Source organism: Leptidea sinapis, chromosome 16 (genome assembly GCF_905404315.1).
Source record: "Leptidea sinapis chromosome 16, ilLepSina1.1, whole genome shotgun sequence".
NCBI lineage: Eukaryota > Metazoa > Arthropoda > Insecta > Lepidoptera > Pieridae > Leptidea > Leptidea sinapis.
Window position 1 is genome coordinate 3,233,796 of NC_066280.1, and position 72,089 is coordinate 3,305,884.

The 72,089-nt window shown below is 36.4% G+C and overlaps 1 protein-coding gene across 1 annotated transcript; it reads left to right on the forward strand.

The window, feature by feature from the left end:
- The first annotated feature begins 22,729 nt into the window (after nucleotides 1–22,729).
- Nucleotides 22,730–49,491, forward strand: LOC126968595 (O-acyltransferase like protein-like). The gene is made up of 12 exons (XM_050813609.1): nucleotides 22,730–23,027; nucleotides 32,034–32,173; nucleotides 36,187–36,526; nucleotides 37,236–37,344; nucleotides 37,522–37,609; nucleotides 38,376–38,531; nucleotides 38,728–38,919; nucleotides 40,400–40,570; nucleotides 40,888–41,032; nucleotides 43,762–43,951; nucleotides 44,041–44,183; nucleotides 49,317–49,491. Exons 7-12 carry the CDS (start codon nucleotides 38,744–38,746, stop codon nucleotides 49,458–49,460), a joined length of 969 nt encoding a protein of 322 aa, XP_050669566.1. The 5' UTR covers nucleotides 22,730–23,027; nucleotides 32,034–32,173; nucleotides 36,187–36,526; nucleotides 37,236–37,344; nucleotides 37,522–37,609; nucleotides 38,376–38,531; nucleotides 38,728–38,743; the 3' UTR covers nucleotides 49,461–49,491.
- Nucleotides 49,492–72,089: the final 22,598 nt, after the last annotated feature.

The following is a 72,089-nucleotide window of genomic DNA, read 5'->3' on the forward strand; positions in this document are numbered from 1 at the left end:
GCAGCTGATGTTAACTGATATGCCCTGCCGATTATAATACAGTTCCGCACATTACTGCTTTACGTTAACTGGTAATTATGTTATATGTTGACCACATACTGTTGAATTCATGATTTTTGAATATCTTCCCATATTTTTTTATTACGATATGGGGATAATGTTAAGTCTTCATTGCCCAGTAATTTTAATTGCTACGGCACCCTTCACAATGAAACACAATAATTCTTACACTTTACTGTTTCACGTCAGAAATAGGCGCCGTTGTGGTACCCATAATTTAGCCGGCATCTTGTGCAAAGGGGCCTCCCACTGGGAAAGGGAAAATTGGGTTTTATCTCAATTTTCCCTGCTATTAAGCAGGTACCTACACTCGCTACGCGTGACTGACTACCTATCCGCGCGGGCAGGCATCGACTTAAACCCTATCGATAGGTAACACATACAAATTATAGTATTTCAATTATTTTTAAGGTATTAGAATTACATAAGATTTTGTATTAAATTAAATCTTTATTAAGTTATTTTATGCTTTACAGTTTTTGAAGTCGGTTTTTTTATTATTTGCCTCTAAGAGTCCAACAATTGCCATACAACCTTTTTCGTGAAAATATAAACCTGTTTTTATGATATTCAAAGAATTATCAGCAAAGTGGGACAGGAAACAATTTTGTCAAAGGTTCACTTTCTTCGAGCATCACTTTTCAAATTTTTAATTTAATTAGACAACGAAACTTTTGTAAGGCTATACTCAATCGTCTTACGTTTAAAAATAGTCACTGATTGTGCCGTATCTATTGAAAGTAATAAAATTAAGGAATCTCTTTGTGATATACTAAATATAACCCTTAGATACTGTAAGAAAGCATAATATTAAATAAAGTAACCTTGATTTTAGTAAATTATTTATTAATATTAAAGCTATGATTCGGGACGTTCACAGATTTCTATGTATTATTTTAATTAAACTATCTAGGCATAACTAAATATGTGAATGTCTGTTTATCATGAATAAATAAAGGCCTCTTTGAACTTTTACCACTCTCCTCTTTCCTATGCTACCCTCGAGAATAGATAACAGTGGGAGGCTCCTTTGCACAGGAAGCCGGCTAGACTATGGGTACCACAACGGCGCCTATTTCTGCCGTGAAGCAGTAATGTGTAAACATTACTGTGTTTCGGTTTGAAGGGCGCCGTGAAACTTCTAGGTAAATGAGAGTTAACATCGTATGTCTCATGGTGACGAGCGCAATTGTAGTGCCGCTCAGAATTTTCGGGGTTTTAAAGAATCTTGTGCGGCACTGCATTGTAATGAGTAGGGCATCTCAATTACCATAAGCTGAACTTCCTGCTGGTCTCGTCCCTTATTTACATATATAAAAAAAAGTTACCTGCAAAATTTTTAATATCATCCTCCCACTTCCTGTATTGACCTCCGATGCAATTACAGATGCTTTCTTACCTTACCTATACTATTACACAAATAAAATTGGAAAAACAAACATTCAAAACAAAATTTTGTTTTAAAAAGTTTATTTGTGTAACAAATTTAATTCCAGAAGTAAGGTTTATCACTTTGAAACAACAAATTATTTAGATTTGCAAGAGCGACATCTCAAGTCAAGTTCCTAATATGCAAATATTGTGGTTGTGCAGGTTATCAACTGTAAAGTAGATGAAGCTACAACCTGAGAGTTCAACTCTTTATTTAATTGATTTAGAAGAAAGCATACAAGATTTTATCAACGATACGTCACTCGAACGGTTGGCTCAGTTGGTAAGAGCACTCGCACGGCGTGCTAGAGACCACAGGTTCGAGTCACGCATAGTTCACATACTTTTGTTCTCAAATTTTATTTGTGTAATAAAATTAATGCCAGAATTGAGGGTTATCACTTTGAAAAATAATAAATTATTTAGATTCGCCTGTACTAGAACAAAGTTTATGTTCAATTCAAATTCAAAATATTTTAATTCAAAATAGGAACGGAAATCACTTATTGAACGTTTTAAACTACCCATTCGTACATGAATACCTCAGACCTGAGAAGAACGCGCTGAAGATACTTAGCGTACTTCTTCTTTATTTTTACAAAATTTCGATACAAATTTACTATCTCAATAGCCTAACTGCGGTCGCTTCGTTCTCAATCTGTAGTATCTTTAAGAAATTAGTTTATATTAAAGTAAATTTTACCACATAAAATATGTCATTTAACAATACTATTGAATTTCGTAATACATTTGTTTTGTTGTTAATTTTTCTGGGATCATGTTGTAAAAGCATGTATACATCACTCCACAAAAGACTTTAGGAAGTCTTAGACTTGTCCGAGTAGTCGGCATAACAAGTTTATGTTTGATCCCGGTGTCAATATTATGATTAACACAGTTTCTGTAAAATTCGCTTAAGTACCTATAACATTATCAAGAATATATTGAGAGGCAATAGGTAATTTTTTTTTTTAATTTTTCTCTTAATGATTCCCGTGATGATAAATAACAGAGAATTATAAATTTTATTAACTGTAACTCATCACACTTCCATAATTCCAATTTAAAGTAATTGTTAGTGAAGTTTTTACGAGATATAGCGGGAAAAGTTTTCATCCAATAAGATCCTCTAAGAGGCTCGGGAACATCTGGAAGAGTCGCGGCAAAACTTGACGGAAGTTAATAAATTTTAAAATTTTGATATCTTCGTCAGAACTTACTAAACGGATTCCACTTTAAAATCAAATCAGTCGAAATAAAATATCATAATATCAAATAACGGTCTACATTTAGATAAAACTAATTAGTGTCGCGACAGACGGTGTTGTGCCAAAAGAAAAAAAAATTATGTAAGAGTGCTGGAATAATGTAGCTTAACGACCTTTTCAATAACCTATGTATCCTTAATTAAACTTACTAGAGGTAGACAAATCTACCCTTTTACGCTTACTTACATTTCAATAACCTATCGACAGACATTGGACTATAACTAATAACAAACTATATTGGACATAACTATGGATAGATAAGATCTTGTCATTAATGATAGCAATTTATCCGTAACTAGAAATACGTGAGTCAAAACGGCTATTAGATAATACTAGCTGACCCGACAGACGCTGTTCTGTCAATAGAAAAAAAAATGTAAGCGTTCGGGAATAATTTAGCCTAAAGCCATCGGAAATGTGTAATCAAAGTTAATTACTTAAAAATGAAACACAGACGTATTACTGAATGATTTTATAATATGTAGTATTAAAATGATAAGGAATGATATCGTATTTATGTAAACAGTTGGCAGTTTATTATAATTGCCAACATTTTGGAGTTTACTCTTTAAGAATCGATTTTCATATAAGGCGCCCGGTATGAGAAAAATATGGAAAGTAAAATCTACTCATCAAATCTCATAGTAACGTTTTTGGTGCGCATAATTTCTCGCGCACCTTTCACTGTCTTGTATTTTGAAGCTTAATTATATTATTGAAATTGATTTATTATTATACTTCATAAAGTTAAGTGAAAATTGTATAAATTATGGAAGAATGTGGTGTAAATAATAGTGCCGGAAAATCTGATAAGCACGTGGGAGCTATGTAAGTTACAATTCATACATTACAACACTATGACATGTATTGAATATAAAATAAACATGTGTGCTTTGTATTTATTAAATATTCAATTCAAATTCAAATTCAAAAACACTTTATTCATGTAGGTCACAAAAATGACACTTATGAATGTCAAAAAATATTAATAAATATTGTTTCTTATTGAATTTACCGCTACTTCGTAAAGGGTTGAGCTAATGAGAAGAAGTAGCAAGAAACTCATTGCCACTCTTTTAAGTCAAGATTTACATTTTAGTTGTTTTACAAATCATTTCAATTACAATATATGCAAAGTGACGCAACAAAAATACTCAAAAGTCAAAAACTGAAAGGCTTGCATGAGTAAGTCAAAAAAAGAAAAAAAATAAGTAAATTAATACATATAAACACAAGAGTTATTGAGTATAGTAGATGCATCAATCCACACATATCGTGAATAAATAGAGGCATTATGTGAGCATTTCATAAAATAAAATATATAATAACTTTAACTTTAAAGGAAATAATAATAATAAAAAAAACACATCAAGCAGACCTCCCGGTAACAAGATCATCCAGCCCCCACGAGTAGCACCCGTTCACGAGCATGACGCATGGACCAGCCATCGCCTCCCTCGACCATATTTTAGGGAAGGGAATGACCCGCCCCACGTCGCCACCACTATTAATATTATTCTATGTTTATTATAATTATTCAATATATTTCATACAAATTTATATGAGCTATGCACATAATTAAATGTTTAATTTAACATGGAGAGTATATATAGTGCATTTCACGCCAAATAGACAATTTTTAACCTAACCTATTATTTTATCTTTTTTATCTATATATTTTTTAAAGTTATGATTTATTTTCTATTAACTATTTTTGTAGTTTCAGTTACTATAATTAATGATTCTATAATATAATTATAATGATGTAATCATGTAAGATCTACATGTAAAATATTTGATATACCTATATCGAATAGTCGTAAAAAATGTAGGCAAATAAAATAAAAATATATATATTCTTTAAGAACTTTAATTAATGCGTTTATTTACCCTTACATATAATGATGTCGATCTTTTTTAATTAATACGCTTTTATTAGCTTCTGCTGTACCTATGTCTGTTTCAGGGGCGTGCATTCAATATAGGCAAATAGGCAGATAAAAGTTAATATTACTTGACATATCTGTCATGGTGAAAATTTTGATCGATCGCTAATCGCTATTACTTTACAATACCTACAAACAATACGCAGAACACCACAAAAACAGTGGTACCTAATCGAATTAATATCATTATTATTACCTACTAAATATTAGACCTACTTACAATATGTAGAAAAATATATTAGTTTTGAATGATAAGCAGACCGATTGCACTGTATAATTTGTATTTTGAGTTTATAAGTTTGAAAATTATATGGATTAAGATTAAAATTGTTTTTGAACAAATGTTTCAAACACGTATATTATTAGTTACAATAATTAGAGTTTACATTGGTTCATGGATGAGAGACATCTACTGCCTCTACTGGTGACTTTAGACATAAGAAAGTACACAATACAATATCACGACGTCATTATAATATTATTAGTGATCGATGTTAAATTTATGCAACATCATAAATCTACACAGTGATTGTAATTTGTGTCTTTACCGCTAGAGGGCAGTGAAAATGAAAATATCTATATCGTAGTTAATTTTAATAACAAAATCATTAAAAAAAACTACGCGAGCCTATAATGGTTATAGAGCTACAATAGGAAAACTAATTAACATATTCTGAAGCTAATAAAAAAGCGGACTCTATGTAATTTTTGAAGAGTTTAATTTAAATCATATAAATATAAAATTATTTTGTTGAAAATAAACTATGAATAATTAATTAAATTAAAATTGTGCTGTGCAATACTCAAATTTTTAACTACATAATTTCATATTATTTGGTACGTGTACCGAAGATAATAATTTAAATATTAGGTTGACCAATTAATGCTCCGGAAACTATACGCGTAACACAAACAATATTTTGACCTCAAAACCTAGTGCTGTCGGACTAAGCCCAACTACAACTTGTTTGATCTTCATGCCTACCTTGCTGGAAAACCAATGCACGCCCCTGGTTTGCTTGTAACCGACTCCATTGGACTTGATTTTGTTTAGTACCTGTTTAAAGACAATCGTTTTTGAGGAGTAAACTCCAGTCGTGCGTCGGAGCTGACACACACACTTTTTTTAAAGGACACTAAATTAAAATGGATATAGTATGTTATCCTTAAAGGCCGTTCCCAATATACTGTCTACAGATAGAGATAAAGTACTACCTTCTACTGTCAGTAATAAGCCAATAATCTGAAGCTGTCCCAATATACCAGATATGTCATTCTTATCGCCTTATATTGGACACGTGAATTGTAATTTCCATACATACTTCTATCGCTGGTGAGCTATACGTCGTCCCATTGACAGACGGCGTGTACGGATAAGGTGAGTTACCATCAATAAGTTTATTGGGACAGAAAAGTCAACGATAGTTACGATTTTTATCTCAAGTAAGAGATAGACTGAATATTTGGAATGACCGTTAGAGATAGACTTATGTCACAGCGGACTTACCTGTAGACATATATAAGATACACAATTCCACCATACATTATTTTGTTATATCTCGAAGGGTTTAGACAGCGGTTTTATTGAAATCTAAACGATTCGTTGAAAACTAGATATAATTACTGTCACCAAGCATTTCGTACAAGTTTAGATAGAAATTTTTATATATAAATATTTTTTTATAAGTAGTGCTTATAATAATTAATTAAAATAATTTATATTAAATTATTAATTTTAGCTAGCATTAAACTAGTCCGGGCCTATATTTTAATACTAGTAGTATTTTTATAACACTTTCCCGTAACGTGTATACATCGCTGACACGCACATTATTCATGATACTGTACACGTGTACTTTGATTTTCACATCATAGCATTTAAAGTCCGATCAATTTAGACAATTGAAATAAAGAAAATTCTGACGGAGCCAAATCTTCGTATAGACCTTAGGTTTACCACAAGGAATAAAGTGTCAAAAGTCCCCATCAGTCCCATGTGAGCTTAGGGACTTATTCGGGGCCCAAGGTCAAAATTTTAGGTTTTTTGGATTTTTCTCGAAAACGGTAAGTCTTATCGGCAAAGTACTTTTGAGAAAAGTTGTAGATCTTAAAATTTTCTATAAAAATGGTCACTATGATTTTTTCTCTAAGACCCACTATTTCCCAGATATTGCGCTTGTAAGAATCATGTTCTACATAGTATGCACACATATGCCACGTATTTACATATTTAGGAAAAATTTATAAAGTTTCTACACTAACATTCAAAGATTCTATTTTAAAATTAGATAAAGATCGTTCTGATGATGTGTCAAAAGCTGTAAAATTTTCAGTATGATTTAGTTGCTGCTGACGCTAAATACCATGACAGTTGTTACAAATCCTTCCTGAGACCTAATACTGTGGTGGAAAACTTTAAAAGCTGCGGCAGAAATTATTCGAGATGATATTCAATCTTGTGTGTTTGATAATACTATGTACCTGCCACCGGATAGAATGTTTGAAGATATAAATAACGACATTCCCGAATCATTATCTTTTTTTTTGGAACAAATCATTCTTAAAAACAAGCGTCATAATTTGGATCATTTAAAGATAGTTTGCACAAATATTAGTCATAGCATAATGACTGCTGTTCGGTCTTCATCTTACAGTGAAATAATGAAGTATGAAGCAGCAGCAGTTTTCAGTCACCCACCTCACATTTTATCACCAGAAACTGGCACATTTGTTCAATATGTTGCAGATAATGCTGATATTAATGTAAATGCTTTGGAAGGTAATAATACGCTTCATATCCTGGGTATTATACAAATTGTAACTCCCAAAGATTCAGTATTACTAAAACAGCCGATGCCGCGAGTAACTGAAGTCCTTTCAGCTAAAGATTTTGCAGCCAAGGCTCATGTACCTATACAGGTTTATCAAAATACTGGCGTAGTAGGATATAGCAAAATAAATGTGCGAGATTTTGAATACGAAAATAAAACAAAAGTATCTTTTCCTACCGGGGATACCACGTTAAAAAAAACGCGCCGAGTACACTACCTCACAGGTGGTGTGGAAATGTGTGCATATTATGTAGAACGTGATTCTTACAAGCGCAATATCTGGGAAATAGTGGGTCTTAGAGAAAAAATCATAGGGATCATTTGTATAGAGAATTTTAAGATCTACAACTAAGGTACTTTTTTGATAAAACTTACCGTATTCGAGAAAAATCCAAAAAACCAAAAATTTTGACCTTGGGCTCCGAATAAGTCCCTAAGCTCACATGGGACTGATGGGGACTTGACACTTTATTCCTTGTGGTAAACCTAAGGTCTCTACGAAGATTTGGCTCTGTCGGAATTTTCTTTATTTGACTACTATTTTTATGTCTAAATTGACCGGACTATTATACGGTTAATTAGTATTTTATTTTATTCTGATTATTTTACTTACTCATTATATGTTTCTTATATCACATAATTGTGAGTTAATAAATAAGTTAATCTCAAATGGCAGCTTGTGCTTAGATTGACTGTTATTAAAGAGTAAACAAATGGTCGGATTAGGTACGGTCGTAACATCGGACGTTCCTGTGGGCGCCTCGCAGCAATTGGTCCAGCGTCATAGTATTTTGTGCGACAATGAGACATGCCATCAAATAAGGTCCGCTACCAGACCGTTTCCGTTTGTAATCCATACCAAAACCGATCATGTATTCAGGCTATTACGGTCAGCAAGAAAAGGTTTTTAATTCCAAGAGTTTATTTTTTTATAAAGAATCAAGTTTTGAATATTCTTTTTAAAATTATTAATATCCAAAAATCAGCGAAAACTCCACAATAACAGATAACGAATAGCAACAATATTATATAATATACAATAATACTTGATAGTACAGGACGCGTAGAGTCAACGTGAAAACCGATTCAAACTGGTTTTTTTCTGAATACTATTCTGCTTATATTATTCTTAGTCTCGCCATAAATACTGTTACAATAAAAAGAAACAAAATATTACTTTTAAATTTGGAATCTGTCATTTTTATATAATTTTTCATTGTGTTTTCTCATTTTGGCGCCAATACATTCAACAATATTTTGCGTTATTAAATCGGAGTGGGGTGATAAAGAGAACCGAATCACTGTGTTTGCATTACACAAAGTTGGTATGAAGCGAAATCCAATTTTTATTTTCCAATTAAAAAAAATTACAATTTGAGCAACATTTTAATAAGCAAATTGACCGTATTTATGCTCAAAGATCTGTGGAAGCTTCCCAATTAGTCAACAGAGTGCATACTAACCAAGTTCATTGATGGTTTGGTGGGGTTTTAGGTATGAAGGATTGACCGAGCCATACTTTTGTGAAAAAGGTATCAAAACATCGGCACAAGTGTATCAAGATACCATTCGTGAGAAGGTAGTGAAGCCTCTTAACAACACAATGTTCAATAACCAAGAATGGTCCTACCAGCGAAACTCGGCGCTGGGTCATAGAGCTCCGTCTACGCATCAGAGCTGAAGACAGGACGTCGTCTAGTGCCGACCATAATCCGCTGGATTATACTGAGTATGATTTGCTCTAAACGCCTTGATAATTTGAAGTCCCTAAAACAATCCGTACGATTGGCAGTGAAGAATGTTCCCATGGAGAGAGTGTGTGCTTGTATTGATAACTGTTTAAAGGACTGTCTTGCAGCCAAAGGAGACGACTTCGAATAAGCTTTTAATATTTTAAATTGTTTTATATTTATGTATTAAACTAACACACTGTAAAAGTAATAAATGTTATTTGCAATAGATTTTTTTTTCTTTGTTTAAGTATTTATCGCAAGACTAGGTACTAAATATTATATGAGAATTAGCTCCATTCTGCAATAAATATAATAATAGAATAAACTATATTAAAGTTAGTATATATAGTTTATCCGACCTACCTTAAAAGTCGCCGCACAAAATGGGGACTTATTTTATTTAAATTTGTTAAAACATTGAACAACTAAGTTTTTATTCAAAAGCAGCGAATTATTCTAATCTCTTAAAATCTTTGAATATTCATGTTACAGCCTTCAACTCCTTTATTTAAGGTTTACTGTTTAGTTCCAAATACTTTATTACAGACTTCATTCATATTATATCTTTTTATAGCTAGGTACATCAAAATGAAGAATACTTCATTACACGAGGCTTGCGTTTGCGTGCAAAAAGCCTCGTAGACACAGTTTAGTATGCTGGGCAGAAGTCCCAATTGTCGTATCGCTCTTCGACAACACCTCAATTTTCGACACCAACACACAATTTCACGGTCAGCTGGAAGATAAAGCCAAACTGGCCTCGAAGAAGCTGGACGTTATAAATAGAGGCTGGCAAATCTTTCATGACGGCCATTCAACCATTCGCTTCGAATCTAGCGTTCTACAAAGCGCGTGTACAGACACTGCTGTCATCTCTGATCAGGCGTATATTAGTATCATCTCGAACCATTTTACACAGAGCGGCTCAAACACCTGGCATTGCGTAGAGACGTCGCTTCATTGTGTGTCTTTCTACCGCATTAATCACGGGGAGTATTCCGAAAAGCTGAGTACCTTCAAAAAAAGCACATACACCTTTCTCAAAGGCTGGCGACGCTCCTGTGAAACCTCTGGTGTTGGAAGAAATGTTGGCGGCGGTGACCACTTAACATCAGGTAATCTGTACGCTCGTTTGTCCCCTTTTTCCATACAAGAAAGATACTAGTCCTTACATGTTACGTTCCAATATTCAATTTAAATATTAAAATAGCTTTCTAAGACAAATAAATGTTTTGAATCACTTGGAATCGTGCTCACGCGATCGTCTATTTATTTTTATTATATATCCCAGGTAACTGAAATATTGACTCCGCTTACAATAACTTCCCATTCTGTATTGACTCAGAACTATAAGAATAATGCTCCCTGCTTTTGTAACTGATAATATGTCCTACAGATGGATTTTAATACATTATTTTTTTTTATTAAAATTAAAAAGGGGTCATTTAACTGATGATATTATTATGTAATGTGCGTTTTTTCCCGTACACCAAATGAATCAAATGATCTAGTAATGGATGCAAAATTAATAAAAACTTCAAATTAGATAATCCTAGTGTAGTTTCGGTTTTTTGATGATGACCACCCAAATATGATCCAAAAATACAAAACTAATACGTACACAATAACTACAAGTACATACCAGGAATATGAGGACAAAGAAGTGTATGGATCACCTGATTTCAAAGAAATTCAAAGTCGAAGGAAATGCAGACCTGCAATGCCACTGCCTGCCATGGTGCTTAGAACCATGAGACAAAATTTATGAACGATGAAGGGAGTCCAACCCGCGACCTCTCACATTCCGTGCGAGCGCTCTTCCAATGAGCCAACCGTTCGAGTGAGGTTCATTCATATTACTTTACAGTTAATAATCTGCTCCACGTTTATATATTAGCATATTAGGAAATTGACAATTAGCTCTTTCAAATCTAAGCTATTTGGTATTGCGGAAATGCTGCAAGTCTTCTTGGTACGATTCCACGAATTTATAGTTTCAATTTTTTGTATAGTCATAGTATTGTAAATATAATTTTAATATTTGTTTTCTTTGAATTAATTTCCGAACATTTCTTATTTTTTTCTTTCAATAAATTTTGTTTTCAAATACAATGTTTGTAACTATGAGATTACCAAACTCTTAGCGATACTTGATTTACAGGAGCCATCTAGTGTATTTATACTCTAACAATTCAAATTCATTGTGCAATGTAAAATATTAATTTCTAATATATTTGACATCTTATGCATAATTTTGTATTCAAAGCCACGGACGAGTAATAAAAGAAGGACTCCGCGCCGTGATATTAGCAAGTGAAGCACCGTTATGCTAGTGTGTGTGCGGTTACTAGTTACACAATTTTTTCTCCCTTCAATAAATATATATGGTCACAAATACTTATATAGTATCGTTTTTTCACTTTTTCACAACGCACGACAGCATTTTTAAAATATTTTATTGAGATGAAAACTGATCTGTCACAGACGATGATAGTTCTCATAATGGCCGCCTATCGGCCTGTAGTAGTGTAAGTGTGTGCGTGGGGCTTTGTATTTACACGTTAATCGGCTTGTTTAGGTGTTACACTGTTATGTAAGGTGACACGGAGTCCTTATTTTTTTACTAGTCCGTGTTCGTAGCATGTTTATTCCACATTATAAAATTTTAATTTCGATGTTACTCGAAGACAATTTTATGGGGATGCAGCTGTCGATGTCGAGGCGTGACGTGGTTCAGTGATGTTGGAGAGAATTCTTTCATGAATCTAAGAATTTTTATTATTTTCATGTCCATTTGATATTAATCTACTTATATTATGCGATTTTATATATATTATACAAGGACCGTATCGATAATAATATAAAATATTTTTATTAGATATATTATTTATACAACCTGACAGTTGAACAAAGCATACAAGATTTTATGACGATACGTCACTCGTACAGTAAATTTTGTTTTCAAATTTTATTTGTGTAATTAATCTCAGAAGTAAGGGTTATCATTTTAAAAACATAACAATTTTTTAGTTTTATAAGAGCGACATCTCTAGTCAATTTCCTAATATGCAAATATTGGGGATGAGCAATATCAACTGTAAAGTAGATCCTGTAGATAAAGCCACAACCTGAGAGATGAACAAAGCATATAAGATTTTATGACGATACGTCACTCGAACGGTTAGCTCAGTTGGAAGAGCACTCGCACGGAACGCGAGAGGTTGTGGGTTCGAGTTCCGCATCGTTTATAAAATTTTGTTTCCAAATTTTATTTGTAGATAAGTATATATATATATATACTTATCTACAAATAAAATATATATATATATATATATATTATTATTATAAATTAATAATAATTCATTATTTATATGCGTCGAATACGATAAATAAATAGGTGTTACTAATGGTTTTGTGTATTTACCCAATTCATTTACAAACAAAATATGGTGTCAAAGAAAAACGCCTCTACATTTATATTATGTATCTCGTCCTATATTGTTCAGTTCTTGTGTTGTGTTTGGTATGTTTCCTTGTAATAAATAAATAAATATATAAGGTGCCGGTTCGACTTCATCTGGGTGGGCGCTCCACAGCACAAAATATCTTCATTAGATCGCATACAACGAAGCCAGTCAAGTTTGCGTTGCGTAGAGATGTGGGTTCTCTCTGCATGCATCTACCGCGTCTATCACGGGGAGTGCTCAGGAGAGCTGTTCGGGTTGATTCTAGCAGCTGAATTCCACCACCGGACATTACCAAGTCAAAATTCAAAGTTCTAACCGCAGCATATTGACGTCTGGCATTCTAAATCCACGCACCTGCAACACACCCCTAAAAAATCAGATAGGCATATTTTAGCAAATATACGTGTAAATCAAATCAAATCTAAATCACTTTATTCATGTAGGTCACGGAAATCACTACACGCACAATTATGAATGTCAAAATTTTTTTTTCTTATTGAATCTACCGCTACTTCGTAAGGGGTTGAGCTAATGAGAAGAAGCAAGAAACTCATTGTCATTCTTTTAAATCAAGAATTACATTTTCATCGTTTTACAAATAATTTCAATTACAACATAATACTTTGTAAAGTAATGCAACAAAACATACTCAAGCGCCAAATAGTCAATGTCTTACACGAGTAAGTCAAAAAAGTAAATGTAAATTAATACAAAACAAAGCTTATTAGTACAGCTACATCTTCCACACACACCGTAATAAATAAAGGTATTTTGCGAGCATTTTATAAGGGATTATAAAAAAAATATAATAAATTTTAAGAATCTGAAGCAGAGCTTCCTGTAACAGGATCATCCTGCCACCATAACAGTTTAAATAAGGGCAGCATAAGACCGATCGTCATGCAGATCTTTGGAGGGAGGCTCCTTTGCACAGGATGCCGACTAGATTATGGGTACCACAATGGCGCCTTTTTCTGCCGTGAAACAGTAATGTGTAAGCATTACTGATTATCGGTCTGAAGGGCGCCGCACCTAGTGAAAGTACTTTGCAAATGAGACTTAGCATCTTATGTCTCAAGGTGATGAGCACAGTTGTAGTGCCGCTCAGAATTTTTGGGATTTTTTAAGAATCCTGAGCGGCACTCCATTGGCAATGGGCAGGGCGTATCAATTACCATCAGCTGAACGTCCAGCTCGTCTCGTTTTATATTCTATTTCGTATTTTAATAAAAAAATAAAAACTTTGGAGGCATTTCTCCAACAGTGGACGTCTTTCGGCAGTAATTAATAATTATGATGATGATTTTAGGAAAAAAAATAATTTTTAATATAGTTTCTGATTATTGTGATAACAGCTCACGAATAAATTCAATGTATCTACCTGAACCTAACAATTTTATTTCTTTGAATGTACTAAGGGTAAAAATTATATGAAAGTTATTTGTCGTGGATAGTTTGCGGGGTGTGGTACTTTTTGTTAGGTAGCATTATTTTAGTCCGGCCCATAAAATGGTTTGCATCTCCTACATAAAATTTGCTAGCTATTTAAACTCGAAGCGGACCGTTCGCACCACTAAAAGTGCTTGCAGCGGTCGACGAAGGAACGTATGTGATAAAATAAAATGTGCAATAGATACAACTGTGCTGAGAACATTTGGCAGGCTTGTACTGACTTGCGCATTCTTTAATGTCCCTGAGCCATTCTTAAATGTCATTAATTTCACATTCCTTAATGTAATTCAACTTAGTATTACTTTCCATTTACACGAGCGATAGAAGTATTTGTACTTTTGTATTTAAATTAATATCTTACAATGAGAGTGGTGTATGCACCAGTAACTGGCATTCATACCAGATTATAAACCTATAAGACCATAATTATTTTTAATGTTTTGTATGTAATGCTGTTGGTGTGTCAATAAATAAATAAATAAATAAAGTATACTTCTGAGAATACACCAATCTTAACGAATACTGTAAATATTGGGTTCACACTCTAACAGACTTTAATTTAATAACTATCAACATTGTTTTCCATAACTACTACAGAATTACTATGGAGATTTTGTAAAATATTCATCATACTAAAAATCTTTTGAACTAAATGACTTTTTAATAGATAATTTCCTGTACAGTTCGCTGTTTCTTATAATATTTTTCATCCAATATCATAGAGAGAGCAAGAAATTTCACTTAAATAGTAAGTGTATGCAATAATTTTTGGGAGAGACAACATTATGCAGTAAGTATGTGTGTGGCAGGCTTTGTTGAAGTGTATACCGGCCATATCTCAAAGACACTCATCGTAATTAAGTAGACAATGGCTTATATTACACTGTGGGTGTTGCGGGACCATTGTTCTGCTTTTATCAACAACCAAACGTAAGTTATATCTATATATCGTGGAGATTAACTCCATCCATAATGTTCTGTATTTACTACTCACAAAACTTTATGTATATAAATATGGAAAGAAACTTTTTATATATTAGACTAAAAGACAAAATAACATAGAATGAAATACGGAAAAAAGGAAACTAAAAGACATAATAAAAATAAAACTGCGAAATGGAATTGGGCATTCTACATATCAAGGGCCAGTAACGAAAGATGGAGCAGTAGTAATAGCAACAAACTAGTACCCATTTACACGCCAAAAGAAGAAGGGGTATGATTGCCTGACTTTACTCAGCAGTGGAATGAGTTTTAATTGAAATCGTATTGACATTGTTCGATTTTAGGTGATCATTAATTATGATTTTAATTTTTAGTTCGATTGATTATATAAGGCAGTATTATCCTCAGAGTCTGCTATTACTGATGTCGACTTGTTTGTTTTTAACTTTCCATCACATGAACCACTTCCCTAATTCCCGTCGATGGAATGTGCGAAAGAGACGTCCGATTTTCGCACATTTCGCAACATAGCCATGAGCTTATAAGAAGTATATACAATATAGGTATATATATAATATAAATTTTCATTTTTGTTATATTCTCTTCCATTTCCAAAGGGTTTCATCCTACTATTTTTTTTTCTCTTTTTATCATTTTTCTTAAGCAATGGTCTGTAAGTGAAATAAAACTTTAATGTTAACAAAAATAAATCTATATTCCCACTTAGTAGACTTTCCTTTACCACGAGTTGTATATAAGATAAACAACCTTGAAATAAAATGCGACAGTTCCATCAAAACACTTTGCTAATGAACGGGCCGAGTTAATTACAAAAGGTTACCATTATTCAGACTATGAATACTAATAAGAAGAATAAAACTAAGCATTCAACAACAATGAGAAAAACGATGAGATTTTCTTAAGGCATTGTTTATTCAGAGATAAGTTTATAAATTTAATTTAATGTTACATACTAAGGCTAATGGTTCAATACTGTTTAATACTTGAAAATTTCTTAACATTATTGTATTAGCGCGTGCGTAGGATAACATATTATGATATTAAAATTAAAATCAATTATGGCGAAACAATAGACAGACACACCACCAGTGGGAGGCTCCTTTGTACAGGATGCCGGCTAGATTATGAGTACCACAACGACGCTTATATCTGCCGTGAAGCAGTAATGTGTTAGCATTACTGTCTTTCGGTCTGAAGGGCGCCGCGTAGCTAGTGAAATTACTGGGCAAATGAGACTTAACATCTTATGTCTCAAGGTGACGAGCGCAGTTGTAGTGCCGCCTGAATTTTTGGGGTTTTTCAAGTATCCTAAGCGGCACTACATTGTAATGGGCAGGGCGTATCAATAACGATCAGCTGAACGTTCTGTTCGACTTGTCCCTTATTTTCATATAAAAAAAATACCTGAGATTCCGAGGTAGAGATGGTCTGCAGTAGGGGCCCCCGATTATCTTCTAGAAACTCCTGGTGCTAAAGTGGTGATGAAGTATTAATTAATATGCGTATTGCGATCTGCGTGCGTCTGTGTTCGGTGCTCGGTGACAATTTGGTTATTAACCGGCGCGAGAGTCAATTGGCAAATCAGATACCAATGCGTCTGTTGTCTGTAGTTATCTCTCTATTTGTACAGGAATTATCTGCACTATAGTTTGCTATATAGCCTGCGCATTGCCCCAGGAAGAGTTAATTGCACAGCAAGTTGGTTTGTGTGGGCCATCAGTTTGTTTTTGTACTTAATTTTGGTGTTCCTTATTTCAAAAACTCTTAAAAATCAAGGTGCATTTGAGATTTGTTTCAGGATGTAGTTCTGACATCTTTGTATTATACTAATATTGGATTCACTTGCCGAACCCCACAGTTGAATTCCATATATCCATATTGGCCTCAAGATGGCCTTATATATAAGCAATTTATTTTCCAGTGACAGTCTGGAGTTCCATCCCAACATTCAATACAAACTCCTGTATTTAATATTTATTTCATCCCTCTTAGTCTGCATGTTTTTTCTCCGTTAAGCGACGGTCCAAATGCATTCCCAAGTATTTTGCACAGTTGTTTTGGGGGAGTTGAGTATTCCGGAGGATGACGGCGGGGCAGTCTTCTCTCCTCAGGCTGTATGTTACTTGGACTAACTTTTGGGTGCTGACATTAATTCTCCACTTATTAGCCACTTTTCAATTTGAATTAGGCTGCGTTGGAGAATCATGGACGCTTCTCTAGGACAGGTCTGTAGGAGTTTATGTCATGGCTTGGCTTTCCCGGTTTTTGTATCATTATTACTTGGGATACCTTCCACAATTTTAGGAAGTATCCAGTTCTTAATATACAATTGAAAATCATTACAAGGTAGATGATAGCTGTCATTGGGAGCTCCATGAGTACCTTTTTGTCGATTAAATCGAAGCCTTTATTGTCCGCCATTAGCCTATTAACACCATTTACTTCTTTCATGTTAGTGGGTTTTATAGAAAACTTATAGTCCTGGACCAATACATTAACTATTTCTGATTCTTCTGTTTCTGGATCAGGTGTATTGGGAGTAAACACATTGGCTAGATGTTCCCCAAAAGCATCTGCTTTTTCCTACTTTGATCTAGCCCAACTATTCATTTGAGCTTTAATGGGAGGTTTTGGTTTAACAGGTCGACTGATTGTACGACAAGATCTGCAAAGTGAATAATTAGTAGTACTAGTCGCAGATAGTGCTTCCAGGTGTACTTCCTATGCAGCTTCTTTCCTGTGAGCTATTGCGTTCTTCAGCGTTTTGATGGATTTATTGAAGGCAGCCTTATCATCTGGGTGTTTACTGCAATGCCAAACCCTACGCAATCTTCTCTTTTCCACTATAAGGTTTCTTATATCTATGGAAACCACATTTTTTCTAGGGTTTTTGTGTTCCCTCTCAGGAGTGCACCTCCAGCATGCAGCCAGGATTGTAGTCATAAAGATCTTCGTAGCTTTGTTTATATCAGTCTCAGTCTTTAAGGCAATTTGGAGTTGTAATTCTTGAGTTATGTCTCGGAATGACTCCCAGTCTATGAATTTATTGTAAAGAGTGGTCTGCTTTTCTCTTTTTAGTAGAATCGTACTAACTGTTAAGTGTACTAGTATATGGTTAGAAGAACCATCCAAGCATGAGTCAAACCCAAAGAACATCCGTGACAATCCCTTACTTATAAAAAAAGTCCAAAACATCTGGTAGTCTATTTGGATCTGTAGGCCAGTGTGTCTATTCTGGGATGGAGAAAGTTCTAAGAAGGTTCTGATCAATACTTTTTTTTAATTCTCTTCCACGAGTAGTAACTAATTTGGAGCCCCATTGGAGATGGTTAGAGTTCCAGTCTCCTCCAGATACAAAACTACCCCCTAGACTTTCAAAATATTCGGTGAACTGCTCTTCGATTATCCTGTGCTTTGTGGGGGCAATATACTGCTGACACATTAAAATCACCGTTGCTATCTGAGACTGAAACAGAAGTGGCCTGGAAGTAGTCTGTGCAAAATATTGGCTGCTCATCATGTCTAATGGTTGATTTAATAATAACTGCAGTTCCTCCATGAGCCGTTCCATCTGGATGATTTGTGAATAAGTATCATATCCTTTTATTTTTATTTGGCTATTGCTGACAAAATGACATGAAAAAAGTGGCCGGTTTGACATTGTGCCAATTTCATAGGTGATCTTATATCTATCTTTAATCGTATACTTCCGTAATCGCATCTCTTTTGGTGTGGTAGTAGCCAGCTAGGTACTGTGTTTCAAGTTAAATCACCATCGACGTGCCTATCAGTTATATGTGCGGCCACCATTTTCTCTGCATTAAGTCGAAATGTTTATTGATTCATTTAAGGAAACGTTTTACCACAATTAGTACAGGGTGGGCCAAAAGAAGTCATCGATGTTGTTTGGCTTCTTTTTTTTTCTAAATGAAAAACTTTGAATCTGTTTTTTGATTATGTTTATTTGAACCTTTAGAATTGTAGTGGTCAAGTCGAGAAGATGATATCGGCCAAATGGGCGCCGTCACAATTGATTGCCAAACGGGCTCGTTTTATGGCAATTTTCATCATTTCAGCAAGAACATCGGGCGACAGATTCTCGCACTCGTGTCAAATGTTGTCCTTGAGGGCTTCCAGAGTATCGGGCTTGTTCACGATAACACAGGACTTCAAAAAACCCCACAAAAAAGTCTGAAACGGTTAAATCGGGCGATCTTGCAAGCCAGTGCAAATCGCCAAAACGAGAGATGAGTCGACCCGGGAACGCCGCCTTCAGAATATCGGTTGTGGCTCGCGCAGTGTGTGCCGTTGCTCTGTCCTGTTGAAACCACATGTCCTGCAGTCCTAATTCGTTCAATTGCGGCAGAAAAAAATCGGTCAACATGGCCCTATAGCGCATACCGTCCACTGTTGTCGTTTGGCTAGCGGCGTTCTCGAAAAAAATGGCCCTATGACTCCACAAGCGTGCACAGCGCAACATGCAGTCACTTTGAGCGGGTGTAATGGCTCCTCGTGCATCACTCGTGGATTTTCGGTGCCCGTGAAGCGATAGTTTTGCTTGTTCACGTACACGCGGAGGTGGAAATGAGCCTCATCGCTCATTATGATTTTGGTCGAAAAATCGTCCACTTCTTCTTCGAGATTGAGGATGGCTTGGGCGTAGGTTACGCAGGTTTGGCGGTCGGCAGACAGCAGCTGATGCACGGACTGGACTTTGTACGGGAACATGCGCAGGTCTTAAACCATAATTCGCCTTAGGGACGTCCGGCTAATGGCGAATTGCGTGGCACGGCGTCTGGTCGATTTTTCCGACGACTGCACGACATCCTCGGCAACAGCGGCGATATTCTCGGCAGAACGGGCGCTTCGGGGCCGCCCACTCTTGGCACCGTCTCGTGTGAATCCCTTACTCTTCAAGGTTGGTGGCCAAACGGCACAGTGTTTGCGCAGTCGGTGTCAGACGGCCGGAGAATCGGCGACAGAATTTGCGCTGTGCCAACACCACAGACGAATTGTTACGCAAAAAAATAGACACAATTATTCCACGTTCTTGGGGAGTGTACTGCACCATGGCTTGATGCTTGCCGTGATTTCTTTTGGCCCACCTTGTATTTCAGTGTTGGTAGGCCCCCGAAATAACCAATAACATCTATATTATTTTAAATCGATCTTAGATGTTTTTAAAATCATAGTACAAAGTGTACAAAACCTTCATGCTCTCTTCCTTAGTTATAAAAAACAACATCAATGATTTGTTCAGGTTATGAACATTATGGGGGTGACGAGTATATCATTCCTGTTGGCTCCACCGTTTTATCTACTCCTTGAGGCACCATTCACCAATGTTGTAAAGAATTTGATACACCAAATACGTTTATCAAAGCAAGACACAAAAAACGAGTGATTTAAAATTATTATTATCTGATTATTAATGCTAAGTAAATAAATGGAGCTCTTAAATCTGCATTCAGTTTGCATCTGCTCGATATCGTCGACTTTCAAGATCTGCAGAACACGCCACAGAAACTCTACGTTAGTAATTCTACTGGAGCTGAGAGTAAGCCTGAAAAGTGGCGGTCAAATACCATATCATTTGATTAAAACATTAAAATATATGTATTTTTAATAAATATATTAATAAAGTATGTTAATAAAATTTGTATTAAAGGAACCCCATCCTTGTATGTCTTCTGCCGTGATAAATTCACGGGGAGTGTTTTGAAGAGCTGTTTGACCTGATTCCTGCCACCGAATCCCACCTAAAATAGCTAGATTATAATATTATTCAGCTTTATATAAAGTATAAAATATATTTTATTATATAATATATATAATTACTGTGTCCGTGCTTTCAATTGTCCTCCTATTTCGGAAAAGAAAGCAGAAACAATGATTGACATTCTAAGATTTTTCATGTTTTTAGGTAAACCTATGACTTGTGTTGAAGCAGTCTGAAAGAGACTACCGAACCCAACAAATCCAAACGTAAGAACATTAGGGGCACTTCAGTTATGCAATATTAAAACATGTTAAACCCACCTGGTGCAATAACTAAGCCAACCATATGATTACGCGTGATCTTTAAATCTTTGTTAGTTTTTTGAACTATATACCTGCGGTTTCATCTACAGGTTCATTCCACTAATTGGATAGATAAAAATCAAAGTGATGTAACTAGGAATTAATAGATCTTATTCCTAACTTGGCACTGGACATAATAAATAGGGCGAAGTAGTCTTCCTCCGTACGCGGGGCACTTCAATATAATTCAAAAACTAAACGGCATACAAACACACTTTTGAATACAAAAGAAGGCATAATATCAGCGTAAGCCAAGTTGCTTACAACGATACAGTTGTGCCACGCTGTGAGAGCTGACGCGAATGAGTTAATTTTAACCAAGTTTATAAGTAAATTTACGCTTTAGACGAAAATTTTGTATACTTACTTTTGTTGGACGTTTTATTTCTCCGCAAATCCTGGGGCACCTTCGGACAGTCCTGTAGACAGCACATTCGCTTGCGTACAAACAATCTCCTTTTGATGATCTTACCACCGATGGCTGCATCAAATGCAACTATGGTTTATGAAATTAAACACAGTTGGCACATTTCAAAATTTATTTAACGCATATGAATAGGGCTCATTTAATTATTACCTATTATTTCATTCACCGTTTAATGAAATACAATGCAACATTCAACAGTAAAACAAATTTGGTGCCACTGATGTTTATGCTTCAAATATTTCTTCTAATGTGCACACTTCTGCGGCTGGGTCTCAACCTGCACCGAGTGCTAATACTCCCAATACACACTAGAAATTACACAATCTTATTCTGCAGATAGCAGTAATAGAGAAACCAATAAAAGTAGAAATCCCGGTTAAGTCTGTATAAACAGAAATATATCAGAAAAAGGCGAACTTGAAGAGAGAAATAAACAAAAAGATTTTAAAAAAGGACAATATAGAAAAGACAGAGCTACTGCAATACAACTAGCTTGCGCCACAACCTGAGATAACTCTTTAAACTTGATAGGAGAGAGAACATTTCCTTGTTCAGTAATTCATTGCCCACATATCATGCGCGGCCTGCCCGTTGATACTGAAAATTTCGAAATTATAGAAGTTCTCGCCCTTCAGCCCTGCAAACTGCCAGCGAAATTAGTCTAGAAGAAGATACCAACCGGATACACACCACGAGTGACAAAAAAATGATGTTTGCTGAGATCGTCTTCAATCGTTTTAGTATCGCAGACCCTCGCTACGTGGCCAACAGCGCCAAAATGGCAAATATCAAACAGGCACAAAAGCACATTGACAGCCGCCAGTCCAGTGGTTTAAAACAGAGGTCAATAGTTACTGAATTTTACTTACTGTGACCACAGAGTACTTTTACATAAGCTTGAAATACAGAGATACAGTCGGAGCCGGCAACTGTCAACTATGGCTGGTTATCATAACAAAACAGTTTTTATATGGTAGTGAAACATTTCCTTGAATTTGTAGTGAAATGACTGTTATGCAGTTCCTCATTGCAGCGGAGTGTTTTTTTTTAATTATTTAACTAACATATGCTAAAATAACTATTTCGTTCGAAAATATTATTACCATGAGCATTACAATACAGTGTCGCTAATGATTCTTTATTTAAATTCCAAGTGCTATTACTACAATCACGCTCGTCATTTAATTAACGTTAATAATAATTATAAAGTCAAAAATATTTAATCAAAATGTATAATCTACCCAATGTAAGCAGCATTATTATTTTAGTTTTACTAGGCAACACACGTACTCAATATGAATATCAAATATCTTGTGATTCTGTTGTTCTTTGAAATATGCTGTGGTGATCCACATTATTTAAATGGTATGTATTCTGTTATATTCGTTTAAAAACAAGTTATTTTTCATTAAAAGCAAAAGCTTACACAAATTAAGCTTACGTGTGTGTCTGATCCCTGAAATAAACATTTATTATTATTATTAATTTCCAATTTTCAATTTCAATTTATTGCAATTTCATAAATACAATCCCTTAATATAACATTTGTAATGTAACAGTTAATTATACAAGGTAGTATTATGGATACCCAGTTTGGGTGTCGCAATTTGGTCTGAACAGCAGACCGTAGTAGGGAGACCCATATTTTTATTAATTTTCGTTTGGCTCGTCTAGGAAGTCAATTACGGCATAGTAGCACTTTTCTAATAAAAAGTTTTTCAGTATTTTAATAAATTCATTTTCATTATTTAGGCTTCGAATTTTTTTGGCAGATGATTATATATTTTTACAGACATTACATAAGGACTCCATGTATGTAGTACTAAATTTGATTGTGGGAGGTTTAATTTATTTATATATCTTTCGGAAAATCGACGAAGCTTATTTTCTTTCTTTGTGTAATTGTGTAGATTATTATTATAATAAAATACAAAGAGTTCGTATAGTCAGCATGAATTTAAAACAATTTGTTATGTTGTAAAGTGATAACCCTCACTTCTGGGATTAATTACATAAATAAAATTTGAAAGCAACGACGTGGGACTCTAACCCGTAAGTAGAGGTATTTAGTGAGAGTTACTTAATATTATATTGTAGATGAACATTCTTTTCTTGTTATTTGGTTAAGTTCTCATGAAATTTAAGTTATTATATTTTTTATAATCGTTAATAAAGTGCCGGCAAAATACCTTTATTTATTTACGGTGTGTGTGGATTGATGCAACTACTGTTAATAATGTTATAACTCTTGTTTTTATGTATTCCATTATTTTTTTGACTTACTCGTGTAAGGCGTTGAGAAGACGTTTGAGTATTTTTATTACATGACTTTACATATATTTTAAGTGAAATGAGTTGTAAAAAGATGAAGATGTAAATATTGATTAAAAAGAGTGGCAATTTGTTTCTTGCCACTTCTTCTTCTAACTAAAGCTCAACCCTTTCCGAAGTGGCGGTGGATGTAAAAAGAAAACTTTTAAACATTCTTAAGTGTCATTTCCTTGACCTAATGATTGAACCTAATTTTTTTTATTTTGATTTTATTTCATTACCCTAAAGGATTTGAGCTTTTAATTACTGTTACTAAAAATATTATACTATTAATAGTAATACGTAGGTCACACTAAAACTTTTGCGTAACTTAAAAAACAACATGTTATTACCAAAATATTATGATTATTGCTTTTCAAAATACTTTCCTTTGCATTTTAAATATTTTGTCATGTGATCGAACCATTTTTTAAAACAGGAGGATCACAGGTCTGAAGGCATGTATTCTACGTTCTGATTGTACGCTATCACTGCCACTTCGGAATTGGTAGAAGTAAAACCTCTCATCAAATCTTCGATTTTGGCGAAAATACAGAAATCACAGGGTGTTAAGTCGGGGCTATGTACAGGATGAGTGAGGAGTTGTTTTTCGAAAGCTACAAAAGACAGTCTTGTTGGCCGTGTGTGAAGAAGCGTTCTCATGATGTAGGAGAACGCGGCCTTTTGATCGTCTTCCGCGAACTTTTTTTAACAGCCTGGGTAAACAAATGGTTGAATACCACTTGGCATTAAAACTTTTTGATCTTCAAGTGGAATTGTGCAGATGGGACCAGTAGCTGAGAAAAAAATTGTGATCCTTTTTTACCAACGTTTCTCGCCTGCCTCACTTTTGTTGGCCTGTTCTCATTTTCAAACACCCATTCACAAGATTGCTGTTTTTTTTTGGGTTCAAAACAATAAACCCACGTTTCGTCTCCTATGATAATGTCATAAACAGTATTAGAATGTCCGTGGTCGTACTTCCTTAGTATCAGTGAGCACCATTCCACGCGAGCCCGCTGTCAGTCATCAGGGATCCAACGACAACAAAGTTTCCGAACTTTCAATTCTTCGTGTAAAATTTTCTGAATTTGGGTCATACCAATCCCCAATAGTCCTCGAACTGTCTCATAGGTAATCCGCGGGTTTTCTTCAATTACCTGCTTAACAGTAGCCACATTATTTTCGTTGACGGCAGTTGAAGGCCGCCCTTCATGAAATTCGTCTTGTAATGAAACCCGACCTTTCTCATGTTCAGCGAACCATCGCTGCACGGTGCTCATGCAAGGTGCTATTCTCCCAAAAGCATTTTGAAAACGAGCGGCACAATCTTGCGGAGAGAGAGAAATTTTAAAATCATAAAAAATCATCGCTCTAAAATTTCGACTTAATTCCATTTTCGTTGTGTACTTAATAAAAACAATTGACAAATGATTTCCCGCCATTTGTTTTTTTTATTACTAAGAAGGTTGCAACCTTTCAAAAATATATCATTCGAAATTCAAATAGTTCCGATTAGCTAGAAGTGCAAACCTTTTAGTGTGCCCCATGTACATTATATTAATTAAATATAATATTAAGAGTTTACAAATTTAAGCAGAATTGTAAGTAGAGGTACTTATTTAGTCAGTATTGCATGATATGTAGATGAATATTCTTTTTTGTTGCTCGTTTAAATGTCACTGCTTACGGATCGTCCCATTCCCTAAAACATTGTCAAGGGAGGCGATGGCTGGCCCATGCGTCATGCTCGTGAACGGGCGCTACTTGAGGTGGCAGGATGATCCTGGTACCAGAAACTCTGCTTCAGATTCTTAAGAGTTATTGATTTTTTTTTTTATTTAAATCGCTTATATAATGCTCGCAAAATACTTAAATGTATTTACGGTGTGTGTGGGCGATGCAGCTACTTTACTCAATTTCTTTTGTTTTGTATTAATTTACATTTACTTTTTTTACTTACTCGTGGAAGGCATTGACTATTAAACGTTTGCGTAATTTTGATGTATCACCAACATACATTATATAATATAGGTACCTACATAAATGCAAAATGCTGAGTTTGTAAGTGAGTCTGGCCACTTTTACGTGTCCTAAATAGTAAACAAATACGGCGTACTATATATACTACTAATAGTTGCCCAAGTTTTATCTCAATAAAATGTTTAATATGAGAATAATCATTAACAGAGAGAGTTGTCATACTCAAACATGCAGGGCAAGCCTGTCAGCCTTTAACGACCGTTCCCAATATACTATCTACAGATAGAGATAAATTACTACATACTACTGTCAGTAATTAGCTATTAATTATCTGAAGCTGTCCCAATATACCTACTCGATAAGTCATTCTTATCGCCTTATATTGTGACGCGTGAATTGCAATTTCCATACAAACTTCTATCGCTGCTAAACTATACGTCGTCCCGATGAGAGACAGCGTGTACGAATAAGGTGGGTTACCGTAGATAAGTTTTTTGGGACAGAAAAGTCAACGATAGTTACGATTTTATCTCAAGAAAGAGATAGACTGAATATTGGGAACGGCCGTTAGTTGGCATAGCGACATCCCATTCTGCACGGACGCACGCCAAGAGAGGGAAGACAGAATTACTTGTAAATATTTTGAAAATTACTAAAAGACAAAAAGAAATAAGTTGTATATTTTTTTATTATAATGCTTTTATTAATAAGAACAGCTTTATCGCATGTATATACCTAATGGTAATAGAAAGGAAAAATATCAAAAGAAATCAAGAACACAGAAAATTGTAAAAAAATCTTCCTCGCCAGGCAACTCGTCTTCGTCTTCAATATGTTAAGGAACACTATTCAACGTCTTTAAATTTTTATACCAAGGCTTCAATTCATCCGATACTATATCTTTTTAATCAAATACAATAAGTAAATCCTTTTTGGCCTCGGATATAGGTAATTCATTATGCATATTTTTCAATTAATTTGGAAATGCTTCACTTTTCTTCCTTTTTGTTCGTGTAGCTCTAGTTTCTATCTTTGCCGTTAATATCTATGGAACTAAAATTCTGACTCATGTCGTAAAATGAAATCTATTAATTCTAAGCCACTGCACTCTATTTCGTACATTGTCCTTATCTTTGTTATGAATTATTTTACATGCCAGATCTTTTAAGTCGTAAAAGTCATAATATTTCAATTCTTGTGTTTTATATGGCTCCTCAACTATCTTCTTTTTTTGAATAACAGGTTCTTTTTTACGCCTTGCAGAATATACCAAAGTTTCTTTTTTTTGTGATTCTATAGCACTGTGCATAGAATCTACCTCCATATATGTATGTCCAAATTCCAAACACTTTTGCTCAATTATCTGCAGATTTTCAATATTGTGAATAGCCCAGACAAGCATAACAGCCACATATTGGTTTCTATTTTAGCCTGAGATAGTACCTTTTTTTTACATTTATATTCAGACCATAGAAAACAGTATGCATTGTTGGTTAATCCTACTTCGTAAATAGTTAGGTTAAATACGGATATGCATTTGATTTTCTCCACCTCTTCATCGGCTTGACTTTATTCCACATTTTTTGATAAATTTCCTCTGATACTAAGCCTCTAAAGAAGAATTATGAAAGAAGATGTATCTTCTACAAGTAAATCTTGTAGAGTAGTGGATCTTCCTAATCGGATACGTCGCCAAACAAGCTCTCCATCTGTCTCGATTTCATCACTAACACATTCATAATACAGCGAGGCTCTTGGTACTGGTTGTCAATCTGTAATAATTATCACCCACGATGCCTAGATTTTTCTTGATTATATCGGTATAATATCACAGAGAAGAGGTTTTTATATGCCGGTTGATTGGAAAGACCTATATTTGGCAATGGGCGGAACACGTACCAGTTGTTCGACGTTTAGAGAAGTTTTCTTAGTTTCGTCCACATCTGCAACGATGACAGTACGATGCTGAATTGGTTCAGTATCACTTTCAGAAGAATAGTGATGTCTTGGAAACTAAAATGAATTATTACTATACTTACTGATGACTTTTGTTTTGAATTAAGTAAAATTATAAACTCAAAACTCTGTAGTAAAGAATATGAATACCTTGTGTTGCGCAATTTTGTTGTTACCATAGCCAAAAACTTTTTTGTTCTGGACGACAATATCACATAAGTATACGATCTTGTACCTTATACACGCACACAGTCCATAATATTTAATAAAAAAAAATCTATTAAATGAAGCACGTGCGCACGCGACTATCTTGAAATGAGACTAAAAACTTTTGATATTAAAGTAAAGCAACAAATTTCATTACTCGTAACACGAAAAACACAGCAAACTCACTTATTCCGTTCTGATTCATACCTGTTGATAAAACCAAGGAGTGATTTAGTTATTACATACAGTGAGAACCATATAAAATCCGATATACTGATTTGTCGGTAGTAAAAAGGTATATGTTTCATAGTCGTTTTTGTGAGTGAAGAGAATAAATTCTTTTATTTTATTATCACTGTATTCAAATTTTCATGTTGTGTAATAAGTAATTCTATCACTTTTTGCTTTTAGGTTTAAAAGAAAATATCGTAGATAATAGTTTTGTACAGAAAAAGAAACCGTTATACAAGCTTCTGCGGTTATACGGTTTTGGTAGATTGGAGAGGAGCTACAGCTCACAGGATATTAAATAAAAAAACCGTGTGGTGTAGTGAGACACCGGATAGGAACGAAGTTCCTAAATATAAAAATATAAATTTTACTGATTCCCTAAAAAAGCGGCAGTTTCTACTGAATTCCACTGTCTAAAATAAAAACAAGTGTATGTATGTATGCACGGAAGAAGTTAAACTTCTTTGGCGTAACAAAACAAATCCTTAAAATAATTTTTCGTCGTACTATTCTACGTTTGTAGAAATAACCATATTGTAAAAATCGTGAAATAAATTATTGAATATAATACGGCTGTATTGGCTTGAACCCTTTGCCTGTCCTTATAATGGACGAAGAAACGAAAAAAAAATTATTAATGTCGGAAACGTCAGAAACTGAAAACTTTTATTTTTAGATGTCGTGCGCGCGCAACGTATAATAGTCAAGGGGTTTATTTTCAATAACATCAAAAAGGAAAGTTGGTTTTGCTTTTATGTCAATGTAATTTTGCAGTTATAAACCTATTTAAATATAATTTAATTAAAATTCGTTTATTTTATTTTAGTTTCATTTGGCCTTGTTACCATGCTCCAAATGCTCCAAATAAATAAAATAAACAATCAATGTAATTTGTCAGAAATGTGTCAAGTGTCAATAACTGTTACTTGTCAATTATTTATATATAAATAATAATCAGCAAGATATTGTCGCGTAGCTACGCTTTTACGTTCCGGACGTTTTTTTTCCGATTAGGGTACCCCTTCCGCATCGTCCCATAAGGAAATGCGTTCCAAAAAATTGTAAGGAAACTTACAATTTTTAAGCTCAGTTTTTTTCGCCCATTCTACTCAGGTCTATGGCATTTTTATTTGATATCATATTTAAACTATCATAATAATCTGCTGATTTGAATGAAAATATTTTAAATACCTACTATGATACCAACGTGATGGCAATGTCAACCTTTTATTGATTTTTAAATACTTTCAAAATCCAGCCAATTTTTTAATACAGCTTTGTACTTCAAAATTATCAAGCCATTAATTTTTTCTTAGGAATACAATTTCGATAAAGTTCAACATTCGCGATATTTATATCTATCACGAAATAGGTATATTAAATTCCGTTCATCCATCTTCGAAAATTTTGGACTTCTGTGCAACTGTTTATCCCTTATTTTGTTCCCTTAGGGGTGAAATTTCCACTTATTATGTAGATAACTCTTGTGATTCTCAAAACGCCCCAGTATTTCAATAATGACAAGTATTATTATCTATCTACAGCTCATATACAAATATTTTTATTGTGAAATATTATAGAAGATTTAATACCTATATAAGAACTCTGAAGTTATTGTTTATAGAATTCCTTATTTCTCATGAAGAAATAAAAGTCACTCATATGAGAGATAAGATAAATTTAATGAAAAAAGGTTCATAATAATTAATTATCCGGTGTGAATATCAAGTAATTACTAAGAATTATTGTTAATAATACAATTATGTGAAAACACTGTGAGACGTAACAATAAAAAATTAGAGTTCAAAATACAGTAAACGAGCTTGCAAAATATAAACTAGCATCTCATAAGTAGTTTTAATTCGTTTTTTGGGTTGTGGTGCGGGTTCAGTAAAGTCTAAATTTCTTCCAGCACCAGATTGTTTGCCAAATAAAATAAATGAGCCCAAACTGGCGTTGCGTAGGGACGTCGCTTTATTGTGTGTCTTCTACCGAATTTATCGCGGGGAGTATTCCTATAGGGAGTATAGAAGACCTGTTTGATCTGGTTTCTACCGCCAGATTCCACCTTCTCACGACACGCCACAAATTACGATATCATCCCCATCATCTGGATGAGTGGCGTTCCTAAGCATTGCGGCTTTCAATTAAATTTCTTCCACGTTCAACCAAGCTGCGAAAAGTTTCGTGCACATCTGCAACAATGACAGAAAAAATTCGCAGAGCTAGTGGCTGGGGGGCGGGTCATTCTGGTCCATGTGCGTGAAAGGTTGCTGCTTTGCGTGACTTGTCGATCCTGTTGCGAACTTTGCTTCCATTGGTATTAAAAAGCGTGATGTTAGATAATTTATTTCTCAACTCAAATGTTGATACACTTTTATGATATTTTTAAATTTTATAATACCGCTTGTTTTACCGGCAATACGAGGTATCAACTTGATAAATTTTACTAAATTATGTGTATAATTTGTTGTGTATTACGCTATATAAGTAAGTATAGATTCATAACTGTCCCACGGGAATTCGTTATTTTCTGGGATGAAAACTATCTGCAACTAATGTAGGTTTGATAGCGAATATTGATATACAGGGTGTCCCAAAGTTATGGGACATGAAGGGAGAGTACCTTAAATATCGAAGATAGGCTATTTTACTGAAAGAAGACTTTATGTTATTTTTAAAAGTTAGTACTTCTGCATTTAAATATTTTCTAAAAATTACTTGCCTCGTCTGGGAATCGAACCAACTGAAATGTAAAAAAAACACCCTTACTTTTATAATGTCAATCGAAAGAATGGCCAAAAACTAATAACTCTTCTTAAGTAACATAGTATTTTAAAAGAAAGGAACAACGTATAATGAATGTTTTCCTACTTGGATTGGTACGAATGGACCGATTAGATGGACGGCCAGATCCCCGGACCTTACACCATTAGATTTCTTCTTTTGGGGATACGTGAAAGATATGCTATACAAAAAACGATACGAGAACGTGGGCGAGTTACAAACAGAATTGTGCCATATCATATCGAGTATTCACCATAAAATGATAAGAAATACAACAGGCAGCGGACTCATTAAAAGATTGGCGATTTGCGTTAGACAAGAGGGATCACATTTTGAGCATTTAATTAATTAAGTTAAATATCCACTTAATTCTAAAAATACTATGTTACTTAAGAAGAGTTATTAGTTTTTGGCCATTCTTTCGATTGGCATCATAAGAGAAGGGGTGTTTTTTTTTTACATTTAAATCGGTTCCCAGACGAGGCAAGTAATTTTTAGAAAATCTTTGAATACAGAATTACTAACTTTTAAAAAAAAGATAAAGTCTTCTTTCAGTAAAATAGCCTATCTTCGATATTTAAGGTACTTTCCCTTCATGTCCTTTAATTTATAATTAACCTAAAATATAATTACATAGGTACATATTTATATCATAGAAAAAACTGGCTTATTTTTTTAAGACAACCCTGATGTTGACAGAAGAGGTAAAAGTGACGCGATAGAAAGGGAAGCAACTTCTAGGTAAATAAAAATGTAGGTTAATAGCGCTGTGCGATCTGAATTACACCTTATTATATGACCGCAAAAGTCCCTATTTCTTTAAATGATTTTTGGAGTGAGACTTCTGTTTTTTGTTTCTTCTATTCTTTGTTTCTGCTAATTTTAGGTTGTTATTAGTTACAGAGTACTTCCGTATGCCGCCGCTGTTTGAACTGGATAACTATGAACAATGCATGGGCAGCGAAGACGGTGTGTTTTGTGTTGTTGCTGTGGATGTCATAACAGAGCCTGATAATGACGTAACAAATATCATAAAAGTAAGTGGAGTACTTGTGTATGAGTTGTTCGTAATAATCTGAAATCTTATCCAGCTTATATTAATCTTTTTTTTTATGGAATAGGAGGACAAACGAGCGTACGGGTCACCTGTTGTTAAGTGATCACCGCCGCCCACAATCTCTTGCAACACCGGAGGAATCACAGGAGCGTTGCCAGCCTTTAAGGAAGTTGTACGCACTTTTTTTGAAGGTACCCATGTCGTATCGTCCCTGAAACACCGCACAAGGAAGCTCATTCCACAGCTTTGTAGTACGTGGAAGAAAGCTCCTTGAAAACCGCACTGTGGAGGACCGCCACACATCCAGATGGTGAGGATGATATCCTAACTTGTGGCGTGTCGTGCGAAGGTGGAATTCGGCGGCAGGAATCAGGTTAAACAGCTCTTCGGAACACTCCCCGTGATAAATGCGGTAGAAGACACACAATGAAGCGACGTCTCTACGCAACGCCAAGTGATCCAGATGTCACAGAGCACTGGGTCCCCGACAATTCAAGCTGCTCTGCGTTGCACGCGGTCAAATGGATCGAGCTGATACTGGGGTGCGCCAGACCAGAGATGACAGCAATACTGCATGTGTGGCCGGACCTGCGCTTTGTAGAGCGCTAGTATGTGGGCCGGCTTGAAGTATTGCCGTGCTCTATTAATGACGCCCAGTTTCTTTGAAGCCAATTATTAATTATCTTATCGTTAATCTTCTAACTGACCATAAAGGCAATCATCAGAATGACCAGCAGATGGACAGTGACATTAATGTAATATAACTGAATAATAATAATAATAATAATAATAATAAAGCCTTTATTACAGTTAACAAAACAAAAATTTACTTACTAGCTAATAGACATACTATAAATCATTTTAATTAATTAATTTATCTTACATAACTATATTATTAACCTAATTATTAGTAGTAACTTTTAAACAGACTGTGTCCTCTTTCTTTTAACAGACAAACAGTTAATCCTTCGACAAAGGCCTCCTCCAAGGTCTTCCATTCATTCCGGTTCCTTGTTATTCTATTCCATAGTGGTCCTCCTATCTGTTTCAGTTCATTCTCCCATCGTATGAACTGTCTTCCTCTATTCCTCTTATCTCCTCTGGGGTACCATTCAGTTATTGATCTAGTCCATTTTGGTGTTTCATCCCTCATAAAGTGACCTACCCATCTCCATTTCAAAGTGCGTATTGTTTTCTCTATGCTTTTGAACTTAGTTTTTCCTTTGATATGATCCAATCGCACTTTGTCTTGGCGCTTTATCCCGACTACACTTCGTTCTATTGAGTTTTGGCAAACTTTTAACTTACTTAGTTGTTTTTGGGTAAGGGCCCAGGTCTGACAACCATAGGTAAGGCAAGGCAGTATGCAATAGTTGAATACTTTTCTCTTGTCTTTTATAGAGATTTCCATGTTCTTCATCACTTCTTTTAATGACCAATACTTCTTCCAAGTGTTTGTAACCCTTCTGTTGATTTCTTTTTCTGTTGACTCCTTAGTAGCTATCACTTGTCCGAGATAAATATACTCTTCTACATATTCTATGGGTTCATTATTTACTGTTATTATAATTTTGTCAGAATTGGTCATTATTTTCGTTTTTTCGGTGTTCATAGAGAGTCCAACTCTCATGCTTTTTTCTGCTAACTGCTGAAGCATAACCTCTAAGTTTTTAGCATTTTCAGAGAAAAGTATCAAGTCGTCAGCGAAGCGTAGATGATTTAGGTACTCTCCATTTATTCTTATGCCATATTCCTCCCAATTCATCTTACGAAATATCATTTCCAATACGGATGAAAATAATTTTGCTGAGATTGGATCTCCTTGACGGACGCCTCTTTCTATGGCAAACTCTGAACTGAATTGGTCGAGTCTTATAATAGCTTTACTCTCGGCATATACTTTTTTCAGGATGCGAATGAATTTCTGATGTACACCTTGTTGTTCAAGTGCGCACCATATAGCATTGTGGTCCAACGTATCAAATGCTTTGTTGTAATCTACAAAGCCTATGTAATATTTCTTTTTATATTCCGAGTATTTTTGCAGGACTTGCTTGACAACATGGATATGGTCTAAAGTTGAAAACTTACTCCTAAATCCTGCCTGTTCTTTCGGTTGGTTAAATTCTAATATATTTGTGCACCTAGAAAGCAAGATTTTGGAAAATATTTTGTATATGTTTGACATAAGACTTATCGGTCTGTAATTTGCAATGTCTTTTTTATCACCCTTTTTGTGTATTAATATTATAGTTGATTTGGTCCAGTCTGCCGGGATAACTTCTGAATCTAGGATATCATTATATAACTCTGTTAGTCTTGGTGCTGATTCTTCTATTGTGACCTTTAATAATTCGTTCGTTATTTGATCTTCTCCCGGCGCTTTGTCATCTTTTTGGGTTTTTATGGCTTTTAGGGTTTCTGAAAGTAGAACTCTGGGAACAGGTTCTTGATTTCTTATTTCTTCAGTACCTTGGTTAGCTCTAATTTTTCGGTCTACCTGGTTTTCCCTTCTTTTATAAAGCTCTTTGTAATAATTTGCTGCTGTGTTTGCTATTTTTTGTCTCTTTAGTATTTCTTTGTTGTTTTTGTCTTTAAAACTTGGCATCCATTCCTTTGCGTGTATCAGTTCTTTGAAAACCTTCTTTACTCCTCCTGTCTTTTCTATGTGTCTTTGTAATGTTGCAGTTCTTTTTGATTTCCTTTCCTTCCTTATATTTTCTTTAATTTTTTTACTTAATGTCGTAATTTCTTTTATATGTTCTTTTCTATTTTCCAATAATATTTTTCTTCGATCCATCAATTCTTTAATATCATCGGAAATTTTGGTTTTGTTGGCTTCATTATGTTTTTTTGTTTCTGTTTTAAGATTTGTTATAAAACTGTTGTATTTTTCTTCTATGGTCGTGCATTTTCCCATTGTAATGTTATTTATAGACTTTAATATTTGCGTTAACTTATTTTCATTAGCTTTACACCGTAGTGGCCTTTCTGCTCTCTGTAATGTTCTTGGCCGTTTTGCCATAGAAATCATCAATTCTGATCGTACCATTCTATGGTCTGTGTCGAAATTGAATTGAGATTGACTTATAATATTTATTTTATTAAAGTATTTTCTGTTGTTCGTCATAATGAAATCTATCTCGTTTTGGTATTTGCCGTCGGGTGAAATCCATGTCCATTTCTTGTTCTCTTTTAAGTTGCATGAGCTATTCAGAATGAATAAATTATTCTGCAGTGCAAAGCTTATCAATCTTTCGCCATTTTTATTTCTTTTCCCGTAGCAGTATTTATCTAGTATTTGTTCTTCGCCATTTTTCCGTTTACCTATTTTTGCATTGAAGTCGCCCATCAAAATTATATTTTCATGTCCATGTTTTAAAGTATTTTGCAGGGTTTCAAAAAAATGTTCTGTTTTCAGCAAACCTTCTTTATTTGTTGGTTCTGTGGGTGCATATACCTGTATGATAGAAATTTTTTCTTCCTTCATAACTGAATAAAGCAGAGTTAATTGCGACTCTTCTTGGGTCAAGGCAGGCCCTGAATAACTTTTGCTGCGTCAAAAATAACCAAAATGTAAAGTGTCTAATTTTATCATCATTACGTATTATTTTATACGTAAGTATCCATCCATACACTGTGGTATTATCTAAAGATAGTTATTGATAAACTGTCTCCTATGTCTATCCCCTATAATCTTTACATGAAAAAAACTTTCATGTGGTTTATGTCAACTGTGGGATCAAATCGATATGATTTGTGACCTTCAAATCAAAGTGGGCTTCTGTTTGTTACAACTTGCAAGAGAACATGGGTGTTGGTAATCACTTCACAATAGGAGACCCGTATTTTCGCCTGTCATCTTATTGCAAAAAATCAATAATTCTTCTTTCTTTTATAAATATACTTTATTCAATGCTCAATTGAAACACATTCAGTATTTCACCTTTTGAACATTATGTCGCTTACTGTAACCAATAATTTTATTTGCAGAAATATTCCCAAAATAAGCAAAAACAATATAACCACTCAAGCTTAGAGCGAGGGATCTGTGTCACGAGTAGTTGCAAAGGAAACAACATTAGCAATTTAAACATGGAAGACTTAAATATCGTGCTTTCTGAATGCATCAATGAAACTATTTATAATGAATATAAAGTAAAAACACAAGTATCAAGAATATATTATTGCCATAATTCTAAACGACAGGTTGATGTAGATGTGGATATTGGAGATTGGATATTTGCTGTTATTATTTTAATAATAGTTCTGCTCAATATTATTGGCACTTTGTATGACGCGCAGCTGGATAGAACAATGAATAAAAGTACAGGTATGAATTATTGATAAACACCTACAGAGATCAATGTTAATTAAAAAATTTAAAGTTAATTAACAAGTAGGTATATTATTAAATACTGAAGGCTTATTACGAATTTTCACTAATAGTTATACTAATAAAAATTAAAACATAAGAAATAAAATGAAGTCGCCAGGAAAGTAACACTTAAAATAAATTTGTTGATTACATATTATAATATTAATAGTAATAATAGTATTCAATAGTTATCCCAGATATCAATATATAAGAAGTATTTGCTTTTAACTGTGGCTTCGTTCGCTTTAAATATGTATCTCGCTCTCTCAGCACCTCTTAAAAGATATCATTGTATGTGAAAGACGTAAAACGTTAGAATTAATATTGAAATCTCTAATTAATAAATACCAAGAACCAATAAAATTAAGTGGACACACTGTGAGGTTACATAAGTGATTCTACAATGGTTCCAGATTTTACTGAATACGTTATACTGAAACTTGCCTTAAATTTCTACCGCGCTCCCTCGGAAAAGTTAAAAATTTCGTGATGAAAGGTACCCTGTGTCTTATTCTGTACCCCTGATATTCATATTTTTCACACAACAAGTGTGGTCGAGTAGTTAAGGCGTGACAGGGTGAGAAACAAACTCAAATTTCACGTCTATAGTTTCTCGTTATTTAAAACAAATTCATAAGAAAATTAAAATTTGCTATATTTTTAGGTAATCAATATTTACTAAGTTTTTCCGTATTTCAAAATTGGAACGAGTTTATCTCAAACGAGCGAAAGGATCCAAGATTAAGAAGTTTTCAAGGCTTAGACGCGATCAGGTATGTATTTCCTGCAGTTGCGGTCTTCGTATTATAAATAAAATTATAGATTTTTTTATCAAATTTGGAAAATGTAACATAGAAAATATATAATGTCATATTTTTCACATTATATTTTCCGCAGCGAGTACATTTTTGTAATTATTATAATAACTTATGTGATATTTGTTTTCACAGAACTGTATTAATATTATTAGTAATCATGGCACACGTAATATGGTTCATGTCATTAACTTTTATTGACAATCCTCGAGAGCTTGAATTGGTAAGAGTATTAATTATTATTATTTATTTAATTACTTCTTGACACCTCAACACCTCGAGATATAAGATATTAGGTCTCATTAGCTCAGTACTTTCACTAGCAACGGCGCCCTTCAACTATGTACGGCTGCAAACAGAAACACAATTAGTGTGTTATGAAATAATGTCAATTTTATGAAATATGGAGTGCTGAAGAAAGGTGCTAAGGTTGAATGACCTGCGTCTGGGAAAACAATAGAAGGGTTAGATACAATAAAAATATTTTATCTTACATGTTAACAATAAAGAATTAACAATGTTTTAGAATCTTGAGAAGCTGTCTTACCAAGTTTTGTTCAGTTCAGCAGCTCTGACGCAAATCTACTTCGTGATGTCAGGATGTCTCCTCACGCATTCGCGTAAAATCAATGCAGAGCAACGCTCAGAATCCTGGATGATATTGCCATCGCTATTTATCTGTAGATTAGGAAGGTAACTAGAACTTGTAATAACAAATTTCAAAACTTTTAATCTATAACTTGTTTCTAAAAAAAAAAACAGAATAGCCTTCCTGCGATGCCACAACTTCTTCTTGAAGAAGTGATTGGCCCCACGAGCATTCGCCACTTTTCCCTTCTGTCCGACATCCTGGTACACTTGTTCAATGGACCGCCCACAGCAGACTTAATTTGGTCGGTACATCGCATGGCCGACCTTCTTCGCCCTTTGGAACCCTCCACTTTGCCCTGCACGACAAGACGTTCAATGGCTTGTATGAAATGTTACAGCGCCATGCTTGAAGTACATTTCAGACAGAAAGCCGCAAGGCAAGCTCTGTTTTCCCAGGAGGTTAAGAAGTCGAGCGGCCTGGAAGGAATGTCTCCCGTCATGTTCGGAATGTAAGCCCTGAGTTGACGAGGGGTTCTCTCGGACAAACAGACTAAGTACGTTCAATTCTTGCCCACCCATTGTTTAATTTTTGTACTGATATATAAACTTTTAAATCAGATTGACGCTACTTTTACCAGCATAATACTGAATTACATTTAACAACGTACCATAGAGAACGTTCAGGTAGAGAATAAACTCTTTGGTTTAATTCTCTTTGCTTTTCGTTTATTGATTGTTTCTACGTTTCAGGGTACTGCCCCCAATAATGATGATCCTCGGTTTCACCACCACGTGGTACCGCCACCTCGGCAATGGTCCGTTGTGGAACTACTACGTGGGCACAGCGGTCAGAGACTGTCGGCAATACTGGTGGTCACATCTACTGTTCGTGAACATCTTTCTGCCATATACCGAAAATAGAACCTGCTTATATCAAACCTGGTAAGTCTGGTGCCAAGAGTCAACAATCGTCTCATCCCGATCTCTTACATAAAATGTCGGCAGTTACTGTCGTCAATATGGCAGTATATTATGTTTTATGTGAATACGTACTATATTTCTTTGCGCATAATATAGTATATCTTAAATGAGAAGACCAACGTGCTCCCTGCCTGTGATCGAGGAAATATTCAATTGCTCCTCGCTTTACAATATTATATACGATAGGACTCAGATCATATTATTTGTCAGTATTGAAGTTGATGATTCCGTTTAACATTATTCGAACTGCTAGTTATTGTTCCATCAACTACTTCCATAAATATGATACAATACATACGATATAAGTTCCCCTTTTGGGACTTAAGACGTGAAAAAGCTGAATTTAATGCGTGACGAGGCGTCCCGGATTTTGATTTATTTTAAGTAAATCTATTTTTTTTTAAAAAGATTTTTAATATGTTAGGTTAGCTAATTACATAACTTAATACACACTGTAGGGACTAAATAAATTGACGGACTTGGTATAACGTGGATTCACAACTTTTTACGCTAGAAGAACTGAGTTGCGAGATTTGTTTTTTTTTTTTACAAGTTATGATTTTGATGCAATGATAATGTTTATATGAACTAATATGTACTAAATTTATTCCAACAAAGTAATTCTTATAAATATATTTACAATACTATGATTACAATATATTAAAAATATTAATATTATTGAATGAAAATACCATATCAACTCCGACCTGCGTTGATGACGTCACCTCACGCAATCCCTAATTAAAACATTGAGTGCTGATGAGGCGTGTAAATAGCCTTCACCTTTACAATTGTTCTTAAAAACAAATTAAGTACCAAAAAAAATAATATTATGGTTCAGTAATAGAGGCTCAAGTATTATATTAATTTGTTCCTAATGATGAATCCTCGAAAAACACCAATATTATATTATTATCCACAGCAATGTAAGCCCACGTACCTCGGCTGCTGGTGCTGTGATCCCTCTCAGACAGGGAGATGGGAGATGTCTAGCTTCTATGTGATTCTTCCAGTGGCTGCCGGCCAGCGAACCTTAGATCCTATTAAATCCACCGGTGGAGTGGTTGAAACACCAAAAACTACCACTGCGTGGGGTCACAAAGGGTCCCACTGAAGCACAGATGCAGGAGTATTTATTTCACGGGATTCTTTTAGTTTTTATCAAATAGGAATTTTTAAAAGCGGAGCGGCGCGTATTCGACGTAACAAGAATGGCGATAGGTGAGCAAGATGCTCTCAACTGCCTTCTAGTGGCAATGTTTCGAGACAATCCAATTTGTTCACGTCACATTTTACCTTCTAAGCGGGACTACCCAAGAAATAAAGTCAGATAAAATATTAAGGCTCAATATTTAGATCAAATAAATTTCTTAGAATATTAATGTGATGATGTTACAATTGTTATATTAGATGGTATAATAACAATTCATTTTATTTCCAGGCAGGTCTCTGTGGAAATTCACTTATATACCATCGGTTTATTCATATATCTGGCCACCAGGAGACGTTTTAGGAATCTCGCATTTATCATAATGTTCCTCGTTGGTTTAGTTGGACCAGCGCTACCTGTGTGGTTAAAAGATACTGAAGCTACTGTTTTAATTAGTCCAGAGTAAGTTATTCACAAAAAAATATTTTTTATTACACTTATAAGTGACCTAACAGGGCAATTGGTTAAGGATAATTGAGTCCACACATAATATTATAATCATGTACATACGGAAAATGCTATTCGCGCACAAAAGTAGTAATTGTAACAGTAACAATGCCATTACAGTGTTAAGAATAGGAATTTATATAAAAAATGTGGAAAGACTGCGACTTAATACGGTAAAGAGTAACATAATTAATATATGACTTTTACATTAACAAGTGATACTTCAAGATGTACATAAATTCATTGGTTTTACTTTAAATATAAAATTTCAGATATATTCGAAGAATAGAGAGCTATGAGTTCCGTAGTATACATTCCTTACCTCACAACAACTTGCCAGGTTACGTCATCGGAATGTGTTTGGGACTGTACATATATGACGCACAACGAAATGATAAAAAGTTTCCTAATCGCAAGGTAATTCTAAAGTTAAATCATGAACCAAACTTCTTCAATTAAAACGAGTGTGTGGTGGAGCCAAAATTTGAAAACAATAAACCATCATTCACAAGTCTAAGGGTATATACCGTAATTTGTAAGTAAATAATTATTTTTAAATGAAACACTTAAAATAAAACACTTTTTTAAGATACCCATGTCGTATCGTCCCGGAAACACCGCACAAGGAAGCTCATTCCACAGGTTTGTAGTAAGAAGAAGAAAGCTCCATGAAAACCGTACTGTGGAGGACTATATCGATATCCAAATTTTTGGCGTGTCGTGTGAAGATGGAATTCAGCGGCAGGAATCACGTTAAACAGCTCTTCGGAACACTTCCCGTGATAAATGCTGTAGCACACACACATGAAAGCTATGTCTCTACGCAACGCCAAATGATCCAGCCGTTCACAGAGCACTGGGTCCCGACAATTCAATGATGACAATGAAGTGTTATCGAAGAGCGGTGATACGACAAATGGGGTTTTTAGTGGTATACGCGCAAACTTGAGCCTTCGGGGGGCTAAGTTCTTACTACTCCAAAGACAACTCGATAAAAGACACAAGTTTCTCCCGGCACTGGGCGACGATTTCCCGAGAGAGACCTGCATAGCTCGTGTATACGGCATCACCAGTGATGTCGTCTGCACAGCAATGTATTTTGGAGGTGTCCAACATATCATTGATATGCAGATGAAACAGTGTAGCAAATAGCACACAGCCTTCGGGATCTCCAGCGTTCATGGGCTTTGAGTTGAAGCAATAACCGTTGAAAATGACCTCTATGCTGCGCCCAGTGAGGAAGCTGGAGGTCCAGTTGCATAAACTCTCGGCAAGCCCAAATAATGAAAGATTTGAGAGAAGTGCCTTGTTCCATACACGACCAAAATCCTTCGCTATAACCAGGCTAACTGCCAGGCCTTCTCCCTTGCTTTTGATAGCCGTCACCCATGTATGTGTTAGGTGTACCAGAAGATCGCCTGCCGACAGACCATGGTGAAACCCGTACTGTCGGTCGTTGATAAACTGGTGACCTTCTTGGTACAGCTAAAGCTGCCGGTTAATTATGCTCTCCATGATTTTGGAGAGGTTATAGCTATAGGCCAAAAAAAGGAGACATTTCGGATCCGGCAAACTACAGGCCTATTACCTCCCTGCTCTCCAAAATCATGGAGAGCATAATTAGCCGTCAGCTCTTGGTATACCTAGAGGGTCAACAGTTGATCAACGACCGACAATACGAGTTTTGCCATGGTCGGTCGGCAGGTGATCTTCTGGTATACCTAACACATAGACGGGCTGCGGCTATTGAAAGCAAGGGGGAAGGCCTGGCAGATAGCCTGGATATAGCGAAGGCCTTTGATCTTGTATGGCACAAGGCGCTCCTCTCCAAACTTCCATCATTTGGGCTTCCCGAGAGCTTGTGCAAGTGGACCTCCAGCTTCCTCACTGGGCGCCGCATACAGGTCGTTGTCGACAGATATTGCTCGAACCCGAAGCCCGTGAATGTTGGAGTGCCCCAAGGCTGTGTGCTGTTTCCCACGCTTTTTCTTCTGCATATCAATGATATGTTGGACACCTCCAACATTCATTGCTATGCAGACGATAGCACTGGTGATGCCGTATACATGGGCCATGCAGGTCTCTCTCGGGAAATCGTCGACCAGTGCCGGGAGAAACTTGTGTCTTCTATCAAGTCCTATCTTGAGAAGGTCGCGGAATGGGGAAAATTGAACCTTGTCCAATTTAACCCCCAGGAGACTCAAGTTTGCGCGTTAACCACTAAATAATCCCATTTGTCGTATCACCGCTCTTCGACAACACTTCCCTCAAAGCCTCGCCTAGTATCGGAATACTGGGTCTCGAAATCTCGAACGATTGCCAATTTCGTGGTCATCTGGAAGGCAAAGCCAAATTGGCTTCAAAGATACTGGGCGTCGTTAATAGAGCACGGCAATACTTCAAGCCGGCCCACATACAAGCGCTCTACAAAGCGCACATGGAGTATTGCTGTGATCTCTGGTCTGGCGCACCCCAGTATCAGCTTGATCCATTTGACCGCGTGCAACGCAGAGCAGCTCGAATTGTCGGGGACCCAGTGCTCTGTGAACGTCTGGATCACTTGGCGTTGCGTAGAGACGTCGCTTCATTGTGTGTCTTCTACCGCATTTATCATGGGGAGTGTTCCGAAGAGCTGTTCAACCTGATTCCTGCCGCCGAATTCCACCTTCGCACGACACGCCACAAATTAGGATATCATCCCCACCATCGGGATGTGTGGCGGTTATCCACAATGCGGTTTTCAAGGAGCTTTCTTCCACGTACTACAAAGCTGTGGAATGAGCTTCCTTGTGTTGTGTTTCCGGGACGATACGACATGGGTACCTTCAAAACAAGCGCGTACACCTTCCTTAAAGGCCGGCATCGCTCTTGTGATTCCTCTTGTGTCGCAAGAGAATGTGGGCGGCGGTGATCACTTAACACCAGGTGAACCGTACGCTCGTTTGTCCTCCTATTCCATAAAAGAAAAAAAAATAAGGCGTATTTGTACCTGGTTTTATATTAATTACAGTTCAAAGTAGTAACTAAGCACAATACATTGAGATTAGAGATAGACTAGCTAGTAAGTGTACGAAATTTTATTTTGTTTATCTTATAAGGAGGAAGAAATAGCTTTCAAAGTCACCATTAAACTTTTCTGTCTCCAGATTTTATCTTTGTTAACGTGGATGGTTATACCAGCTACAGTTCTATTGTTCAGTATATCTGGAAAGTATTTTATCGGAAGCCACGAGCGAGCACCTCTTCTGTTCAGAATGATATTTGCTGCAGTGCATAGACCCATACTTGCGATTTTGTACGCGTTCCTTGTACTCAGTTTTGTGTTCAAATTTAACAGTAAGTATTTAATATAATATTGTTAGTATTAAATGTGTTTTATGCGTATGACTGTACACATGTCGGACTCCCTTATATTATAATTGCAGATTTTGGAAGCATTTTAGCAGACTGGAGTGTTTGGCGGATACCAAGCAGACTTAGCTACATGGTGTATATCATCCATGTAAACATTATTCAATATTTGCTCGGGACTAGGACTCAACTGGCCAACGCATCTTTCATTAACTTGGTGAGTTATTAAAGTGTTACCTTATTATAAAATATATTCTGACTCAAGTCAGGGTATCTCAATGTTAGTTGTATTTATCCTAACAAAATTAATTTTTCGTTTGATATGGATAAAACAAAATGATTCAAAATTAAAGAATGATATTATTAAATTTAATATACACTGGCTATCTATGCAATTTCGACACATAATAGGTAGTTCATAGATGCCTTTGCTAAGTAAATTGTAACCGTGAAATATTTATAACTTTTCCACAGTGCCAAGATACGTTTGAGTCAAAATGGAAAATAAACAATCTCTAAATTCAAAACACACATACTAGTTATTTGAAAACAAAGTGGCCGGTTCGACATTGTGCCAATTTCATAGGTGATCTTATATCTATCTTTAATCGTATACTTCCGTAATCCCACCTCTTTTGGTGTGGTAGCAACCAATAAGGTACTGTTTCAAGTTAAATCACCATCGACTTGCCTATCAATTATATTAGCGAAAGGAATGGTGAGTTATTAAAGTGTTACCTTATTATAAAAAATATTCCGACTCTTGTCAAGGTATCTCAATGGCAGTTATATTTATCCTCACATATGAAATTTTCGTTTGATATGGATCAAACAAAATGATTCAAAATTATAAAAAGATGATATTTTTAATTAAATAATGTACACTGGCTATCTATGCAATTTCGACACATAATAGGTACCTAGTTCATTGATGCCTTTGCTAAGTAAATTGTAACCGTGAAATATTTATAACTTTTCCATATTGCCAAGAAACGTTTGAGTCAAAATGGAAAATATACAATCTCTAAATTCAATACACAAATTCTAGTTATTTGAGAACAATTGTGGCCTGTTCGACATAGGCGATCTTATATCTATCTTTATTCGTATACTTCCGTAATCGCATCTCTTTTGTTATGGTAGTAACCAACAAGGTACTGTGTTTCAAGTTAAATCACCACCAGCGTGCCTATAACTGGTAGGAATGCAGCAGTGCCGGCACCACCTTCTCTGCATTGAGTCGAAATGTGTCTCTATATTCTGTGGAAACATTTTTTGGATATTAGGAAACGTTTTACTCCAATAAGTATTTCTGACACTGTAATTTTTTGTGATGAACTTACAATTCCTTGGATTGTTGAAATCATTTCTCTGGCGGTTTATACAAAGCTTTTATTTTTTAATTTTGTAATTAAAATTATTATTATTATTAACGAATAATAAGTCTGTTTTTTTTTAGAATATTTATTTAAAATACAATATAGTTATAGCTTACAATATAATAACACACACTTAAACTTTAGGAAGCTTATCTGTGTGTGAAGCCGCTTAGAATAAAATTACATAATATTTAAAAAGAAAAGAACAATTACTTTCAATTAATACAGTTATTACAAGATGTTAAATTACAATTTTAAACAAAGTAGTATAGAAATCAATAAAATGCAAAACAAAAAATAATTATCAACTAAATCTTAGTAATTACAAATTAGTTGTCTACTTAGCTTACCGCAGATACAATTATATTAATGAAGGATTTTGTAAAAAGTACTTTTTCAACGATGACTTATATTTATTTTTATTTATATATAATTTTTAAATCTCTAAGGGAGTCTCGTTTAAGTATAGAGGAATGACGTAGTTGTTTGCTCTGGTGCCATATATATTTGTAGATTTAGGTAATTTAAATGACATGTTTGTTCCTGTAAATTGTCATAGATGAGGCAGTCTTTGAATTTCTCGAAGGAATTTTGATTCATTTATTTCTGACAATATACGGAATTTCACTTTATCAAAGACATTTATAACCTTGCAATGTTTAAATAGTGCAAGGTCCGTATTTTCTTTGTGTTTATAAAAATAATTTGTAACGATAGTTTTAAGAATTCTTTTTTGTAATTTGTACATTATATCCTCTAAATATGACTTGTACGTACTTCTGTAACGGTTTAGTCCGTAGTTTAAAACGGAATCCGCCAGAGCCATATATAATAAATCTTAGGGCACTATAAGGTAACTTATATTTTAAATTTGCAAGTTTACAAAGCACCGATCTCAATTTAGCACAAACATGGTTTTTATGAGGTCCCCAATTGAGTCTATTATCAATCATATGCCCAAGGTACGAGTATTCTTGTACATTTTCTATTTTTATACAATCACACGTCTGTATTGGATTGTGGAAACAACGGTGGTGGTGGGCGATAATAGCGGGTTCATTTTGTGTTTTATGATGAGACGAATGTACATACATAAGTTTAGTTTTGTCAATATTTATAACCAATCCGACATCATGAGCCCACATACACATATTATTGAAATCTGATTGCATATCATGTTCTGCTAATTTAAGGTTTTTGTTTGCAATAACCAAACAAGTGTCATCTGCAAATTGGTACACTGAGGCTTTTGTGATTACACCACACATATCATTTACATATAGTAAGTATTCTAAAGGACCTAAGATTGAGCCTTGAGCACATCCGCTTAATGTAGGTATCATAGTGCTTTTAGTGTTTAATACTTTCACTGATGTACAACGATTATTATGATAGCTTTTGATTAAGTTAAGAAATGGTCCCTGTATCCCATTTTGCGAGAGCTTTTCAAAAAGTATATCGTAATTTAGAACATCAAAAGCCTTGCTGAAAGCAATAAACATCACTAATATATTTAGTTTATTGTTTAGGTGACCATTTATTTCATTAGAGAATTTTTCTAAAAGTTGCGAAGTACTCTTGTTTTTTTGAAAACCAAATTGATTTTCGTTTATTATATTGTTTTTGGTTAGAAAAGCATTTATTTTATCACAAATATATCGCTCTATTATTTTATTTATGCTCGATAATCGGGTTATTAAAATTATTCGAAACTGTTTTCATGGTGTACGTATATTTGAGCCTTTGCGCATATTTATTTGTTTTATTTCTGTATTTATTATATATAAGCCTATTTTTTGCATTATTCATGTCTTGACGCCATATGTAAAAAAGTTTGTCGCGTTTTTTACACATTTCTGTCAGACGGCTATTACTCCACTCACATGATTTTCGCTTAGTGATATTAGTTGGACTTCCAATTATACATTTGCTATAAGCATAATAAAATTTGCTATATATATGCCTTATAATATCATTGGGGTCGTTGTAGGATAAAGAATATTCCAAATCCAGCATCAAAAGTTCAGCTCGTAGCTTAGTTTTATCATAAGTGAACTTATTTCGAACTGTGTATGTACTCGTACTTGAGTTATTCATGTTATTAAGTGCAAATGCACCGAGTAACGCGCAACCGATTATAGAATGATCCGCAGGTGCAACGTTTACTACTGCTGTGCATATATCACACTTAGAATTATCACGAATTAGGACGTGGTCGATACATGACTTTGTTATATTATTGCCTAATTTTTCTATACGCGTACAATTATTGCTGATGCCACATGAAAAACCTAGATCAGACAAAGTGTTTAAATATTGTTTAATTATGGGGTGCAATTTTTGGATATCTATGTTCATATCACCCATTATAATGAATGATCGATTACACCAATATTTACATAATAATGATGACAATTCGTAAACAAACCTTCTTTTGTCTGTTGTTATGTTCGAATTCATTTAAAATGAAATTGTTTGTTCGTGTAAAATTCAGACTGTTATGAATATACATTAACTAGTGGACCCAACAGACGTTGTCCTGTACACACGTCTTAAATTTGAAAAATCGGTCCAGCCGTTAGGAGGAGTTCACTAACATACACATGAGCAGGAGAATTATATTATATGGACGGAATTGAGAATCTAAACCAATTTCAAATTCACTGAAACAAACAAAAAAATCATCAAAATCGGTCCAGCCGTTTAGGATGTAGTTTAATTGTAACCATTCTCGAATCCACCTGAAGACACACACCAATCTCAAATTCACTGGAACACACAAAATATCATCAAAATAGGTCCAGCCGTTTAGGAGGTAGTTCAATTGTGAATCTAAACCATCCTCGAATCCACCTGAAGACACACAGAAAGTTTCATCAAAATCGGTCCAGCCGTCTAAGAGGAGTTCAGTGACATACACACGCACACAAGAATTATATATATTAAGATATTCCTCCTCCTTTTTTGTTTGACCTAAGCTGTACTTGAAGTGTATAATTTGTTAGTTGAAATAACATGCTTATATCCTGTTTTATATTCGCTTCAGTTATCATTATTATGTGTATTGTGTGCAAGGAATTTGATACTATATTTTCTAGCAATGCAAAGTTTTTGATAATCGAACGAATGTTTACATGAAATAATAGCAAAGATATATTATCAAACGGTAGTTGGTTACAGAAATCGTTCCAGTGAGTGCAATTTTTTTCTAAAATGTTGTCACTATCCATATTAAATCCGAAAGTGTTAGATAGTTATTAGAATGATGAAAACAAAAGTACTTAGATTTATAGACTTACAGTTTTTTAGCTTTAACTTCAACTGATCTGATTTTTAACTTTAACTGATCGAATCGATATAATTTTTGCACTTTCATTTTTTCGCACAAATATAGCACCATTTTTACACCATATATATCTAAAGAGATCCTTTAATTCCTCTTTCGTTTTCCACAATAAGAAGCGAGTTGCGGAGGCCAGTGATTCACGCAGGTACAGTTTGTTTCCCTGCCTTCCAATGTTTGCTGCTGTGAGAGATCCAGATTTGGAAGCTAAAATCCACTGATCCCGTATTCCATCGCGAAGGGTCACAGAGATTATGGGGTCTGCATCGTCCGTTATCATTTTAATCTCAATAACTATTTCTATTTTGTATATGCATAAGAATTATTTCACCGTATTAGTAGTAAGACTCCCGTGTGTACACCCGTGTGTATATATGACTATGTACGAATGTGCCCCACGTTGTGCATGAAACTGCCCAGTGTGTATATTTTAGAAAGAGCGTCATGGCTTTGTTATGTTGTTTTATTTTACTACAGACCCGTACCATATTACGAAATAGATAAGTACCTCGATTATAACTATGCACTAACATTTAAATTATTTTAAATCAAACTTGATGTTTTTAAATCATAGTAAAGTGTACAAAACCTTACTACTCTCTTTTAGAGTTATCATAATTTATTTCAGGTAATGAACATTATGGAGGTGACGTGTATATCATTCCTGTTGGCTCTACCGTTGTATCTACTCCTTGAGGCACCATTCACCAATGTTGTAAAGAATGTGATACACCAAAAACGTTTATCAAAGCAAGTCACAAAAAAGGAGTAGATTTAAAATCATTTTTATGATATTATTAATGGTAAGTTAATAATTTTCTGCATTCAGTTTGCAGCTACTCGATATCGTCGACTTTCAAAATCTGCAGAACATGCCACAAAAACTCTACTTTTGTAATTCTACTGAAGCTGAGAGTGAGCCTGAAAAGTGGCGGTCAAACACCATATCATTTGATTAAAACATTAAAATATATGTATTGTTAATAAATATGTTAATAAAGTATGTTAATAAAATTAGTAGTAAAATAACCTCCATCCTATGGCCTTGTCGCCTCATTGTATGTCTTCAGCCGTGATAAATTCACGGGGAGTGTTCCGAAGAGCTGTTTGACCTGATTCCTGCCACCGAATCCCACCCAAGCTAGCTAGATAATAATATTATTCAGCTTACACGTAAAGTGTATAATGTATTTTACTATATAATATATATAGTTACTGTGTCCGTGCATTCATTTGTCCTCTTATTTCAGAAAAAAAAAAGAAGAAACAATGATTTACATTCTCAGATTTTTTAATGATTTAAGATGACTATGACTTGACACTATGACTTGCGTTGAAGAAGTCTGAAAGAAACTACCGAACCCAACAAATCCAAACGTAAGAACATTAAGGGCCACTTTAGGTATGCAATATTAAAACATGTTAAACCCAACTGGTGTTATAACTGAGCCATCCATATGATTACGCGTGATCTTTAAATCCTTGTTTGTATTTTGAACTATCTAGCTGCGGTTTCATCTACAGGTTCACTCCACTAGTTGGAAGATACAAATCAAAATCATGATGGTGGGACATAAAAATAAATTACTACGTATTTATAGTTCTTATTCCTAATGTGGCACTGGACATAATAAATAGGGCGAAGTAGTCTACCTCCGTACGCGGGGCACATTCAATATAATTCAAAAACTAACCGGCATACAAGCACACTTTTGAATACAAAAAAAAATTTAACAACAAACAACCGTCTTCGAAAACACTATTCCAAGGCAATAGATATAATGTGCACTAAAAAGTATAAAAATAATTGCGTATTTTTATACAATCTAATTAATTAATCTAATTCTAGTTACGATTATTGTTATTTTTGGAATCGGTGTCGCTCGCCTCCTCACGATTCAAGCACATCTCACCTATAACTATGTATGTAGTAACAAACCTATCTTGGATGACACCGACTCCAAAAATTATAATAATCGAATAAGATTAATTAATTAGATTGTATAAAAATACGCAATTATTTTTATATTTTTTAGTGCACATTATATCTATTGTTTTGAAATAGTGTTTTTGAAGGCTGTTGTTTTTTTTATTTAGATTTGAAAGAGCGACATCTCAAGTCAATTTCCTCATATTATGCAATTGTTGGGGTTGAGCAGGTTATCAATTGTAAAGGAGAGCAATCAAAAACATAACATAACAAAAACAAATCAATCTGGCAAATCAGTTCTTCTACCGTAAAGAGTTGTGAGCTCCATGATTGACTTAGAATTCATGTATCTAAAAACAGAAATTAAATAGCACTATAAATTTCACCAGTGTCACCGAGTGTAAGACAATTAAAAGTAAGGAACTGAGAACATGTTAAATAATTAATAATAAGCTCAATACTTCCGGGTCTTCCAGAACATTATAAAGGCCCCGAAACAAGATCAGAGAACGACCAGAGAAGAGATCAAAACAAGAGAAGAGAGGTACAGAAATATCTCTTTAAACTTGAAAGGAGAGAGAACATGTCCTTGTTCAGTAATTCATTGCCCACATATCTCAAGCAAGGTTGCCATGCAAGGCCTGTTGATACTGAAATTTTCAAAATTACAGCCCTGCAAACTGCCGGCGAAATTAATCAAGAAGAGTACACTAAAAAATCAATTCCTACTCGGACTATAGCCTAACTTAGCACAAACTTCTTTGAACGGAATAAGCCGCAACAATTACGCGGAGAGTTCCATATTTAAAAGTCAAAAAGTCGACATAAATTGTCCTAATTTGACAATTAATTTTAAATAGGTACTACTAATATTATTACATACTATCTATGAATAGTTTAGACAAACAAATAGTTTTATTTTCCTCATATTCGAAATGAAAAGTAGAGTGTTTAACAAGGGTAAAAAAAACAATTCCTACTCGGACTTAGCCGCCCACGCTGCGCTCGGGCGTTTAGCGATGCGGGAATTGGTTCTTTCGACCCTCGGTTAACAATCTACTATTTCATATCTCATACTCGGAAAGTAATGTTGTTTTGATCTGATTATTGGGTGGAAATGCTGCTTCCCTCCATAGGGAGAGAAAAACTCATACAAATTACTTCCCACCTAAGGGCCGGAACGAACTTTAAAAATAGAACTGCTGTGAGCTGTGAAGAGTTTTATATAAATAAAAAAAAAAACTAGTTAAAAAAAATTGCTGGGGCCATGTGACTTTCTAAACAGCCAGTGTGAACTCAGCGCAAACTTCTTTTAGCGGAATAAGCCCCAACAATTACGCGGTGAGTTCCATATTTGAAATTTAAAAGTCGACATAAATTGCCGGTATACCAAACTGTTATGTATCTGTGACGGAATTCAAAAAAAATTGTAATAATCTTGCTAGGATTCGGATATTAAAATTGAGTTTAAGTGATTCTGAAAATTTGACACCAGATTCAATTAAAGACGAGGCAAATTGTGTTATTAAAAATCTTTTGCCAGAAATCTCAAAAGAAAGAATAAACACATACAATGATTTTATGAAGTAGCGAGCAGAGAACAATATAAAATCGTTTTCGGAAAGTGTATTTCTTACATATTTTAATGGACTGTGTAGCAAACTACAGCTTTCTACGGTATGGATCCAATATTCAATGCACAAGAGTACACTTAGTGTAAAACCCAATGTAAATTTGAAAAAATTCCAAAATTTTACATCGTTTTTGAAAAGACAGTCTCAGGGGTTCAAGAGTAGGAAATCTATCTATCTAATCTATCAACTAATATGAAGAGAAATGTTTAAATGAAATGAGAATTTTTTAAATGATGCTCCTGACGAGTTATATTTGGCAGAGAAGGTAAGTTTACCTAAGTATTTATGGATTTACTCTAAAAATGAACGTATTTACACAGGTGGTAATGATACTCGACATAAACGGCTTCGCAGAAGCAGTGAACTCACAAATTTGTCAATTAAGGACATTGAAAGTCAAGCCCAATTATTACAAGTAAAACTGACTAAAACAAAAACAATTATTGAGCGCTCTTTTGTAGTACAAGAAAAGTTTACACAAATAGTAAAAAAATATCAAAAAATGAGACCTAGTGATGTAAAAACGGACCGATTTTTTCTCAACTATCGGAAGGAAAAATGCTATAAACAAGTGATAGGTAAAAATAAATTCTCAGGTATGCCGAGCAGTATACTGGACATTGTTATAGACGAACGTCAGTAACACTTTTAGCCGATTCTGAGGCAAACATTAAAACGACATGGAGGCTGGAAATCCAGCACAGTCGCCGAAGGCTACATTGAGGATTCAGTTCAGATTTATTATCTTTGTGCTGTCGGAGGGCACTATTTGCGCTATTTAAAACCTAGCTCCTAAAGGATCATTAAGTGAACAATTATAAGAATTACATATTTTATGTGTTGCCTCTCAATATATTATTGATAATGTTGTGTAAGTCTATCTTTTCTTACATGTCCTAAATAATAAACAAATATGGCGTACTATACATACTCTAATTGAGATGGGTGACCATCGAACGAATGAACGATTGAACTTAATAGTTTTTTATGCATGGAACGAAAAATATGGGTAGTGATAATATTACAAGCGATAATAATTAATTTACTTTTCTCAAGTATTATAAAGACTAATGTATTATAAAACTAGGGGTCGGTGCATTCAGCAAACATAAAACTATTGTTACCGTTTTATGCTTTTTTTGTAACTTTATAACTTATAATAAAACTTACCTCGGTGTTTGATACATGCAATAAAAAGGGTTGCTAAAAGTGGTCAGGCCAAAAAATAACACCGTACATATGACAAAAAAACACACAAAAATCCAGATCATTAGAAAAGTAAATCAGTGGTAGGGGAATCCCAGAATGGACTTGGCATCTTCTGTGATTTATCTAAATCTAATTGTGTTAAACATTCAACACTGGTCAGGAAGCTATGTCACTATGGCATAAAAGGAACTGCGCTTGATCTTCTGATTTCATATCTAAACAATACAATTCAGAAGATGGACGTGAATGACAGGAGATCTCCTAAGACTCCTCTCAGTATGGGGGTACCACAAGGGTCTATTCTTGGACCGTTCCTCTTCCTTATCTATATAAATGATGTTCTAAATCTTATTGAAAAAAACATAAGGTAGTATTGTTTGCGGACAACACTTCACTGATATTCAAAGTGAAAAGAAACGAAGTTATGTATGACGAAGTAAACGATACTCTATCTGACATCGTGTACTGGTTAAGCGCTTATAACCTATTGTTAAACAGCCAAAAAAACGAAATCTATAATATTTACCGTACCAAATGTCTGTTTTGTTAAACGGAGAGGTGATAAACCAGTGGAATCTGTTATATTTCTTGGCATTACTCTGAATTCCAAATTACAATGGGACCCCTATATTGAAGGATTGGCGAACAGACATAGCTCTGCAGCAAACGCGGTTAAAAAGATTAGCCAATTAACTGACATAGATACGGCGCGACTAGTATACTTTAGTTATTTCCATAGTATTATGTGCTTGTGCAGCGTTGCCCCATAGCCATATACCATACATGGCTATGGGGCAACGCTGCCGATATTAATACCATATTTGTGCTGCAGAAGAGGGCTATTCGCGCTATTTATAACCTAAGACCTTAAGAATCATTGAGAGCAAAATTTAAGGAAATTAACATCTTGACTGTTGCTTCTCAATATTTTCTTGATAATGTAATGTATGTTCATAGGCACTTAATGAATTTGATAGAAACTGTCATAGCCATAATGTTAACACCAGGAACAGACATAAACTTATAATGCCTACTACTCAGCTAAGTCGAGTTAGTAAGTCTTTTGTGGGACGATGTATATGCTTTTACAACAATATCCCAGAAAATGTTCAAAACAAAAGTATTACGATGCGTACGTAGGTCACGCTAAAAGTTTTGCGTATCTTAAAAAAGCAACATGTTATAACCAGAATATTATGTTTATTGCTTTTCAAAATACTCTCCTTTATATTTTAAACATTTTTTTATGCGATCAAACCATTTTTTAAAACAGGAGGACCTGAGGTGATAGCGTGCTGATTGAACTGCCTCTTCGGAATTGGTAAAAGTGAAAATTCTCATCAAATCTAATTTTGTGGAAAATACAGAAATCACGGAGTGCTAGGTCAGGGCTATATGCAGGATGGGTGACGAGTTATACTTTTTCGGAAGCTATAATGACATAGTTTTTGATGGCCGTGTGTGAAGAAGCATTGTCATGATGTAGGAGTAGGTACGCGGATTTTTGATCGTCTTTCGCGAATTATTTTTAATATCCTGGGTAAACAAATGGTAGAATACCACTCGGCATTAACACTTTTTTCATCTTCAAGTGGAATTGTGCAGATGGGACCCGTAGCTAAGAAAAAAATGCCATCATTTCTTTACCAATCTTTCTCGTATGCCTCACTTTTGTTGGCCACTTCTCATTTTTAAACACCCATTCACAAGATTGCTATGTTTTTTCAGGTTCAAAACAATAAATTCACGATTCGTCTCCTGTGAAAATGTCATAAACAGCATTAGAATGTCCGTGGTCGTACTTCATTAGCATCTCGAAGCACTTTTCCACGCGAGGCCGCTTCTGCTGTCATTTCATTAGGGATCCAACGAAAACAAAGTTTCCGAACTTTCAATTCTTCGTGTAAAATTTTCTGAATTTGGCTCATACCAATCTCCAATAGTCCTCAAATTGTCTCATGGGTAATCGGCGGTTTTTCCGCAATTAGCTGCTTAACAGTATTTTATTTATAACATTATTTTCGTTGACGGCAGTTGAAGGCCGCCCTTCACGAAATTCATCATGTAACGAAACCCGACCTCTCTCAAATTCAGCAAACCATCGCCTCACGGTGTTCAAGCATTGTGCTTCTCTTCCAAAAGCATTTGGAAGAAGAGCGGCACAGTCTTGCGGAGAGGGAGAACTTTTTAAATCATAAAACAATCATCGCTCTTAAATCTTTTCGACTTAATTCCATTTTCGTTGCAAACGTATGAGGACGGCACTGAACATTTCGGGAATCAAGGAAGTGACACAACATTACTATTTAAAAATGTATTTATTGCTTTTTGAAGTATTCTCCGCGAAATTTGACACATTTTTCCATACGATGGAACCAATCATTGAAGCAACCATTCCATGCGGAAGTTGGGGTCTCCAAAATGGCCGTTTTTGTAGGCGTCCACAGCTTCTTCATGTGATTAAATCTCTGACCACGCAATTTATTCTTTATTTTAGGGAAAGTATAGAAATCATTAGGGCTTAGGTCGGGGCTGTACGGCGGATGGTCTAATAATTCTATGTTTTCTTGCTCTAAAAACTCTTTTGTTCTGTGCGCGGTGTGAGAACTCGCATTGTCGTGATGGAGGATGATGCGGCGGTTGAAGTTCTCTTTACGGAGTTCAGAAACAACCTGTGGCAAACATATGCTAGCATACCATTCTGCATTAACCGTTATTTGTCCCTCAAGAGGAATAGTCGCAACATGGCCGGTTTTGGAGACAAACGTGGCCACCATTTTTTTTGCAACACTCCGTGAACGAACAATTTTTGTTGGCTTTAATTCATTTTCGAACACCCAAACTCGTGACTGGTTTTTTGTTTCGGGTTCATACGCGTATATCCAGGATTCGTCACCTGATACGATGTTGTATACAGCATTTGAGGATCCTACGTGGAATCTTTCGAGAGTTCTGACGCACCAAGTAACGCGAGCCGCTTTTTGCTCTTCACAGAGCAAATGCGGTTTTTACACCTAATTTCTTATGCAAGATTATTTGTATTTGACTCATACCAATGTCTAAAGTTGCCTGAATTTCACAGTATGTCACATGTCGATCTTCCTCAATCAGCTTACGCACAGCATCAACGTTTTCTTTGGTGACTGCAGTTTTTGGACGACTTTGACGGGGATCATCACTGAGCTTGATACGTCCACGTTGAAATACATCAAACCAGCGATAAATTGTGGTTTTGGATGGGGCTTCATCACCAAATGCAGAAAACATCCGGTCAACACACTGTTTTTGTGTTAGACCACTTCGAAAGTCATAATTAATCATCGCTCTAGAATTTTCTCAAGTCAATTCCATTTTCTCAACGACTAAACAAGTTTGAAAAGACCTTGTGACAAGACCGAGAATCTTTTTTTAAATAAATAAATGGTATTCGATTTTTTAAACCAAGGAGTTTTCAATTCAAAAGATTTTAATATGACAGGAACAGTGGAAATATTCCATTCCCGATACTTTTAGTGCAGCCCTCGTAGAACTTTGATGTGTGATAAAAAACAATTGACAAATGATTTCCCGCCAATTTTTTTATTACGTTTGTGTATTAAAGGTTACTATATGATAATAACATATATGACTTTCTCAATGATACCACAGATTGGGATGGAGCCACCACCCTCAGTCTATTAAATAATAAGTTTAATCGTACAATATTACTTTGTAAGCATATTTTTTTGATGAAAAAAAAAAGCCCGCTGAGTTTGTTCCGCCCGTTCTTCTCAGGTCTGAGACATTCGCTTTGTAATGGGTGGTAGTTTTTGACTTTCAGTGATGTCACATCCTGTTTTTAATAAAAATATTTGAATTTGAATTTAGATATCGGGCAAATATCTCACTGCATTTTAATAAACAGAGCGAGAGAGAGAAATAATAATAATTACAATAACTAAAATTTATAGTAAGAACGAGTTTATTAAAAGCAATTGAAAATCTTCTATATTGTATAGAAGATACTACAATTTTAAAATCTAATAAAAAATTTAACAATATTTCGAATTTTATAATTTTGAAGATATTCTTATTTTTTTAGAGGTTCAGTTTCCATTCCACATAATTTATTCTTAATATAATAATAATATTTATGATTCCAAGAAAAAGTAGCGTATCGATATGTGTTCAGTAGCTGTGAGGAGTACTGCTTTTATATGCTATGGACGAACTATGGTTATTAACTTTTGATGATTTTAGAAATGCGTTAACTTTGGATGCAGTGTTGCGTATATTAAAACGACAAGATGGTGTCTCTTCGTGAAAAATCTCAGCAAGAGTAATATAATTAAATTCAAATAGAAGTTGACATTTTACAGAGGAAAGAGGGTGAGGGGGACAGTAATTTTAAAACGTCAAAGTCATTGCTTAGATCTAAAGTTGCCACTCGACATGCCCGCGGCTTTGAAAGCTTCATCTTACAACCGTGTCATCATCTGTGTTAAGAGGGCAGACCTTAGCGTATGCTCGTCGCGTGATGCTTGTTGAAGTATGTCGGCAACTCTTGAAACTCCGCCGCTTCCGGGTATCGTTCGAATGACACGACCTAATTGCCCTTTAAACGGCGGAAGATTATCGTCTTTAATCAATCGCTCGGGCTGCCCCTCGTATTCTGGGGAGGGCACAGTACCGCGTATGTCACAGGACAAACAGGGCAGCAACACCACGGCACCCCGCTCCACGCTTAATGTGGACTTTTGTAACATCCGGGGAATTCACTCCAACTTAAACGCCGTCCACCACCACCTTGAGACTGCGCAGCCGGCCTTGTGTTTCCTTACGGAGACGCAGATATCTCGACCTAGCGATACGTCATATTTAACGTACCCCGGGTACAAAATTGAGCACAATTTTTTGCCTCATGCCGGGGTATGTGTATTCGTTAGGGAGGATATCTGCTGTCGCCGTCTCGGCAATTTTGAGGGTAGGGACCTGTCTACTCTCTGGCTCCGCGTAGATTTAGAGGACCGCATCCTCATCTATGCGTGTGTCTACAGGTCCCATAGTGGTAACGCAGAAACGGATCACCTCATGGGCTGCGTTCAAGCAGCATTTGATGACGTGTCAAATTAATGTAAATTATGAAGAGCTCAAAATATTAAATAAAAAGTTTATAATATGAGGTAGCGGCGCGGGCGCGTATCGAACGCACGTTTTGAGATGCGGGGGTCGAGGTATACTCTTCACGGTCGCTTCGCGAATAATGCCGCGATCCAATTTAGCCCTTTCATTCTACGCAATGAAGCTAATTGGCGCAACCATCCCCCCAGCCTTAGGGTGTACCCTTAAGGAAAGGATATAAAAGGAAAGGAAATGTGAAACGCGAAAAAGAGAAAACAATAATAATAATAATGATACAAAAATTAAACAAAAAAAATAAAAAAGATGCATCACGCGCGCTTATATTGAAGTAATGAAGAAAATTAAAAATAAAACAAGATAATTTAACCTACAATGCGGATTCGTCCAAGTGACGAATGTAAAAGAACAGTAAGTTTATTGAGTGGGCAAAGGACAAAGCTTTGCTACTGGTCGTTGGTAAGAACCATTTTTTGTACGCACACTCGCAACTCTAATGACTCCATCCGAACCTGGGTGGACGTCTTCAACTATGGCGAGCGGCCAACTAAGTGGTGGACAATTATCCACTTTAATTATAACAATTCTACCCTTATTCACCGGGTTCGTAACAGTGTTCCGTTTTGATCGCATTTGTAGCTCATGGAGATACTCATTCCGCCACCGATTCCAATAACTTTGGAGCAGGTTGTCTAATAACTGTTTACGCTGTGACAAATTAATATTAGTTTTTATGTCGGGTGCAGAATGAAACGTACCCAATGGCCCTAACGTTAAAAAATGAGCAGGGGTTAGAGCGACCGGTTCAGCGGGATCGAAACTTACAGTAAGAGGACGTGAATTAAGCACGCACTCGATTTGCGTAAGTAAAGTATACATTTCTTCATAGGTAAGTAAAGTTTCACCTATGACGCGTTTAAGGTGGAGTTTGACACTACGTACGTGTGTTTCCCAGACGCCACCGAAGTGTGCGCAGCTGGGTGGGTTCATTTTCCAATTAATGCCTCGGTTTACAACTTCATCGCTAAAGGATGCACAAAATGACTTCGACTTTAAGAATTTATGTAACTCATCAAAATGAGTTTTTGCACCTACAAAATTCGTTCCGTTATCGGAAAATAAATTAAGACACTCACCGCGTCGTGAAATAAAACGCTTGAACGCACGTAAAAACGACTCCGTACTAAGATCAACTGCTAGCTCTAAATGAACTGCTCTAGTAACAAAACATGTAAAAAGGCAAATGTATGCCTTTTCTTTACGAGCACCTCTGGACCTACTTATCAAAATAAAGAAGGGACCGCAATAGTCAAAACCAGTATTTAAAAATGGCTTCGCTTCGTTCACGCGGGTGCCGGTAACACTGACATGTACGGATTCTGTGCACATGGATTAGCTCTGAAGCACTTGTTACAAGCTCGAAAGCGTTTTCGTACAATATCACGCCCAGCCATAATCCAAAACTTTTGTCGTAATAATGATAAAAGTAAGTGAGGTCCGGCATGCATATATTTGCGGTGATAAAAATCTATGATCATTGCCGTAATATGATGATTTTTAGGCAACAAAATGGGATGCTTAGCGTCAAACGATAAGGAAGATTTATTTAGTCGCCCTCCAACGCGGAGTAAACCATCCTTATCAATGAACAGCGAATAAGGTAATAAATATTTTGGGACCTTGCACTGCTTTTGGATCGCCGAAATGACATTTTCAAAAAACAAAAATTGCAAGGCGCGTAGCACAGCGATCTCCGCATGCTTCAAATGATCAACCATAATAAATTCAGCGCGTGGAAGTTTATGAACAAAACGAAAAACATACACGATAATGCGTAATAATTTTCCCCACGACGTGATGCGCGATGAAAGTTGAAGAAGAAAGTTTTCGTTTGATGAAGCTGTTTTAACAACCAGAGCATCTTCATTGAATTTAATCATCTTCTTCATTGAATGTAAAATTATCCAACGGCCATGACGATAGATCATTTCGTGCCCACGGTGGGCCATGCATCCAAAGTGGATGAACTAATAATTGAGCAGGAGTTAAACCCCTAGAAATACAATCGCTAGGGTTTTGCTTACCCTCGACGTGATAAAAATGTTTAGGCGCGAGATACTCTTGTATCTTTGAAATGCGGTTAGCGATAAAAGTATCAAACCGATGCGGGGACGAATGCGTCCAATATAATGCGACCGACGAATCTGTAAAAGCGAACACGTCATGTATTTTACAACGCGACTTTACAGAATCACGGATAAAATTAAGAAGTTGTGCCATAAGTAGCACAGAGCACAGCTCTAGTCTAGCTAACGAGACCATACGTGTAGGTGCAACGCGGCTCTTAGCCATCGCCAACGTAATGCGGTTAGGTTCATCTGGAATAACAACACAAAAATATACAACGGCACCGTAGCCTCGTTCGCTAGCGTCCGAAAAACCTAAAAGTATAACGCGATGTGTGGCGCTATCGATACCAAAGAAACGCGGAATTTCAAAATTATGTAAAAGTGGCAACTCCTTCCTAAAGGTTGCCCAAGCTGTACGAATATTTTCTGGTGGTGGATCATCCCACCCGACGTTCGAAATCCACAATGCCTGAATTTATAACTTTGCATATAAAATAACAGGTGCACAAAAGCCATTAATATCCCACAGCTTAGCTACTGTCGATAACATAAGACGCTTAGTACATTCAGGCCGGGGAGTAAAATTAATAGCAATGCGAAAAACATCTTCGCGTGGACACCAACTTAGCCCCAAAATTTTTAATGAATCATCATTGTCAAAATTCACGCTGCTTGACAATCGATTCTCTTGCGATATGGCATTTAGAACCTCTGCTGAATTACTGACAAATTTAACTAAATTAAATCCGCCCAATTTAAACATTTTAATTAAGTCCTGCGCTAAGCTGGCACCACTAGAGGGTGTACGTGTAGATACGCACAAATCGTCCATATATATGTTATTAGATGCAACGTCCGCGGCGCGGGGGTACTGACTCTGTTCGTCAGTTGCGAGCTGCCTCACGGCGCGCATGGCTAGATAAGGGCTGCAACGCAGGCCGAAGCAAACGCGAGTAAAATTATACATTTTTGTATCAAGTTCGTTTTCAAAACGATGTAAGATATTTAAAAAACGCCTATCCGAATTTCTTAAAATAAGATTTAAAAACATTTGTTTAATATCTGCCGTGAATGCTATTTTATAAAGACGAAAATTTAAAATAATTGTTGTAAGATCGGGTTGCAAATTAGGACCTGAATGCAAGCAGTCATTTAATGAAATGCCTGTCGTAGTCTTGTGACTCGCGTCCAACACTACACGGAGCTTGGTGGTAAGTTTGTCTGAGCGACAAACACCATGATGCGGAATGACATAAAATAAATCCCCCTCTTTCACTGGAGGCGCGGGTTCAATAATACCACTAGCTAAATATTCGCGAAGAATACTGTCGTACGCTTTACGTAAAAGAGGACTCAAATTTAACTTTCGATTTAAATTTTCGTAACGACGTTGTGCAGAAATTAAAGAATCCCCTAAACACGAGGGGTCGCGGTTGAAAGGCAATGCCGTAATAAATCGGCCGGTGCTGTCAAAAGTTTTCACATTGAAGTTCAGTAGGTGACAAGTACTTAGCAGAAGGCACCTCTTGTAAAGACCAAAAACGATTAACTAAATGTTCGAGAGAATCCTCAGTCGATGTGAAAAAACTACAAATAGAATTTTGTTTTTGTACAGAATTATTAATTTGAATATTTTCTACGGACCAGAAAAACCAAACGCCGTCTCTAATGCGTCCGGATATCCGGGCGGGCCAACTACCTTACCCGATCGCAAGATTTCCGTAAAAACTTCGGATCCAAGTAATAAATCGATATGACCGGGTACATTGTACTCCGGGTCTGCAAGCGTAACATTTTGTAAATAACTAAGGCATGATGTATTTATTTTTGCCGAAGGCAAATTGTTTGATATTTTATTCAATACAAATGGATTAATATGCAGCGAGTAGCCCGACTCATAACTTGATATTAAAGTTAAATTAGTATAGCTCCCTATTGGGTATGCTTTGTCGCCAATACCTTTAACAGAAAGTGAGTAATCTATATGTTTCGTACGAAGTCCTAATCGTTTGCAACACTGTTTCGTAATAAAATGATTTTGTAAACCCATATCAATTAAAATTCGAATTTGTTTTTGCGAACCATCTTTACAAAGTACTTTCACGCAGGCCGTACCTAACAAAACGTTCCCGCTACGAGCGGAGGTCTGTACAGCGCTTGACATAGCGCACACAACATCACTCGTAATGTTATCAATAATATCAGCTGAAGCGGACGGGCCAACTTCAGAGAGTCGATGCACAACGTTCTTCGCGCCGAGCGTAAACAGGTTCGCCCGAGCTGAAGTACTCGCGGGTGGGGAAGATACAGCCTCACCGCCCGGAGCCGCCTGCTCATGTGTAGCAGTGACTGTTGCTCGATTTACTGGGTTTTTATTATCGATCCAGTGCAACATAGTATGATGCCTATATCGACAATGCTTACATACGTTTGTCGATTTACACACCGAAACAGTGTGTCGTAAACTTAAACAATTAATGCACGATTTATTATTTTTAATAATATTAAACCGTTCGCGAGGCGTCATATTCTGACACCTCGCACAATCGTAATAATGATTGTGGGTTTTCGAAAAACAAACAATACAGCAATAACTGTTATTATTATTTTATTATTATTATTATTAGTTACAAATGATTTCAAAATAGTTTTAGATGAAGTTGAAGGGTTTGATTGTGATTTGGACTTCGTATTTAATGAGCTGTGACGCTGCAATATTTTTATTTGATCGCGAATAAAAACAATAAAATCTTCTAGTTTTGGAATATCGCAATTATGCTTATTCATTTCAAATGCGCGAGTAGTTTCGCTGTCGACCTTTTTAAGAGCAATATACAATAAAATAAAGTCGCTTATATCATCTAATTTTAAATTTCTTAAGGCCGACACAGACGATGTAAATTTATCGACGAAATGTTCCAGCTGGTTTGCGTTAGCAGTGGCGTGTGGTTTGTAATCAAAAATAGTGTCTAAATACGCGGTCGCCAAAAGCCTCTTATCGTCATACCTATCGACTAGAGCCTGAAAAATAATGTCATAATTATCAGGTGACGGAGTTATGTCTGAATACACTGACAACGCTTTGCCAGTTAACTTACCAATTAAATAGTATAATTTATCCGACTTGGAAAGTGAGGGGTTATTGTGTATTGTATCCTTGAAACTAGAAAAAAAGATTGGCCAGTTGCGTACGTCTCCGTCAAATCCCTTTAATTCGATAGGGGGGAGTTTAGCTTTCCGAGGTAATAATGAATTATCAGCGCCTTGATGTTCATTGCCGTTTTCGGTTTATTTAATGAAACTTGACGTTGTATATTACAAAGAATCTCTTCAAATGCGATAAGTTTTTTATACCCGGGCACGCATGCAGGGTAAATTTCCATTTGGATGCGATTTAAATCGTCTAAAACCTTTTCGAAGTTTAATCGAATCGAATCAACTCCCGACGCTTGGGTCAAAAAATTTTCGATAAGTGTGTCATCGGTTAAATTTCGTGATAAATCATAAATGCCTTGGATCCTTTCAAAATAAGCCGCAAGTTTGGCTTCCAATATAGCTACTTGCATCAATTGTGACTTCGACATTCTTATGCAATGTATTAAAATAAATGTAAACAAACAAAATTTACAAGTACCCACTATAAATTTGTGGAACGAATATGAACGTACGGTTAATAAGACTATGAAGGTAGATTCAAATTATCGTAATAGGGCGCGGTTCGTATAATAATAAGACTGATGAATAGTAAAGGTAAGTATATTAGGTATGTTTATTCTAAATAAAAACGGTTGCGGAATGAATATTAAATAAAAATGCGGTGACCAAGTAAAGAGCATAAGTTATTTAGTTAATTTAAATAAATGCGACGTGGTAAAAACATAACATTTGATTATGTACTATGCAATACCATCAATAAAAATGTTACGAGTAAACGTACATAAAATGATGCTATTTATTAAAATAAATAGGTAAAATGCGATGCGGTATGTACTATGTACAATTAAGAAATGCGTATATTAATATTAACTAATTAGTTTCGAATGCTTGGTCAATATAAAGCATAAATTAAATGAAAATGGTATCTAGTGATGCAATATTTTATACGAATGGCACGTGGCGTTAAGGATATTAAAAGGATTTAGGATACGGGTCTGAAGGGCCAAAAATGGTCGCGCGGGTAATCTAAAAGATTATTTTGAGTGGACTGTATGGAAAAAAAGGTAGCGGGGTTCGTCTCCTAGTAATACCAATTAGCTCAAAGCAGTAAAATTCCAGGGATTAACCTTGATATCTTCTACAGGCCTCGCCAGGACGTCCTTCACTTTATTACACCACAGACACAGCTTATTTTCAAATTAATGTAAATTATGAAGAGCTCAAAATATTAAATAAAAAGTTTATAATATGAGGTAGCGGCGCGGGCGCGTATCGAACGCACGTTTGGAGATGCGGGGGTCGACGTATACTATTCACGGTCGCTTCGCGAATAATGCCGCGATCCAAGTTAGCCCTTTCATTCTACGCAATGAAGCTAATTGGCGCAACCACCGTCCTTATTAGGTCTTCTGCTGACTACACATCCCGATGATTACCAGGTCTCTGTCGACGCCCCTCTCGGAACGTCCGACCATTGCCTGGTCAGGAGTGTAGTGCCTATCCGACGCCAACGTCGCAGACCACCAGCGAACCGCCGCGTTTGGCACTACAAGTCAGCAGATTGGGATAGGATGCGTTCCTTTTTTGCATCCAACCCTTGGGGCAGGGTTTGTTTCCCTTCGGATGATCCTAGTGCCTGCGCCGTTGCAGTAGCCGATGTGATACTGCAGGGCATGGATATTTTTATACCAAGCTCTGTAGTACCGATCGGTGGCAGTTCAAAGCCCTGGTTCGATGCGTCAGTTAAAGCAGCATCTGACTGCAAAAAACAGGCGTATCGGACTTGGGTTGCGGCGCTGGGCTCAAAGGATCCGAACTGCAAAGTTCTGAAGAGGAAATATAACCGTGCCTCCAGATTTTTAAGCGGCAAATCGCCCGTGCGAAATCGAAGCACGTCGTCAAAATTGGCGAGCAGCTTTCCAGTTACCCGACCGGAACACGTAAGTTCTGGTCGTTGTCGAAAGCTGCTCTCGGTAACTTCAACCAGCCGTCCATGCCGCCGTTGCACATGAGGAATGACACCCTGGCCCATATGGCAAAAGAGAAAGCCGATCTCCTGTGCACTCTTTTTGCCTCCAACTCGACTCTTGACGACAACGGAAAAACACCGCCGACCATCCCGCGGTGTCAGAGCTCCATGCCTGAAGTACAGTTCCGACAGAAAACTGTTAGGCGAGCTCTGTTTTCGTTGGACGTCAGGAAGTCGAGCGGGCCGGATGGCATTTCTCCAATCGTGCTTAGAACGTGTGCCCCTGAGTTGACGCCGGTGCTAACGCGTTTATTTCGGCACTCTTATTCAAAAGGCGTAGTCCCTGATTCATGGAAGTCAGCCCTTGTCCATCCGATCCCAAAAAAAGGAGACAGTTCGGATCCGGCAAACTACAGGCCTATTGCTATTACCTCCCTACTCTCCAAAATCATGGAGAACATAATTAACCGCCAGCTCTTGGTATACCTTGAGGGTCACCAGTTGATCAACGACCGGCAGTACGGCTTTCGCCATGGTCGGTCGACTGGCGATCTTCTGGTATACCTAACACATAGATGGGCGGCGGCTATTGAAAGCAAGGGGGAAGGCCTGGCAGTTGGTCTCGATATAGCGAAGGCCTTTGATCGTGTATGGCACAAAGCGCTCCTCGCAAAACTTCCATCATTTGGGCTTCCCGAGAGCTTATGCAAGTGGACCTCCAGCTTCCTCACTGGGCGCAGCATACAGGTCGTTGTCGACGTATTGCTCGAATCCCAAGCCCGTGAACGCTGGAGTGCCCCAAGGCTGTGTGCTATCTCCCACGCTGTTTCTTCTGCATATCAATAATATGTTGGACACCGCCAACATGCATTGCTATGCAGACGACAGCACTGGTGATGCCGTATACACGGGCCATGCAGGTCTCTCTCGGGAAATCGTCGATCAGTGCCGGGAGAAACTTGTGTCTTCTATCGAGTCCTCTCTCGAGAAGGTCACGTAATGGGGTAAGTTGAACCTTGTCCAATTTAACCCCCAGAAGACTCAAGTTTGCGCGTTTACCACTAAAAAAACCCCATTTGCCGTATCACCGCTCTTCGAGAACACTTCCCTTAAAGCCTCGCCTAATATCGGAATACTGGGTGTCGAAATCTCGAGCAATTGCCAATTCCGTGGCCATCTGGAGGGCAAAGCCAAACTGGCTTCAAAGAAACTTGGCGTCATAAATAGAGCACGGCAATACTTCAAGCCGGCCCACATTCTAGCGCTCTACAAAGCGCAGGTCCGGCCTCACATGGAGTATTGCTGTCACCTCTGGTTTGGCGCACCCCAGTATCAGCTCGATCCATTTGACCGCGTGCAACGCAGAGCAGCTCGATTGTCGGAGACCCAGTACTCTGTGAACGGCTGGATCACTGGCGTTGCGTAGAGACGTCGCTTCATTGTGTGTCTTCTACCGCATTCATCACGGGGAGTGTTCCGAAGAGCTGTTCAACCTGATTCCTGCCGCCGAATTTCACCTTCGCACGACACGCCACAAGTTACGATATCAACCCTACCATCTGGATGTGTGGCGGTCCTCCACAGTGCGGTTTTCAAGGAGCTATCTTCCTCGTACCACGAACCTGTGGAATGAGCTTCCTTGTGCGGTGTTTCCGGGACGATACGATATGGGTACCTTCAAGAAAAGCGCGTACACCTTCCTTAAAGGCCGGCAACGCTCTTGTGATTCCTCTGTTGTTGCAGGAGAGTGTGGGCGGCGGTGATCACTTAACACCAGGTGACCCGTACGCTCGTTTGTCCTCCTATTCCATAAAATAAAAAAAAAATCAAAACCATAGCGCTAGGTTTGAGGTCAGTTACGCTTTCTCTCCATTCACTCCTCATCTGCAGTTCGGAAATGTATTCTTTCGACCATCGACTCCAAAAATGTTGCCGTAGCTGCTCCACTCTTTGATAGCGTGAAAGTCGGTTGATAGCAACGTCTCGCAGGTCGTCGGCGCAGACAGGCACAGTGAGAGGACGGCCGATCAGGAAGTGTCCAGGGGTGAGTGGGGAAAAATCGTGTGGATCCGAGGACAAGGAAGACAAAGGTCGGGAATTAAGTACTGTTTCTATTTGTGCAAGTACTTTGCTGTATTCATCGTAGGTAAGGTGTGCGTTACCTATCACACGACAAAGATGGTATTTACTCGACTTTATTCCAGCTTCCCAAAGGCCACCAACATGTGGAGAGTAAGGGGGAATGAAAGAAAATTTTATTTGTTGGTTAGTTGCGTAATCTACAAAGTGATGAAAACCGAACAAACTCATTGCTTAATCCAACAAAATGACGACCATTATGTGAATATATTTCGGATGGCTTTCCTCGCCGTGAAATGAAGCGCTTTAATGCTAATAAATATGTATCGGTAGACAGATCACTAACTAATTCTTAATGTATAGCGCGCGTTGTAAAACAAATAAATAAACATATATAGATGGCCTTTTATCAATTTTGCACCCCTACCCCTACGGCTTAGTATGAACACTGGCCCTGCATAGTCTACACCGGATCGAAAGAAAGGAAAAGTCGAAGTTACCCGCTCTTTAGGTAAGTTTCCCATAATCGGATTGATTGTTTTACCCCTAATGCGCGTGCAGATACCACACTGATAACACACCTTCCTAGCTAGAACGCGGACAGATACGCTACCACCTACTCCAATGAGTCGAACCGGTTAGCCTATTAATAACTTTGTTGCGCGCGTTATGACTGAACCTCAGTACATAGGCAGTGGCGCGAACCATGCGAATAAACTGTAAAAACTTATTAAATGGAAATAAAAATATATTATTATCATCGTGTTTAGAAATGAAGGAATTAATTACATTAGGTTTAACTTCAGGGAGTTCTTGAATTGGAATATTAATATTTGATTGTGTAGTATTGTGAAAATCAATATTATGTAAAAAAGTAGGGCCTTCCCACCAAAACGTTAACGATGCTAAGTCTTTTAAACTCACTCCGTGTGAGACGCGGTCAGCTGGGTTGTCCTTGCCAGCAACATGACGCCAAGTATAACTATTTGTAAGTTCGTTAATTTCAGCGACTCTGTTCTGAACAAATGTCTTAAGCAATGAAGGTGCCATATGTAACCAGCCTAACACTATCGTTGAATCGGTCCAGAATATGATGTCATCCAACTCACGAGTTAGTGATGTGCATGTCTTATCATATAACCGAGCTCCTAGTAAAGTCCCGCATAATTCCAATCTAGGTATGCTCACTGGTTTTAATGGAACCACTTTGGCCTTAGATAAAAATAATTTGACTACTACCTGGTTGGTACATACATAGGCGCAGGCGCCGTATGTAGTCTTAGAAGCGTCGGTAAAGATGTGAAGCTCGGTGCGCAAAGCATTGCACTGAAAGGCATGACGTGGAACTTTAATTGTGCTAAGATAACTAGTTGTGAACAAAGCTGTTCCATGTCTGTATTATATCAGTAGGGATAGTATTGACCCACTCTGATTTCAACAGCCACAGTCTTTGTAGCAACACCTTTCCGACGATGACTGCCGGGCTAAGCAAACCTAATGGATCAAATATCTGTGAAACAATAGACAATATTAATCGTTTTGTTACGTTAGTATTGTCAATATTGTCATTGCGTGTTAAAATTGAAATTATCAGTAACATTACACCAATCAATTCCCAAAGCTTTACACTGATTTTGGGCGCCTAAATTTAAATCTCTAAGTGAACAGTCATGTAATGACATAAATTTTGTATCTTCTATATTGAAGTTAAATATCCACTTGCGTAGTGGAAAACAACCTGACTTTAGTACTTTGCAAATATCAATTAAATTTTGCTTCTTGTCACATGAGGTCAAAAGGTCAACAACAAATAAATCATTTTTAATCACCCTTCTTACTTACTTACTTCACAATCGATCGCCAGCTGCTTCAAGCACCTTACACTTAAAAAGGGCGCGGATGCCGTACCGTATGTGACTGTGTTCAGCTGATATATTTCAAGCGGCTGCGTCGGTTCCTCTCGCCAGATGATCAGCTGTAGGGAACGTTGCTGAGGCACGACAAGCACTTGCCGATACATTTTCTCACAGTCGGAGATAGCTGTGTACTTGAATTGCCGAAATCGTAATAAAATGCCTAAAAGATCTCCTTGTATTGGAGGACCGACCGGCTGAATGTTGTTGAACGATTTACTGGTTTCTGCCAAACATTTCGGGGAGAAGAAGGGTCGACTATAATAACTAAATCACCTGCTTGTAACTGGGTCCCCTCACGATTCCATTTACTACGAGGAGCTAAGGTGGGCAAGACTTCTTTCATCCATCTAGACCAAAATAAATCTGCTAAGCGTAGAGAGATACGCCACTGTTTTCTAAGATATGTCATCGTCGTCAAATATACCGGCTTGTAGAGATTCGACGACGAACCTATCAAAAAATGGTTTGGTGTTAAGGTCACGCGGGTCCACAGAAACGTGAGTTAACGGTCGGCCGTTAATCATGTTTTCTACTTCAGACATAAAGGTAAACAAGGCCTCATCCATGGGAGCACGATCTTTCAAAACAACTTTTAAAGCTGTTTCAACACTTCGTATGAGGCGCTCCCATGCGCCTCCCATATGAGGACTGACAGGTGGAATGAACTTCCATTGTACACCTTTATTTATTGCCTCGGATTCTAGGTATTGACGGTTACGTAAGACCTCTTCATATGCCTTTTTCAGCTCACTATCCTCGCATATTTGTCCCATTATCGGAGAATAAAGTGTGTGGCCACCCTCTTCGTGCCGCCATACGCCGTAGGGCCATAATCAAAGAGTCGGCAATAAGGGACGAAACTACTTCTATATGGGCAGCACGTACCGTAAGACAGGTGAATAACACACCATAAGATGTGTACTGATGTCTTTGACGTCCGTTAGCCTCCTGCATGGGGCATTAAGAGAGATATTATTACATTTAGCAGAGGCATCAAATACTAATCTCAACTTGTTATTGTTCGGATTGTCGACACCGAAGTGAGGTGAATACCAAACGCGACTTATTGAAGTGTCAATACACTCGGTGTCACTTAACTTTCGAGCGTAATTATTATTAAATGAGTGCTCAATCCGTTCGCAGTATCGCGACTCATATGCCGTATCAGCTGACATTTTTCGTTCAATAGATTTTAACCGCTTTAATGCTATAGGATAGGAGTCGGGCAAGGCTGGGAGGTCAGCTTTCCATGGAAGACCGACCGTCCATTCCTTATTCTTTTGTGCTCGCGTTTTCATAATTTTAAATACAATTATTTTCTATCTATGGTTGTTATGCCAGGTGGAACCACCGCTAACACCTGGCTAACTCCGGAAAGCGTGTGATAGGGATGGGACTCGTATACGCCGGTCCTGACATACTGCCCGATTACGGAGGTAGTCACCGAGCAAACGAAGTCCAGGGACGAAGCCGATAACCGCAAGCTTTGAAAGTAATATGTCGTTATTGACCCTATCTAACGCCTTTCGAAAGTCGAAGTACAAGACATCGACCTGGCATCCTCTACCTAAGTTCGTAGAGATATAGTCGACCAGGGTTAAAAGATTTGTGTCGACCGATCTTTTACTCCTGAAGCCATGCTGTTCATCACATAAGTGTGTCTACCTGTGCGTATATGTATTTGTGTAAAATATTTTTATATAAGTACTTTTGCTGGTGGAGACAGTTTCGCTATACTTCGGTATTCTTCGGCTTCAGCCTTATTTGTGCCTTTCGGTATGGGTGTCACTCTCGAAATCTTCCATTGATGGGCATAAATTCCAGATTTCAGCGCAGCGTTTAAATATGTGCCAGAGGGGACACATAGTGAATTTTTGGCACCTTTAATAATATTTGCTGGTAGACAGTCAGGACCAGTAGAACTACTTGCCTTAAGTTTATCTATTGTAGCCATGACGTCGTGAATAGTAATCTCTGTCACATTTATGGGAGTACCATAATTGTCGTGGTCCAATATTTTAATGATAACCACGTTAAGTTGCGGGATAAGTATTGTATGATTCCTACACCATTTAACAATGCATGGAGGCGTTTTAATTGAAAAATTCCTTGTTTAGTTTGTTTTAAAAATCTTTTCTGAAAGAGATTCAATAGTGCTTACTCGCCTAACTAAACTGATCCGGGTGCGGGGATAGTATTAAGCGCAGCCTACTACAGGGTAGTTGTGCTATTTTAAAGCGTCAGAAATGCTTCCATATTTT

What these genes read in the sequence shown, in the direction of transcription:
- LOC126968595 (XM_050813609.1), top strand. Translation starts at nt 38,744, where the DNA reads ATGATGATCCTCGGTTTCACCACCACGTGGTACCGCCACCTCGGCAAT. An exon ending in TTTTGTGTTCAAATTTAACA is followed by an intron (nt 43,952 to 44,040) that starts GTAAGTATTTAA and finishes TTATAATTGCAG; the next exon opens with ATTTTGGAAGCATTTTAGCA. An exon ending in ACGCATCTTTCATTAACTTG is followed by an intron (nt 44,184 to 49,316) that starts GTGAGTTATTAA and finishes AATTTATTTCAG; the next exon opens with GTAATGAACATTATGGAGGT.